At 47.9% G+C, this 71,601-nt stretch overlaps 2 protein-coding genes and 1 long non-coding RNA gene across 5 annotated transcripts in view; 2 read left to right on the top strand and 1 right to left on the bottom strand.

The window, feature by feature from the left end:
• Positions 1-4,480, bottom strand: part of srgap2 (SLIT-ROBO Rho GTPase activating protein 2) — a 225,786-nt gene extending 221,306 nt beyond the window's left edge. For all 3 annotated transcript variants that reach the window (XM_086010977.1, XM_086010979.1, XM_086010980.1), the window contains exon 1: positions 4,397-4,480. In XM_086010977.1, the coding sequence (XP_085867103.1) occupies positions 4,397-4,463 (67 nt within the window). In that variant the 5' untranslated portion in view covers positions 4,464-4,480. The remainder of the gene's footprint in view (positions 1-4,396) is intronic.
• Positions 4,481-4,914: 434 nt separating this feature from the next.
• Positions 4,915-10,724, top strand: LOC147104989 (uncharacterized). Its single transcript, XR_015081664.1, has 2 exons — positions 4,915-5,000; positions 9,299-10,724. It is a non-coding gene; the product is annotated as an uncharacterized LOC147104989 (long non-coding RNA).
• A 22,076-nt stretch (positions 10,725-32,800) lies between these two features.
• LOC147104988 (protein FAM72A) lies at positions 32,801-54,756 on the top strand. The gene is made up of 4 exons (XM_086010976.1): positions 32,801-34,432; positions 45,019-45,096; positions 48,359-48,483; positions 50,563-54,756. Exons 1-4 carry the CDS (start codon positions 34,287-34,289, stop codon positions 50,649-50,651), a joined length of 438 nt encoding a protein of 145 aa, XP_085867102.1. The 5' UTR covers positions 32,801-34,286; the 3' UTR covers positions 50,652-54,756.
• Positions 54,757-71,601: the final 16,845 nt, after the last annotated feature.

The following is a 71,601-nucleotide window of genomic DNA, read 5'->3' as shown; positions in this document are numbered from 1 at the left end:
GGGTTGAGACTCATTTCACAGAGGATGTGCCCAAGAGAAAAAACAATCACCCCCTCAGTCTGGGACCGATTCAAACCCAAGATTCACGGTTGAAAGGCTCGTGTGCTAACCCACCGACTCTGAAGCACCCTTTAATCGTCATTAAACTCTCTAATATATGATGTACATACTCTACAAAATGTGTTTGACATTCACATCTAGTAGCGGGAAGAAACAGATTACAATCTATGCCTGTTAATTCAAAGTCGGGTTTTATGCTAAAATATTTACATTATCCAGTAACTGAATTAACAGGAGACAGTACAGAAACTTTCAACTGTTACACCAAGTCCAGGATTGTACATTTTACCACAGGGAGCACAGCATTCGAAGCTCAGTGAATTTACTGCACACAGCAATTATCCCTGCAGTTTAATCCAAACACAATGTTGGGAGTATAAACATATTAACCCAACGTTTAGATGCTGCCCGTATCCCTGTTGTGTACTGTTTTGGAAAGTGAGAGGTAGAGAGCGAGAGCCACACATACACAGAGACACACAAAGACTGCAACTTTGCAATACCAAAGCACAGAAAGTATACGACCAAACTAGAATTATTTGGGTCTGTGGTCCTTCGTCAGAACTGGAAAAAGTTAGAGATGGAACAGATTTCTGATGAAGGGTCATCGACCTGAAACGTTAACTTTGTTTCTCTCTCCACAGATGCTGCCTGACCTGCTGAGTATTTCTCGCATTTTCTGTTTTTATTTCAGATTCTCGTATCTGCAGTATTTTGCTATTATAGAATTATTTGGGGCTCAATTGAAATTTTTCTTGACTATACTGAAACTGGCCTCATGCCAGTACAATCCCTAGAATCAAGTTCAGAGGCAAGGACTGCCTTGGAAGTCAAACACTGCCCAATACGTTCAGTGAGATCCCTTATGTTACATAATAATGGAGCAGCCATGTGCTTGGATGGACCATCTACACCGTACCATGCCCAGGGTCAGTGCCAACATCTGAAAGAAATGTAATTCAATGCAAAAGGAAAATAACCTTTTACTGATCGACTTGTTGCCTGTTGAAACGTGGCCTTCTCAAAAAGTTTATCATAGAATCTTACAGCACAGAAGGAGGCCATTCGTCCCATCGTGCCTGTGCCAGCTCCTTGAAAGAGCTCTCCAATTACATAGAAACATAGAAGATATGAGCAGGAGTAGGCCATTCGGCCCCTCGAGCCTGCTCCGCCATTCAATGAGATCATGGCTGATCATCCAAACCCAGTACCCTGTCCCACTCACCCTGCTCTTTCCCCAGAGCCCTGCAATTTTTCCCCTTCAAGTATTTATCCAATTCTCTTTTGAAAGTTACCATTGAATCTGCTTCTGCAACAGTGAAGGGAGGCTGAGATATCGCGACTGAAAACAATACAAGTTCCCTGACCCACTGTGCAGTCTTACTCAACTAGCAACACAAATTATGACCCCCTTCTTTCTGTCCACTCCCCTCACCGAATGCCATGGCAAACATGCCCATTTAGCAAAGTCTATTTATCGGAGTGCTAGGGATAGGTTGTGACGGAAGAAGCGAAGAGAGAAGCTAAATGTGTCGATCTTGGACTATGAAGGATTACCAAAGCACGCAAGCTGGATAATGGGATATTTGGATTTGACCATTAAATCCTAGGACAACTCCGTAGGCAAAGGGAAAATAAAGTAACATTGACAATCAGCAAATTTAGTAGCTAAACAAGCAGAAATTTGGTACCACAGGTGCATTAAATATAAAATGAAGATAATTTTTCCTCTCCACCACATCGCTAACCACATTAAAGAGCCTCTGGTGCTCTTGCTAATGATTATTGACCAAGCAGCAACCATCATCCTTTAGGGAGGGCGAGAGAGAAAGTCAAAGCAAGGTCTCTGGGGCTCAGTTGGCTCCAAGACAACATTCCTTATGACAAGAGATTGGAGCCAAGTCAATCCTCTGTGGTAGACTCACTAATCTGATATTTGAACCAGGCAGATCTACAGTACTCCAGAGCATAGTTGATGATTGACCAAACAGCAATCCTACCTCATAGGTCTACCCTTTAGGGCTAAATCAATCACTGAGGCTGCAATTTCTCCTAGTCAGCTCCAGATAAACCCGCAACCCAATGCCCTAATAGGGTAAGATGGTCCTGGGCCCCTGGCTGGATATATAGTCAGTGGCAGTGCTAGAAGGGGCAGGGGACCGGGGTCATGAGCCTGCCAATCATTGAGGTCAGTTAATGCAGCTTTGGAGGATCCCTTCCATTCTGTCGCCCGCCTTCCGCCTCCAGGTTCTGCCAGAGAGTCTGTGCAGTTCCCAGCTCGGTAAGTCAGCCTTCCCCAGCTCAGTCCCCTTCCTGCCAAGTCAGCCAAACCTTGAGTTTGACTCCCCTTTCCCTTCCACCCACCCCACCCTGCTCAGCCAACCCAGCCCCGGCACTGTATGTAATGGGAAGGTTCCCAGTGCTCTGTGCTGGTAAGCTACACAGTTTTGGCTGGTTAAATGCCAGCAGTACACCTGCAAACACTGGGGGGGGGTCTCTGTAGCTTGGCTCTATGTCCTGTGGACTTGGGCGAGTGTCTCTACAGCACTCGGTATCGGGCAAATGAAAAGTGTACTATTGTGGGTTTCTCAGAGGTTTGATTTAGAGACTGGTGACAGGTTTCCATGCATGGCACATCCGTGGCTGATCACACATTGGGATATGGAGAATTAAACTTATCTGGGCTTATCAGAACACGGAGTCATTAAAGCATTGAGGGACTTATTCTGCATGACTTCATGCCGGAGGTCCTCAAGTTACAATGAGAGAGACCGAGTACTTTTGTTACAAAACTGAACTCCAACAGTCCTCAACAATGTCAAACCCTGCGTGTGGTATCGAGGCTGTGATGTGTTTTCAGGACGTACAGTGCAGTGTTGCAGATCTATCTGGAGCAATTACTTCTTCAGGGAAACCTTTACTGCCTGTATCCAAACCACAGGCAGCGATCAAGATTGTTCAGCATTTTAAAACCACAAAATACTTTTTGTGATGCGAGTCAGAATTTTATATAGTCCCTCGCCTCAGGGAACAGAAAGCTGGGCATTAACTTATCGAGCCTTGCTCTGTACTCTCCTTGTGTTGGAAAGGGTGAGGGGATCCAGTCATGATGCATCAAACTGCATCCAGATACAATAAAACACGTGCCCTCCTCTCCCAATGTCCTGCCCTCCTCCCCTGAAGACGAGGGCGGTGAAACTGGTCATGTACAGTAGCGCAAAACGGGCAATAGCAAATCGACAGCCCCATCTTACGCCCCACCCAATTTTCCTTCCCATTGACTTCAAATCGAGGCGTGTAAGATGGGCGGCCGATTTGCTATCGCCCGTTTTGTACTACCGCCCAAAACCAATTTCACCCCCCCCCCCGCTGACCCTTGGGGTCGGAGTTCCACGCGGTCACCATCCACCATCCCCACCCCACCTGTACGCACTTATATCTTCCATGCATAAGCCCAGTTTGCGAGCTTGACAGGCTATGCAACTATCACTGGCATCACAGCGGAGTCTGATCCTGCCTCCCCCAACATCTGCCCACACACCTGCCAGCAGGAGCCACTGGTGAGCGAGCAGGAAGGGAAACCATGGCTGGTTTATTGTCCCTCCCTAGCTCATGGAGTGGGAGGCACCACCACCTACTGCAATACCCCACCTGTTGCCCCGACTGAAGTCAGCACAGACCGAGGACTGAAGCTGGGAACCTTGTGTATGGCTCGGGGCCTTGAGGGAACGGAATATTTTGGGGGGAAGCCAACACCATCGGTGTCTCGGAGGTGACCCGCGTCACACTGTCGCATGCTGGCCTTCTTGCATGCTAAAAAAGCTTTTGGTTCTAAGCGGTTACTGCAATCACTTGACCCTTTACCCCTCTGCTGCAAGACCCAGCAATCTCTCTCACCACTCCCCACCACCAACAAACCCACAGTCTACCCACACCAGCCCTTGTTGTAGCACACAAGCACCTCAAATCGATTCTATGAAGACTGAATTGCCTTTTCATTAAAAACTAAGAACTGCATTCTGAATTGCAGAACAATCCGGACACATGGCTGAGAGACAGGCATTGCAACACGTATTTTGCACCGTGTGGATGCAGTAATTTACAGATGACTAACGTATTCAAAGTGCTGTCAGATTTTTAAAAATATGATTTGAATGTTAATATCCTCGAGGTTCATTTTGCAGCAACAGCCCAGGAACAGGGTGGGTAACGGCAACGCATTCGCTGCACGCTTAACCCTGCAAGAGCCTAGACTGCTGTCATTATTTTCTTGGGATCAAAACTCTGCTGTACACACAATGCTGCAATTCTGAATAAAATAGAACGTCAAACCTACCCTTCACTTGTGTGTCGTACTCGGTGATGATCTCCTTGTCCTTCTTGAATTTAGCAGGCGATGTCATGACTGGTCGTCTAAAAATCGTGTTTTTTCCTCCTCTACTAAAAAAAATTGCCGATGCAGTAATCAGATGCTAATCCTGTTGCTGCCGAATTATTCGTCCCCCCTTTCAATCAGTCCATGAGGATGAGAAGGTTTGGGTGGAAATCGAGTCCAGGCAAGAGCTGAAATCAACACGGAAACTGACCATGGAGAAAAAATTGTATTTATATCTATCTTATATATATATTTTGAGAGCGAGAGCCCACAACACTGACTGCAGCAAATCCCCTCAGAGCAGCGAAGGTCCTTCAAAGCAGGAAGGAGGGAGGGAGGAGTGGATGGGTTAGAAAATAATTAAAAAGCCTTCAGATGGTGGAGAGCAGGGGGAGAGGGGAGTGTGTGAGAATGCAGGGCTGCGTGTCTTTGTATCCCAGCTCAGCATGCTGCAATCCCAGACCAGGCGAATTCCAACACACTCGATTTAAATTGGTTGACAAAAATATATTTTTTTTAAATGAAAGGGCTGTGCTTCGAGAGAATCGGCGCTGGTGGTAAAACGGTAATAATGGCAGGGTTTTTTGTTTTGGGGTGGGGGGCGTTGAAATGTTGAAAATAATTGACGTTTTTCTTCTTAAATTCCCTACAAAGAGGTTGAGCTGATCCAGAGAACGCTCAGAGCAGGAAAGGGGACTGGGCTGGGAGAAGGAGCTCTGAAATGTTCCTATTTCGAGCTGGTTTTCTCTGCTGCAACAATCAGTGGCGCTGAAATGTATCCAGCATGTAACGAGAATAAGGCGGTGGCAATTCACCCAATGTATCGCGTTCCTCCTTTTAACAAGATGTTAAAATCTTTCACAGCAGAATCAAATCGCCTCTGCTTTATAATTTTGTTGAGGGGGGGGGCAACACAGATCTTCCGTGATTGGAGGAATCGCAAAGTTTCAAACTACAAAAAAAGTTCTCAAAATGACAAAACTTGCAACAAAAGGAGATTTTTTTTTTTTTAACAATTTTTTTCTTAAATCGCTGCTTCAGGATTCATTGCAGGTTTACACCCGCAGAAAACTCCAGCCAACCCTTCCGCTCCCTGCAAACTTCCACAAAACTGACATTTTTTTTTGTCCAAGTTCAGGAACTTTTTCAAAACTTTTTTTTTTGCTTCTGGTCTCTTTTCCCCTCCTCTCTCGTTTCCTCGATCATACGATTTCCTTTGTGCAAATCTCCCGTCCCGTTCCTCCTCTTTAGATATTAATTTGTGCTTCTCATTCCACGTTCGTCTCCTCCACTCAGCTTCCCGCAGGTTTAAAGTTGTTGGATTTTTTTTGGTCACTGCAGCTTACTGAACGAGGAGCTCCAGCCTCAGACAAGAGGCGCCTCTGTTCTCCCAACCAAGGGGGAGGTGGGGGGGAAACTGATCCTTAATATTTGCTGCAAAAATATGCCTTCTTAGGAAGTGAGGAGCGCTTCCCTCTGTCTCGGAGTGGGACTGTAGGAATGCAACTCGCTCAAATAAATGGGCCAAAAAACCCTAACCCAAAATGAAAATGCCAAATCATTTAATGCATTAACTGGTCAAAGTATAAACTCATTAGGGTGGTGTAGTGCTTCTCATGCAGTTATTTGACTATTTCCGTTTACAAGAGAGGGAAGCAAAAATAAACGACACTCCCCCACCCCATCAACATATCCTGCAGGTTTGAAAAGGATATTGGGGTTTTTACCTCAAGAGCAAGATTGCTCTTTGTGTGACTTAGAACTTCCTGATATCAGTCCCAAACCTGCTAGTTCGAATCTGTGACCTGTGGTCATGGTGTTTTTGGATTGGGTGGCTTATTCCTGGTGATGTCCTCACTGATTTAAATGGATCTCATTTTTTGTTTATATGATGTGAATTACAACTTGCCCTGATCCAGCACCTTTGCCACACTCGGTCATCCATGCTGTTCAGCGAAGCCCAGGGCGAGTTGAGCCTCTGCACAGATTCCTTGACAGAGAAATATTGGACACTTGTTTTGCAGGTTTAAAACGGGTGCTGAAGTGTCCAATACGGTTGGGGGAGTGCACGTATGCCATGCCGTAATTGCACTGCCCACCATATTGGTGAAGGCTCCAGTATTGGTGTCCAGGACATGTGTCTGAAACAGGCGATATACGGCACAGAAACAGGCAATTCCATCCATGCCGGCATTTATGCTCCACTCGAGCCTCCTCCCGTCTTCATCTAACTCTATCAGCATAACCCTCTATTCCCTTTTCCCTCATATGCTTATCTAGCCTCCCCTTAAATGCATCGATACTATTCCCCTCAACCACTCCCTGTGGCAGCGAGTTCCACATTCTCACCACTCTCTGGGGAAAGAAGTTTCTCCTGAATTCCCTATTGGATTTCTTGGTGACTATCTTATATTGAAGGCCTCTAGTTATGCTCTTCCCCACAAGTGGAAACATTCTCTCTGTGTTTATTCTATCAAAACCTTTCATAATTTTAAAGACCTCTATTAGGTCACCCCTCAGCCGCCTTTTTTCAAAGAGAAAAGAGACCCAGCCTGTTCATCCTATCCTGATATGTATACCCTCGCTTTTCTGGTATCATCCTTGTAAATCTTCTCTGCACCCTATCCAGTGCCTCTATATCCTTTTTATAATATGGCGACCAGAACTGTCCGCAGTACTCTTAAGTGTGGTCTAACTAAGGTTCGATACAGGTTTAGCATAACTTCCCTACTTTTCAATTCTATCCCTCTAGAAATAAACCCTAGTGCTTGGTTTGCTTTTTTTATGGCCTTGCTAACCTGCGTCGCAACTTTTAGTGATTTGTGTATTTGTACTCCGAGATCCCTTTGTTCCTCTACCCCACCTAGACTCGCACCCTCCAAGTAATAAGTGACCTCCCTATTCTTCTGACCAAAATGTAATTCCTCACATTTATCTGTGTTGAACTTCATTTGCCAATTATATGCCCATTCTGCAAGTTTATTAATGTCCTCCTGTAATTTGTTGCAGTCCTCCTCAGTATTGACTATCCCCCCAATTTGGTGCCACCCGCAAATTTAGAAATTGTGTTTTTGATTCCAAACTAAATCGTTAATATAAATTGTGAACAAGTGGTCCCAGCACTGATCCTTGTGGAACACCACTACCCACCTTCTGCCACTGTGAATAGCTAACTTTTACCCCTACTCTCTGCTTTCTGTCCTGAAACCAGCCAGCAATCCATTCTACTACTTGTCCTGACTCCGCATTCTCTGACCTTGTTCATCAGTCTGTTATGGGGTACCTGATCGAAGGCAATATGCAATTAGGGGGGCTAATGCCTGTTTTAGGGCTTCTTCTCAAAATGAGGCTGCCCTGAATGATCAGGATAACCAGGTCTACATGTGGCATAACCAGCAGTCCTTGAAGGGACAGCTAGAGGCCACCACCAAAAAGGTAAGAACATAAGAATTAAGAGCAGGAGTCGGCCATACAGCCCCTCAATCCTGCTCCGCCATTCACTGAGATCAAGGCTGATCTTCAACCTCAATTCCATGTTCCTGCCCGATTCTCCGAGAGTCCAACAATAGATTTATCTCAGCTTTGAATATCCTCAAAGACTCAGCATCCACAGCCCTCTGGGGCAGAGAATTCCAAATGTTCACAACCCTGAGTGAAGAAATTCCTCCTCATCTCAGTCTTAAATGGCCGACCCCTTATCCTGAGACTATGACCCCTAGTTCTAGACACTCCAGCCAGGGGAAACAACCTCTCAGCATCTACCCTGTCAATCCCCTTCAGAATCTTATGTTTCAATGAAATCACTTTTATTCTTCTAAACTCCAGAGAGTATCGGCCCAATCTACTCAATCTCTCCTCATAGGACAGCCCTCTCATCCCAGGAATCAATCTAGTGAACCTTCGTTGCACCGCCTCTAAGACAAGTACATCCTTCCTTAGATAAGGAGACCAAAACTGTGCACAGTACTCCAGGTGTGGTCTCACCAGGGCCCTGTACAATTGCTAAAGGGATCAAGGGATATGGGGAGAAGGCAGGGACAGGGTACTGAATTTGGATGATCAGCCATGATCGCATTGAATGGCGGAGCAGGCTCGAGGGGCCGAATGGCCTACTCCTGCTCCTATCTTCTATGTTTCTATGTTGTCGCAAGGCTTCCTTACTCTTATACTCAACCCCCTTGCAATAAAGGCCAACATGCCATTTACCTTCCTAATTGCTCGCTGTACCTGCACGCTAACTCTGTGCTTCCTGTACAAGGACACCTAAATCCCTCTGAACACCAACATTTAATAGTTTCTCACCATTTAAAAAATGTTCTGTTTTCTATTCTTCCTACCAAAGTGAATAACCTCACATTTCCCCACATTATACTCCATCTGCCACCTTATTTCCCACTCACTTAACCTGTCTATATCCCTTTGCAGGCTTTGTCCTCACAGCTTACTCTCCCACCTAACTTTGTATCATCACTAAACTTGGATGCATTGCACTCGGTCCCTTCATCTAAGTCATTAATATAGATTGTGAATAGCTGAGGCCCAAGCACTGATCCTTGTGGTACCCCACTAGTTACAGCCTACCATCCGGAAAATGACCCATTTATCCCTACTCTTTGTTTTCTGTCCGTTAACCAATCCTCTATCTGTGCTAATATATCACCCCCAAACCCTTGAGCCTTTACATTGTGTAGCAACCTTTAATGTGGCACCTTATCAAATGCCTTTTGGAAATCTAAATATTAATACATCCTCAAAAGACTCTAATAAATTTGTTAAACATGATTTCCCTTTTATAAAACCATGTTGACTCTGCCTAATTATACTATGATTTTCTAAGTGTTCTGTTACCATTTCCTTAATTAGTCAAGATGGTGAGTGCTAGCGCGCTCTCCCTGCTTCGGGCGGCCCGCTCTCGCCGCTCGCTCCCGCAACCGGAACGAGGTGTTCGGCGAGTCGGGCGGAGGCAGCGCAGCGCATCGAGCAGCAGCCACGTCGACCCGCTAGAGCTCGTCGGCCAGCAGCTCCTCAGCGGGAAGGCATTCCGACTGGGAGGAGGGGAGCTGAGCATGGCGGCCAGAGGCCGGACCGGAAGCGGGAGAGGCAGGCCCCGGGCCGTCAGACCGTGGAGCCAGCAACGGAGAGGTGGAGGCCGCGGCGACCAGAGGATGTGTTCAGCGAGTCGGGCGGAGGCAGCGCAGCGCGTCGAGCAGCAGCCACAACAACTCGCAGTCCGACTGGGAGGAGGAGCCAGGAATGGTGGCCAGAGGGTGAGCGGGAGAAGCAGGCCACCACACGTGGAGCCGAGCCAGCAACAGTGAGGAGGAGGCCGCGGTGACGAGGAGGACGGAGCGGCTGAGGGACATCGTGCTCCCACTGCCACTGGATGCCAAAGAATTGACTTTCTGAACACGGCGCTGTAAGAATAGCTGACGTGTCCCGACGGGGAGTAAGCATTCCATTGTACTAGTTACATATGGCAAATAAAAATTGAATTGAATTGAATTAATAATGGATTCCAGCACTGATGTCAGGCTGACTAGCCTATAGTTCCCGGTTTTCTCTCTCCCTCCTTTCTTGAATACTTTTTCTCTACTGATATTAATTACCTCAAACTCCTCACTCTCATTAGCCCCTTTGTTCCCCATTATATTTTGTACGCTGTTTGTGTCTTCTACTGTGAAGATACAAAATATTTGTTTAAAGTCTCTGCCATCTCCTTATTCCCCATTATAATTTCATCTGTCTCAGCCTCTAAGGGACCATGCTTACTTTTGCTACTCTTCCTTTTTACATACTTGTAGAAGCTTTTACAATCTGTCTTTGTTTCTTGCTAGTTTACTCTCTTATTCGATTTTTCTCCCTTTTTATCAATTGTAAAAACACTTACCTGAATGTGGAATGAGAGAGAGAAAGAACTTGCATTTCTATAGCGCCTCTCATAACCTCAGGACATCCCAAAGTGCTTTACAGCCAATTAAACACTTTTTGAAGTGTAGTCACTGTTGTAATAAAACTTACCTCTTTGACCAAGCTTTTGGTCATCTGTCCCGACAGCTCCTTCTGTGGCTATTTCGGTGTCAATTTTTTTGTTATTGATAATGCTCTTGTTAAGCACCTTGGGACGTTTTGTTATGTTAAAGACGCTATATAAATGCAAGTTGTTGTTGTAATGTGGGAACCGCCGCAGCCAATTTGCGCACAGCAAGGTCTCACAAACAGAAATGTGATAAATGACCAGATCATCTGTTTTTAATGACATTGGTTGAGCAATAAATATTGGCCTGAAGAACTCCCCTGCTCTTCTTTGAAATAGTGCCGTGGGATCATTTACCCGAGATGGCAGATGGTGTCTTGGTTTTACAAAATATTTACAGCCCAGAAACAGGCCATTCGGCCCCACTGCTCCGTGCCGGTGTTTATGCTCCACACGAGCCTCCTCCCACCCTCTTTATCTCACCCTATCAACATATCCTTATATTCCTTTTAAATTTGAGATCGATAGATTTTTGCTAGCCAAGGCAATTCCGATGAGGTTTAATTCCTCATCTAAAAGATGGCACCTCAGACAGTGCAGCACTCCCTCAGTACTGTATTGGGAGTGTCAGCCTGGATTATGTGCTCAAGTCTCTGGAGTGGGATTTGAACCCATGACTTTTTGATGCAAAGGTGAGAGTGGGAGCTACTGAGCCACGGCCGACACCTGCTCCTGCTCCGCAACAGGCCCGAGGACCATTGCCAGGCTCTCGCTTGGCCCCATTCCGATCGCCTGAAGGCCGTGTCTGAAGCTCGACGGTCTCATTTAAATGAAGCCCAAGCACCAATTCTGAGGGGGCTTCGAGCTTCAGCCCTGCCTGTTCTGGTGCAGGGAATGCTGCTTGTGCCCAGGTCGGTGCAATCTAAGTCTCCCCGCCCCCCCCCCCCCGCCCCCTTGTGTTCTTCCCCCTCTTTATTCAGGTAACCTGTTCATGAACCCTCCTCTTCTAAGAATTCCTTTACCCATGCGTGTGTTCATGCAGACAGTGCACACTAACCAAAAAGCTGGTTATCGTGTGGAAACTGGTGATGGGAACGCCTGGCCTTGGGCAGAAGCTGCTCCTCACACTGAACAAGACCTTTGCAAAGCTGTTCCTTGAGCCGGATTGACTGCTCGAGACTGTATCCGTGGTCAGGAGATTCCCGATCAGCTGCATTTCCCCTCAGGATTACCCATTCACCTTGGTGCAGACAAATACAAAGCCAGAGCCTTGTCTTACGATGCACATGGGGAATTCTTTGAGGCACATGGAAAATGAGAATTTTTTCAAACCAACAGAGCAGGATGTACAAAAACATCAGCTCATCCAAGACGATGCTGCCCGTGTCCTAACTCGCACCAAGTCCCATTCACCCATCACCCCTGTGCTCGCTCACCTACATTGGCTCCTGGTTTGACAAAGCCTCGATTTTAAAATTCTCATTGTTGTTTTCAAATCCCTCCATGGCCTCGCCTCTCCCTATCTCTGTAACCCCCTCCAGCCCCACAACTCTCTGAGATCTCTGCACTCCTCCAATTCTGGCCTCTTGTGCATCCCCAATTTTCATCGCTCCACCATTGGAGGCTGTGCCTTCAGCTGCTTAGATGCTAAACTCTCAAATCCCCTGCCTAAACCTCTTCACCTCTCTCTCTTCTCCTTGAAGACTCTCCTTAAAACTTATCTCTGTCCCAATATCTCCTTATGTGGCTCGGTGTCAAATTTTGGCTGATAACGCTCCAGTGAAGCGCCTTGGAACGTTTCACTATGTTAAAGGCGCTGTATAAATGCAAGTTGTTGTTGTTGCGCTGGGAGTGGAGCCAATGGCCAGTTAGGGTCATATTTTTTTTATTTTTTTTTTAAACTTAATTCAAAAAGTGGAAGAGGGTTGTCTACAGTGGACATCCAACTCAGAGTGGTCATCCATTTTGGACCAAAAAAGGATAGAACCGAGTATTTTTAAATGGTGAAAAGTTAAGAACAGTGGAGGTCCAAAGAGATTTAGGGGTCCATGTACACAGATCACTAAAATGTCGTAGTCAGGTACAAAATATAATCAAAAAGGCTAATGGAATGTTAGTCTTTATAACTAGAGGGCTGGAATATAAAGAGGAGGAAGTTTTACTGCAGCTATACAAAGCCCTGGTTAGACCACACCTGGAGCACTGTGTACAGTTCTGGGCACCGCACCTTAGAAAGGATGTACTGGCCCTGGAAGGCAGGCAGTGCAGATTTATCAGAATGTCACCAGGGCTCCAAGGGTGAGATTATGAGGAGAGATTACATAAACTAGGCTTGTATTCACTGAATATAGAAGGTTAAGGGTCGATTTGATTGAGGTGTTTAGGATGAAGGAATTGATAGGGTAAATGGAGAGAAACCTTTCCCGCTGGTGGGGGAGTCCAGGACTAGGAGACATCACCTTAAAATCAGAGCCAGGCCATTCAGGAGCGAAGTTAGGAAACACTTCTTCACTCAAAGGGTGGTAGAAGTGTGGACCTCTCTCCCACAAAGAGCAATAGATGCTGGGGCTCAGTTAATAATTTAAAATCTGACATCGATAGATTTTTGCTAGCCAAGGGTATAAAAGGATATGGATCTAAGGCGGGTAAATGGAGTTAAGATACAGATCAGCCATGGTCTCACTGAATGGCAGAACAGACTCGAGGGGCTGAATGGCCTCCTCCTGTTCCTATGTGTAGCCAATAGAGGCTGAAGTATTGGGAGATGTGCAGGGAAGGTGCAGCAGCATCACCTAGTGTTGGGAGGCCTGTAGTTGCAGCATAACAGGCAAATATTCACATTGCATTTTCCATCATAAACTGTTGGCATAAAAAGCATTGCTCAAAAATTGTGACATGAGAAGCAAGGTTAATGTAGACAAGAAGTGCGCACTATATGTAAAACTTAATATATTATAGATGGATTGAAGCACTATTGTAACAGTGGTACCTTATCCCTCCCCTACTTCCTGTACCTCACTGCAGTCAGCCACACCATCCTCCTTCAATGTCTCCCTCTCGCTGTTGACCAGCTCTATGGGACTGCCCTCGCTAGGTTCCACTCTTGCCTATCCAAATATAGTCAGAGCATCTCCAGCAATGGCTTCCCTTCCCATTGTCTAAAGGGTAGCTATTCACAGTGGCAGAAGGTGGGTAGTGGTGTTCCACAAGGATCAGTGCTGGGACCACTGCTGTTCACAATTTATATTAACGATTTAGTTTGGAATCAAAAACACAATTTCTAAATTTGCGTATGACACCAAATTGGGAGGGGGCGATAGTTAATACTGAGGAGGACTGCCACAAATTACAGGAAGACATTAATAAACTTGCAGAATGGGCATATAATTGGCAAATGAAATTCAACACAGATAAATGTGAGGTATTACATTTTGGTCGAAAGAATAGGGAGGTCATTTATTACTTGGAGGGTGCGAGTCTGGGTGGGGTAGAGGAGCAAAGGGATCTCGGAGTACAAATACATGAATCGCTAAAAGTAGCGACACAGGGTAACAAGGCCATAAATATTTCTAGAGGGATAGAATTGAAAAGTAGGGAAGTTATGCTAAACTTGTATCGAACCTTGGTTAGACCACACTTGGAGTACTGCGTACAATTCTGGTCGCCATATTATAAAAAGGATATTGAGGCACTGGAGAGGGTGCAGAGGAGATTTACAAGGATGATACCAGAAATGCGAGCGTATACATATCAGGAAAGGATGAACAGGCTGGGTCTCTTTTAGCTAGAAAAAAGACGGCTGAGGGGTGACCTAATAGAGGTCTTTACAATTATGAAAGGTTTTGATAGAGTGGATACAGAAAGAATGTTTCCACTTGTGGGGAAGAGCATAACTAGAGGCCATCAATATAAGATAGTCACCAAGAAATCCAATAGTGAATTCAGGAGAAACTTCTTTACCCAGAGAGTGGTGAGAATGTGGAACTCGCTACCACAGGGAGTGGTTGAAGCGAATAGTATGGATGCATTTAAAAGGGAGGTTAAATAAGCATATGAGGGAGAAGGGAATAGAGGGATATGCTGATAGAGTTAGATGAGGAAAGACGGGAGGAGGCTCGAGTGGAGCATAAACGCCAGCACGGACTGGTTGGGCCAAATGGCCCGTTTCTGTGCCGTATATCCCATGTAGTCTCCATAGACCCCAAGAATCTAGCCATGCATCCCTTCTCTTCCTCATTTACATGCCACATCCAGCAACATCATCTGCATGTATGGGGTTAGCTTCCATATGTACACCGATGACACACATCTCCATGTTGTCAGACTGCTTGTCCAACCTGTCCTCTTGGATGAATCTTCACTTCCTCCAGCTCAATAAGTCCATTGTTTTCAGCCACTACCACAAACTCCGCTCCCTTGCCATTGATTCCATCCCCTTGAACCAGACTGTTTGAAACCTTCGTGTCCTGAGTTGAACTTCAGGCCCTATATCTCCTCCGTCACAAAGTCTGCATACTTCCATCTCCAAAACATGCCCACTCACATAGGATCCAGGCTCAGTCCCTGTTCTGCGCTGAGTTTTCCACTTGCATTTCTATAGCACCTTTCGTGACCTCAGGACATCCCAAAGCCCTCTACAGCCAATGAAGTACTTTTGAAATGTAGTCACTGTTGTAATGTAGGAAGTGCAGCAGCCAATTTGCGCATAGCAAGCTCCCACAAATAGCAATGAGATAATGATCAGATAATCTATTTTTTAGTGATTACATAGAATATACAGCACTGAAACAGGCCATTCGACCTAACCAGTCCAGGCCAGTGTTTATGCTCCAGTGTGATGTAGGTTGAGGGATCAGTATTGGCCTGGACATTGGGGAGAACTCACTTACTCTTTTTCAAAATAGCACTGTGAAATCTTTTACAGCCACCTGGGAGGGCAGATGGGACCTTGGTTTAACGTCTCATCCGAAAGATGGCACCTCCGACAGTGCAGCGCTCCCTCAGTACTGCCCCTCCGACAGTGCAGCACTCCCTCAGTACTGCCCCGCCGACAGTGCGGCTCTCCCTCAGTACTGCCCCGCCGACAGTGCAGCGGCTCCCTCAGTACTGCCCCTCCGACAGTGCAGCGCTCCCTCAGTACTGCCCCGCCGACAGTACAGCACTCCCTCAGTACTGCCCCGCCGACAGTGCGGCTCTCCCTCAGTACTGCCCCTCCGACAGTGCGGCTCTCCCTCAGTACTGCCCCTCCGACAGTGCAGCGCTCCCTCAGTACTGCCCCTCCGACAGTTCAGCACTCCCTCAGTACTGCCCCTCCGACAGTGCAGCACTCCCTCAGTACTGCCTCTCCGACAGTGCAGCACTCCCTCAGTACTGCCCCTCCGACAGTGCAGCGCTCCCTCAGTACTGCCCCTCCGACAGTGCAGCACTCCCTCAGTACTGCCCCTCCAACAGTGCGGCTCTCCCTCAGTACTGCCCCTCCGACAGTTCAGCACTTCCTCAGTACTGCCCCTCCGACAGTGCAGCACTCCCTCAGTACTGCCCCTCCGACAGCGCAGCGCTCCCTCAGTACTGCACTGGAAGGTCAGCCTGCCTCACAGCCAAGGTTCCGACTCCTGATCACCACCCAGTGACTTTGGATAGAAAGGAGTTGTGTTTGGACAGTGGGTGAGGACAGGATTGGGCTTGGCTGTATGCCTCCAATGGTTCAGTAGCCTGCTGGCAGTCGCTATCCAGGTTCACACATGAAGAACATGGAGAGGTCATGGCAGGTACCTGCTATCTGCAGAACGATACCCGAACACGAACCTGCGCCTTCAGCAAAGAAAGGGGAAAATTGAAATTAAGTATAGTACAGGTTACAAGGAAGCAATGAATCTGGGCAATTGAGCTGATGTCTTTATTTATTCTTTTAGATGATAAAGCTATTTAATTCCTCTTTTCTCTAGCTCCTGTCCCTGTCCTGAGCTACACTCCAATTCCTGAATATCGGCAGGCGAGCACTTCAGGCTGTGGCACTGCTGTCCTAAAGCCAAGTGCGGGGCGGTATGGGAGAGCAGTCTTGGCCGGCTTGCTCCCTGACCCTCACTCCTCCCTCCTACAGGGAATTGTGCAAGTTCCTCCGCTGTGCTGTGTGCCATCCCCCAATGCTGGAGCCAAGACCATGGAATCAATAGAGTGAGGAAACCGCTGGCATGCACCACATCTTTGCAAATCTGCGGCACGCTGGTCTGCTCCGCTCCACTAAACGCATCCCTGCGCCACGAGAGCTACCACTGGGAAAATACAATTCGAACAGTCAGCAACCGGAATGTGCAACATGTGGGAACTCCAGCTGCTCGGTTATAGAAACCAGATGTGCAGTCTCACAGCCTGAATGGGAGCTCCAAGCTGAATGGCTCTAATGCGCTGCCCTTAAATCGCAGTACATTCCCTAGATGTAAAGAAGTATTATATATATATATCTATATATTAGATATATAGATAGATATAGATATATAGATAGAGAGAGCGAGAGAGACAGACAGGAGAGACAGACGAGACAGAAATAGAGATAGATAGAGATAGAGGGATAGAGTTAGACAGAGTTCCTTATGAAAGCAACGATTCATATTTTTTCACGGGTACGGTAGCAGAGTGATTATGTTACTGGGCTAGTGAACCAGAGGCCTGGACTAATGATCCAGAGACGGGAGTTCAAATCCCACCACGGCAGCTGGGGAATTTAAATTCAGATAATTAAACAAATCTGGAATGAAAAGCTAGTATCAGTAATGGCGACCATGAAACTATCAGATTGTCGTAAAAACTCATCTGGTTCACTAATGTCCTTTAGGGAAGGAAATCTGCCGTCCTTACCCGGACTGGCCTCTGTGTGACTCCAGACCCACAGCAATGTGGTTGACTCTTAACTGCCCTCTGAAATGGCCTAGCAAGCCACTCAGTTGTAAAAAAACGCTACGAAAAACACTAAGAATAAAACCGGATGGACCACCCGGCATCGACCTCGGCACCAGCTACGGACACGACAACGGCACACCGAGCCCAGTCAACCCTGCAAAGTCCTCCTCACCAACATCTGGGGACTTGTGCCAAAGTTGGGGGAGCTGTCCCACAGACTAGCCAAGCAACAGCCTGACATAGTCATCCTCACAGAATCATACCTTTCAGCCAATGTCCCGAACTCCTCCATCACCATCCCTGGGTATGTCCTGTCCCACCGGCAGGACAGACCCACCAGGGGTGGTGGCACAGTGGTATACAGTCGGGCGGGAGTGGCCCTGGGAGTCCTCAACATTGACTCTGGACCCCATAAAGTCTCACGGCTTCAGGTGAAGCATGGGCAAGGAAACCTCCTGCTGATTATCACCTACCGCCCTCCCTCAGCTGATGAATCAGTACTCCTCCATGTTGAACACCACTTCGAAGAAGCACTGAGAGTAGCAAGGGCACAGAATGTACTCTGGGTGGGGAACTTCAATGTCCATCACCAAGAGTGGCTCGGTAGCACCACTACTGACTGAGCTGGCCGAGTCCTGAAGGACCTAACTGCCAGTCTAGCCTGCGACAGGTGGTGAGAGAACCAACACGAGGGAAAAACCTACTTGACCTCGTCCTCACCAATGTACCAGTCGTAGATGCATCTGTCCATGACAGCATTGGTAGCAGTGACCACCGCACAGTCATTGTGGAAACTGTAATGTATGTACCTTTAAGGGAGAGAACTACTTTTTACAGCTCCTGTATACTGTCGTACCGGCAGTGACCACACCTGTATATAAACCCTGAGTAGTGATCTGTACAATTAGTTCTAGAGTAACCCTCATTCAGTAAACACCTGTTGTACCGTTTCTCCTGCAGTCTGTGTCTTATTACACACAGACACAACATTGGCGACGAGCAGATTCGAACCTACCTGCAACTCTGCATCACCTCCCAGGGATTCGCTCCTGGAGAACAGTGGAAGGAGGTCGAGTCCAGAAGCACGGGCGTCGACCACGGGCAACCGCCCAGTCATCCAGCGGAGATTTGAGCATCGCAGGGGAGGCTGTCGAGAGCCAGGCTTGGCTTTCCAGTCACGGTGGTCCAGCGAAACGGGCTGGCAACAGGTACTGCGCAGACCATTCCCGGACAGCGGTGGCTAGAGCCGACCGAGCGGCACAGAAAAAGGCCGAGCAGCGTCGACAGGGGAGAGAGAGAGAGAGAGAGAGAGGGCAGAGCGCGCACAGGGCGCAGCCGGTGTTCAGGACCGAGCGCTGTCAACGGGGAGAGAGACGAGAGAGAGCAGAGCGCAGCCGGTGTTCAAGGGCTGAGCAGCGTCAATGGGGGGGAGAGACGAGAGAGAGCAGAGCGCAGCCGGTGTTCAAGGGCCGAGCAGCGTCAACGGGGAAGAGAGGCGCGCAGGAAAACGCAAGGCGCTGCCATTGCCATGAGGACCGCAGAGTGGCATTGGCAGCAGCGCAGGAAACCCACAGGGTGTCGCCATTTGCCACGAGGACCGCCGAGAGCGGCGTTGGCAGCAGCGCGGGAGACGCCATTTTAAGTCGCAGCGGGGAAGAAAGGAAAGCGCGGGAGACGCCATTTTAAGCCGCAGCGGGGAAGAAAGGAAAGCGCGGGAGACGCCATTTTAAGCCAGTCTAACCACACCCAAAAATGCCGAAGAGTGGCAGTATCACAGCATTCGACAATGAAGTCGAAGATTGGACGACATATGTCGAACGCATAGAAGTATACTGCAAGGTGAATGAAGTGCCAGATGACAAGAAAGCGCTGGTATTGTTGAATTCAATGGGTGCAAAAACGTATGGCTTACTACGAAACCTAGTAACCCCAGAGAAGCCAGTAGAAAAGGATTTTGAAATCATAGTGTCAATCCTAAAGGACCACTTAAACCCCACACCGCTGCGGATAGCAGAAAGATTTAAGTTTCACAAAAGGAACCAGCATAAAGATGAAAGTAATGCTGAGTATTTAACGGAACTGCGCAAGCTATCGAAACACTGCCAGTTTGGAACGGGACTAGCAGATACTTTAAGGGATAAGTTTGTGTGTGGGCTTCAAAGTGAAGGAACCCAGAAACGGCTTCTATCAGAAAAGGATCTTACGCTGGACAAGGCTTTCAGCATTGCAGTATCACATGAAGCAGCAGCACGGGGCGCTGCAGAGATACAATGGAGACTGCAAGAATATGGCACAAATGAAATGTCATACGGAACAGTGAAGTGCTATCGCTGCGGCAGAACAACACAGGACCATAATGATTGCTGGTTCAAGGACAAAGTGTGCAGACAGTGTGGAAAAGTAGGACACATAGCAAGAGTCTGCAGGTCGGGAAAGAAAACCAGCAGCAAGAAATCTCCACAGGAGAAGTACAAGAAGGTACATAAGGTGACGGAGAGTAGTTCAGACGAACAGAAAAGTGATACAGACTCTGGAAGCAAGGAGCTGGGTTGTCTGAAACTACATAATGTGATCAAAACGGAGGATCACCAAACTATCTGGGTCACGCTCAAGATAGCAGGAGTCCAAGTGAAAATGGAATTGGACACAGGATCAGCCCTAACAGTCATAAACCGAAGGGACTACAAGCGGCTATTCTCACATATACCCTTGAGAGATACAAAGATTGTCTTGAAGACGTACACGGGGCAAAAAGTCTACCCCAAAGGAAAAATAAGGGTGAACGTTATATATAACGGCAAGGAAACACCAAAAATGGACCTATATGTATTGCCAGATGGAGGACCACCACTACTAGGACGTGAATGGATCCGGAAGATACAGCTAGATTGGCATTCCATACAAGCACCGACTGTAGATGCCAAAAAGGATGATGACGTCACACCTGGACGACTGTCAAAAATGCTAACTGATGCACAAGAAGTGTTCCAGCAGGGACTCGGAACACTAAAAGGCATAACAGCGACGATCAAAATAGAGGAAAATGCAAGCCCAAAGTTTTTTTAAGGCCAGACTGGTACCTTATGCGATCCGCCCAGCCGTCGAAGCAGAGCTAGAAGGTTTGGAACGTTCAGGAGTACTGTCCAAAGTGGACTGGAGCGAGTGGGCTACACCCATCGTTCCTGTAATGAAGAGGTCGTTAAGTAATACGCCTGGGGAACCAAAGAAGGTTCGCATCTGTGGGGACTTTAAGGTGACAGTGAACCCAGTCCTTCACACGGTACAATATCCGCTTCTGCGGATTGAAGATATTTTTGCCTCGCTATCTGGAGGGAAACGCTTCACTAAGATTGATCTGGCCCAGGCGTACCTGCAAATGGAGGTAGAAGAAGCCTCGAAACAGTACCTCACGATCAACACTCATAAAGGTCTCTACCAATACAACCGGCTGGTGTTCGGGGTAGCATCAGCTCCGGCTATTTGGCAAAGGGCGATGGATCAAGTCCTGCAAGGGATTCCAGGGACCCAGTGTTATTTGGACGACATCCTGATCACGGGCGAAAATGACAGTGATCACCTCGCCAACCTGGAGCAGGTGCTCACTAGATTGAAGGAATATGGGCTCCGAGCTACTCGCCACAAATGCGAGTTTTTCCAGAAGCAGATCTCGTATTGTGGCCACGTTATTGATAAAGAGGGGTTACATAAGTCCCCTGAAAAGATTGAGGCAGTAGTCAAGGCTCCAGCACCGGAAAATGTGTCACAACTGAGGTCGTTCCTCGGGCTGGTAAACTACTACCATAAGTTCTTGCCGAATTTGTCTACAGTACTACACCCACTGAACACCCTACTGCAAACAGGGGTACCATGGAAGTGGAGTGACGAATGTAAACGAGCTTTCCAGAAGAGCAAAGCATTGATCACATCAAAAGAGGTGTTGGCTCATTTCAACCCAGCACTACCAATTCGGTTGGTGTGTGATGCATCACCCTATGGCATTGGAGCGGTGCTGTCGCACAAATTCCCGGACGGCTCGGAGAGGCCAGTAGCCTTTGCGTCTCGGTCACTAACCTCAGCCGAGCGTAACTACGCCCAGATTGACAGGGAGGCCCTCAGCCTAGTGTGGGGAGTGAAAAAGTTCAATCACTATCTGCACGGGCAGAAGTTCACCTTGCTGACTGACCACCAACCACTTGTCTCCATCTTTAATCCAAAGAAGGGCGTTCCGGTGATGACTGCGCAACGGCTACAAAGATGGTCTCTTTTTCTAGGGGCGCACCAATATGAAATCAAGTATAAGGGCACGAAACAGCATGGAAACGCTGATGGGCTATCACGCCTGCCACTGCCTACTGCGGAGGAAGCACCAGCAGTGGATCCTGTCGAAATATTTCATTTGACTATAATTGAATGCATGCCAGTAACTAACGCTGGTATAGAGAAGGAGACCCGAAATGACCCGACACTGTCTCGGGTATATGATTTGACGGTGAAGGGATGGCCAGCACATGGCGACTCACTGTTGCCAGCATTCTCATCCAGAAGAGAACAGCTGTCAGTATGCCAGGGGACCTTGATGTGTGGATCCCGAGTGGTAATTCCACCCAAGTTAAGGGAGAGAGTGCTCAATGAGCTTCACGAAGGTCATCTGGGAGGGGTGAAAATGAAAAGCCTTGCTAGGGCTTATGTGTGGTGGCGGGGATCGATCAGCAAATCGAGGACCTGACAAAGAGCTGCTCAGGATGCCAGAAGGTCCAAAATGCACCACCACATGCCCCTCTACACCCATGAGAGTGGCCCTCATCTCCATGGCAACGGGTGCATATTGATTTTGCTAGTCCATTCATGGACTCAATGTTTTTAATAGCCGTGGATGCGCACTCGAAATGGCCCGAGGTGATCAAAATGGCCTCCACCACCACGGAGAAAACTATTGCAGTCCTACGGACCATTTTTGCCAGGAACGGCTTGCCAGAGCAGATTTGCTTTGATAACGGACCACAGTTTGTGTCCGAAGAGTTTCGAAGATTTATGAAAAGGAATGGGGTAAGGCATTACACATCCGCCCCGTATCATCCAGCCACAAATGGATTGGCTGAGAGGTTCGTACAAACCTTTAAAAAAGCAGTAAAGGCCATGTGCAATGACGACATTCCACTGCAGCATAAGGTGGACAATTTCCTGTTAGCCTACAGAAATGCGACACATGCAGTCACCAACCAGGCCCCGGCCATGATGTTCTTTAACCGAAGGTTGAGATCTCGTCTGCATTTGCTCAGACCAAATATACGAAGAGATGTTGAGAGTAAGCAATTCCAGCACATCAATGAGAAGCCGACAAGGAGCTTCAATGTAGGGCAACCAGTCTTGGCCCGCGACTACCGAACAGAGAAATGGCAACCAGGAACGATATGCACACGGCAGGGGCCACTAATGTACACAGTGGATGTTGGGGAGAACATTGAGAGACGCCATGCTGACCAGAGCCTAGAGTCACAGGAACGAGTCAACCCCATGTCTCGGCCATACGTACCTGGTGAGGAACCCGACGTACAGGTTGCATCTACCTCAGAAACAATAGCATTGGAAGCTGATGAATCAACTGATGACAGGGTGCTAGAATCGCCTCCGCACCAAGAGCGAGACACTCGGGAAAGGCGTTATCCAGAAAGAATCAGGAAGCCTCCCCAAAGACTGAATTTATAAATAGACTATTTTCAGCTAATGTTGCATGTTAAAAGTGTTAATTGTAATTAGTTTGATATTTAATTGTTAAATGAGTGTTATGGTACTGTTAATCTAAAAAGGGGAGGAATTGTAATGTATGTACCTTTAAGGGAGAGAACTACTTTTTACAGCTCCTGTATACTGTAGTACCGGCAGTGACCACACCTGTATATAAACCCTGAGTAGTGATCTGTACAGTTAGTTCTAGAGTAACCCTCATTCAGTAAACACCTGTTGTACCGTTTCTCCTGCAGTCTGTCTTATTATACACAGACACAACAGAAACAAAGTCCTGTCTTCACACTGAGGAAACCCTCCATCGTGTTGTGTGGCACTACCACCATGCTAAATGGGATAGATTCAGAGCAGATCTAGCAGCTCAAAACTGGGCATCCATGAGGCACTGTGGGCCATCAGCAGCAGCAGAATTGTATTCCACCACAATCTGCAACCTCATGACCCGCATATCCCTCACATTACCATCAAGCCAGGAGACCATCCCTGGTTCAATAAGGAGTGTAGAAGAGCATGCCAGGAGCAGCACCAAGCGTACCTATAAATGCAGAGCCAACCTGGGGAAGCTGCAACACAGGACTACATGCATGCTAAAAAGCGGAAGCAGCATGCTATCGACAGGGCAAAGATATTCCACAATAAACGGATCAGATCAAAGCTCTGCAGTCCAGCCACATCCAGTCATGAAAAGTGGTGGACCATTAAACAACTAACGGGAGGAAGAGGCTCCATGAATATCCCCATCCTCAATGATGGTGGAGCCTAACACGTGAGTGCAAAAAACAAAGCTGAAGCGTTTGCAACCATCTTCAGCCAGAAGTGCTGAGTGGATGATCCATATCGGCCTACTCCCGAGGTCCCCACCATCACAGAAGCCAGTCTTCAGCCAATTCGATTCACTCCAGGTGATATCAAGAAACGGCTGAGTGCACTGGATACAGCAAAGGCTCTGGGCCCCGACAACATCCCGGCTGTCGTGCTGAAGACTTGTGCTCCAGAACTAGCCGTGCCTCTAGCCAAGCTGTTCCAGTACAGCTACAACACTGGCATCTATCCGACATTGTGGAAAACTGCCCAGATATGTTCTGTCCACAAATAACAGGACAAATCCAATTCAATCAATTACCGCCCCATCAGTCTACTCTCAATCATCAGCAAAGTCATCGACAAGCAGCACTTACTCACCAATAACCTGCTCACTGATGCCCAGTTTGGGTTCCGCCAGGACTACTTGGCTCCAGACCTCATTACAGCCTTGGACCAAACATGGACAAAAGAGCTGAATTCCAGAGGTGAGGAGTGATTGCCCTTGACATCAAGGCAGCATTTGACCGAGTGTGGCATCAAGGAGCCCTAGTAAAGCTGAAGTCAATGGGAATCAGGGGAGGGGAAACTCTCCACTGGCTGGAGGCATACCTAACACAAAGGAAGATGATTGTGTTGGCTGAAGGACAATCATCACAGCCCCAGGACATCGCTGCAGGAGTTCCTCAGGGCAGTGCCCTAGACCCAACCATCTTCAGCTGCTTCATCAATGACGTTCCCGCCATCATAAGGTCATAAGGTAAGATGTTCGCTGATGACTGCACAGTGTTCAGTGCGATTCGCAACTCCTCAGATAATGAAGCAGTCCATGCCCACATGCAACAAGACCTGGACGACATTCAGGCTTGGGCTGATAAATGGCAGGTAACATTCGCGCCACACAAGTGCCAGGCAATGACTATCTCCAACAAGCGAGCGTCTAACCATCGTCCCTTGACATTCAACAGCATTACCATCACCGACTCCCCAACCATCAATATCTTGGGGGTCACCATTGACCAGAAACATAACTGGACAGGCCACATAAATACTGTGGTAACAAGAGGTCAGAGGCTGGGTATTCTGCGGCGAGTGTCTCACCTCCTGACTCCCCAAAGCCTTTCCACCATCTACAAGGCACAAGTCAGGAGTGTGATGGAATACTCTCCACTTGCCTGGATGAGTGCAGCTCCAACAACACTCAAGAAGCTCAACATCATCCAGGACAAAGCAGCCCACTTGATTGGCACCCCATCCACCACCTGAAACAGTCACTCCCTCTACCACCAGCGCACCGTGGCTGCAGTGTGTACCATCTACAAGATGCACTGCAGCAATTCGCCAAGGCTTCTTCGGCAGTACCTCCCAAACCCGCGACCTCTACCACCTAGAAGAACAAGGGCAGCAGGCGCATGGGAACACCACCACCTCCAAGTCACACACTATCCTGACTTGGAAATATATCGGCCGTTCCTTCATCATCGCTGGGTCAAAATCCTGGAACTCCCTCCCTAACAGCACTGTGGGAGTAACTTCACCACACGGACTGCAGCGGTTCTAGAAGGTGGCTCACCACCACCTTCGCAAGGGCAATTAGGGATGGGCAATAAATGCTGGTCTTGCCAGCGACACCCACATCCCAGGAACTAATGAATAATTTATTATGGTGCTTTCCTTTGTCTTACAGCACAAACTGGAACAGTCAGCCTCGTCAGTTCACATCTGACAATTCTCATTTGAATTACTAGATATTCATTTTTGTTTATCACGTTGCTCATTTCCTTGTGCCAGTGGCATCCTTCTTGTACAGGCCACTGGTAAATAGAAACTGTGCTTTACCCATCCCACTCACCGGTTGCCAGTCTGTACAAAGCCGCATAGCATAAACTCAGATTGTAAAAGCATCAGTAATTAATGTACAGTCAGAACACGAGCCGCACATTGTAATCAAATCAGATTGGTTCATTTTATTTTACAACTGCTGAAAGTTAATATCCTGCAGACTGGCCGTGTGTTGGGTCACTATCATCAGAAAAAAATCTTTTCCCCAAATCCCACTAACTTTTACAATACATTTAACGGTATTGATCTGTTCACACAGCATGCGTTACCTCTCGGTCACCCCTCGCCATCACACAGCTTTTCCCCCCTCTTCTCCCGGAGTACCTCACCCATGTAGCAATTCTTCTTGTAAGAGTCTTGCCAGTGAGTGTTCACAGGTTATACAACTAAGGGGGGTGCCGTACAGTCAAGCTCAATTCTGTCCTCACCCTTTGAGAGCATAGTTTGCAGCAGGGGTCACTGCATAGTAATCTGCAAAGACCCCTGGCTGATTTTTCTGTCCTGGTCCCAGCCATTGCCCTGGATGTCCTCCGATCACTCAGCACAGACTGCAGGCAGCAGACGCTGCATGTTGTGTTACTCAGTGCACCAAGCAATGCATTTATTTACATATTTTATAAACAGATAGATGACACTGTCACCACCAAGCACTCTGCAGTTTACAGCACTCTTTAATAATTGTGAGTGAATGACCCTCCATGTGCACTCAGTCACATGACGAGGCAGGCTACAAGAGCACCATGCCCAACACTGGGGGAAACAGTGAGGTGTAAATGAGCACACGCAGGCTAACTAAAGGCGATCACAGGATATGCGACTGCTGAGGTGTTTTGGACAGAAGCGTGGAGTAATTACCCGGATTCGTCACCAAAGTGATCATGCATGATTTAGAGCATTTATGAATGTAAATTTAGCTCAGACAGTACAGCTGCTTTTACATTGCTTTAATGCAGAGTCTGGATATGTAAACTCCTGGCATTCACACAGCTGAATCCAGGGGTCTGATCCAGGCAGCAGATTCATAGGCCCAGTTTCCCAGGTCAATGAGTCAGTCGCTGGGATAAAGGCGCTGGATTTAGTGATGGTGTAACTTAGGGACCCATTCAAGAATCCGAATTAAAACATAGTAAAAGCAGCTAGAATTAGACCATGAACAAAAATGTAATTGGCTTAAGCAGCTTAGCTGTGTCTCAGTGGGTAGCACAGTCTCCCGAGTCAGAAGGTCATGGGTTCAAGAGACTTGAGCACATAAAGCTAGGCTGACACTCCAGTGCGGTGCTGAGGGAGTGCTGCACTGTCGGAGGGGCTGCCTTTCAGATGAGATGTTAAACCCGCCTGCCCTCTCAGGTGGACATAAAAGATCCCATGGCACTATGCGAAGAAATATAGATATAAATATAGTCTCTTAAAAACAGATTATCTGGTCATTATTTTGTGGCTGTTTGTGGGATCTTGCTGTGTAAAAATTGGCAGAGTGGCAAAAGAGAGACAAAAATCCTGGGTCAATAAGGGAAAAATTCCTCTCCGACCGCCTCAGGCGATTGAAACCAGTCCAGGAGATCACATGGACGAAGTGTTATTTAACTTCTAGAACAGTGACTACACTTCAAAAGTACTTGGGTGTAAAGCACTTTGGGACATCCTGAGGTTAGGAAAGGTGCTGCACAAGTTCTTTTTTTACAAAATGCCTTTAAGTGTCCCACGATGCCTTACGGGGGTGGGGAGGGGAATAGATAAATGGAAAAAAGAAATAGATATGAGTCAAGGAAGGAGATTTAGAAGAGGTGACTGTAACTTGGTCAAAAAGACGGGTTTGGAGAAAGTTTTAATGGTGGAGATAGAAATAAATAAGAGTGGTGTTGGAGGGAGTTTTAGAGGGTAGGTTCAAGGCAGCTGGAGGCTGTGTCGGTGGGTGAAAAGAGCAAGGGAACCAAAAAATGTGGGTCGGTTATAGAGGTAGAGTGGGTGAGGCCACGGAGGTGTTTGAAGACAATGGTGAGGATTTTAGATTCAATGTGCTGGTGGTGAGAAGTCAGTGTAGATCATTGAGGATAGTGACCGAGAGAGTCCAGCCAATTGGGTTCACTCCACAAGAAGTGGCCGATTGCACTAAACACAACAAAGGGAGTTTGAGAGAGTAGGTTAGGTTTTTTGATGAGGTAACAGAGAGGGTTGATGAGGGTAATGCGGTTGACATGGTGTACATGGATTTCCAAAAGGTGTTCGACAAAGTGCCACATAATAGGCTCACCAGCAAAGTTGAAGCCCATGGAATAAAAGGGACAGTGGCAGCATGGATACGGAATTGGCGAAGTGACAGGAAACAGAGAGTAGTGGTGAACGGTTGTTTTTCAGACTGGAGGAAGGTATACAGTGGTGTTCCCCAGGGGTCAGTACTAGGACCACTGCTTTTCTTGATATACATTAATGACTTGGATGTGGGTGTACCGGGCACAATTTCAAAATTTGCAGATGACACAAAACTTGGAAGTATAATGAATAGTGAGGAGGATAGTGATAGACTTCAAGAGGACATAGACAGGCTGGTGGAATGGGCGGGCACATGCAGGCAGATGAAATTTAACACAGAAAAGTGTGAAGTGATACATTTTGGTAGAAAGAATGAGGAGAGGAAATATAAACTAAAGGGTACAATCCTAAAGGGGGTGCATGAACAGAGAGACCTGGGGGTATGTGTGCACAAATCGTTGAAGGTGGCAGGGCAGGTTGAGAAAGCAGTTAAAAGGGTTTATGGGATCCTGGGCTTTATAAATAGAGGTATAGAGTACAAAAGTGTGGCAATTATGATGAACCTTTATAAAACACTGGTTCGGCCCCAACTGGAGTATTGTGTCCAATTCTGGGCACTGCACTTTAGGAAGGATGCGACGGCCTTAGAGAGGGTGCAGAAAAGATTTACGAGAATGGTTCCAGGGATGAGGGACTTCAGTTACGTTGATAGACTGGAGAAGCTGGGGTTGTTCTCCTTAGAGCAGATTTGATAGAGGTGTTCAAAATCATGAGGGGTCTGGACAGAGTAGATAGAGGGAAACTGTTCCCATTGGCGGAAGGATCGAGAACCAGAGGACACAGATTTAAGGTGATTGGCAAAAGAACCAAAGGCAACGCAAGAAAAAAAAAATTTATGCTGCGAGTGGTTAAGATCTGGAATGCACTGCCTGAAAGGGTGGTGGAGGCAGACTCAATCTTATCTTTCAAAAGGGAGTTGGATAAGTATCTGAAGGAAAAAAATTTGCAGGGCTACGGGGAAAGGGACCAGCTGAGAGTCGGCACGGGCTCGATGGGCCGAATGGCCTTCTGTGCTGTAACCATTCTGTGATTCATTCTATGAAAGGCTATGGTAGTGCTGAAGGCCAGTGCACCAGAGATAACCACTTCTCTACCCCAGAGAGCTGTGAGTGCTCAGTCATTGAGTATATTCAAGACAGAGATCAATAGTATTTTGGATACTTAGGGAATCAAGGGATATGGGGATAGCGTGGGAAGGTGGAGTTGAGGTAGAAGATCAGCCATGATCTTATAGAATGGGGGAAGCAGGCTCAAGAGGCCAAATGACCTACTTCAGCTCCTATTTCTTATGTTTGCTGATGATTCCACAGAATTGAGTACAATTCACAACTCCTTTGATAATTAAGCTGCTGCTGCTTCTTAGGCAGTCCCTCGGAACCGAGGATGACTTGCTTCCACACTAAAAAATGAGCTCTCGGGTGACTGATGAGTCCAATGCGGGACCTACAGTCTCTGTCACAGGTGGGGCAGATGGTGGTTGAAGGGGCGGGTGGGTGGGGTGCTTGGGTTGACGTGCCCTCCTTCTGCTGTTTGCGCTTTGCTCCCACTTGCTCCTGGCAAAGAGACTCGAGGTGTTCGGCGTCTTCCCGGATGCTTCTCCTCCACTTTGTGCGGTCTTGGGCCAGGGATTCCCAGGTGTCGGTGGGGATGTTGCACTTTTTCAAGGAGGCTTTGAGGGTGTCCTTGAAGCGTTTCCTCTGCTCACTTGGGGCTCTCTTGCTGTGTCGGAGCTCCGACTAGAGCGCTTGCTTTGGGAGTCTCGTATTGGGCATGCAGACGATGTGGCCCGTCCATCGGAGCTGATTGAGCGTGGTCAAAGCTTCGATGCTGGGGATGTTGGCCTGAGCAAGAACACCGACGTTGGTGCGCCTATCCTGCCAATGGATTTGCAGGATCTTGCAGAGGCAGCGTTGGTGGTACCTCTCCAGTGCTTTGAGGTGCCTGCTGTACATGCTCCATGTCTCTGAAGCATACAGGAGTGCGGGTATCACTACAGCTCTGTAGACCATGAGCTTGGTGCTGGGTCTAAGATCCTGGTCTTCAAACACTCTCTTCCTCAGATGACCGAAGGCTGCAATGGCACACTGAAGGCGGTGTTGGACTTAGTCATCGACGTCTGCCTTTTTGACAGTAGGCTCCAGAGGTATGGAAAGTAGTCCACGTTGTCCAAGGCCTCGTCATGGATTTTGATAATCGGGCCTCGACCTTGCTCCTGGGTCCCGTCCTCGCTACTCCTCCTGTCCCTGCTCCTGGGCCTTAAGCAGCCCATGCCAGTCTACAAAAGGATCTGGATAACATGAAGACTTGGGCTGACAAATGGCAAGTAACATTCGTGACACTTAAGTGCCAGATAATGACATTCTTGAGCAAGTGAAAGTACAGCTACCTCCCCTCGACCTTCAATGGCATCCCCATCACTGAGTCCCCCACCATCAACATCCCCGGGGGTGGGATGGGGGTCGCCATTGACCAGGAGCTGAACTGGACCAACCATATCAACACCTTGCTTTCAAGAGCAGGTCAGAAGCTGGGTACTCTGCAACGAGTGGCTCCTCTCCTAACCCCTGAAAACCTCGCCAGCTTCTACAAAACTCAAGTCAGGAGTGTGATGGAACATTCACCTGGACGGGTGTAGCTGTAAGAATACTCTAGAAGCTCGACAACATCCAAGACAGAAAAGTTTACTTAATTGGTGCCCCTGTCACTGGACTTAATATCCACACTCCAGCACTGGCACAGTGGGGCTGCAGTATGTGTGACATACAGGATATCCCTCTCCTATGATCTCTACCACCAAAAAGAGCAGAAATATTGTGGGAACACCATCACCTCCAAGTGACACGTCATCTTGACTTGTAAATATACCGCCGTTCCCTCATCGTCGCTGGGTCAAAATCCTGGAACATTCTCCCTAACAGCGCTGTGGGAGTACCTTCACCTCACAGACTGCAGCAGTTCAAGAAGGTGGCTCACCACCACTTCTTCAGGGCAATTAGGAATGAACGATCAAGGACGTCTTGCCCGCATCAAGCACATCCCAAGAAAAAAAAAACACCCATGACCCTGAGCACAAAGAAAATGATGTTCAAATATAAGAACTTAGTCGGGAAAGCGTTATGCCCCCGGCCCATGGTGTTGTGTTGGCAAGTCAATGTGTTCTGCTACCCTAAATGTAGGAGGAGACTGGGAGGTTATCCACTTCGGTGGCAAAAACAGGAAAACAGATTATTATCTGAACGGCAATAGATTGGGAGAAGGGGAAGTGCAACGAGACCTGGGTGTCCTTGTGCACCAGTCGCTGAAGGTAAGCACGGCAGGTGCAGCAGGCGGTTAAGAAGGCAAATGGTATGTTGGCCTTCATAGCGAGAGGGTTTGAGTACAGGAACAAGGATGTCTTGCTGCAGTTGTACAGGGCCTTGGTGAGACCACACCTTGAATATTGTGTGCAGTTTTGGTCGCCTTATGTGAGGAAGGATGTTCTTGCCATGGAGAAAGTGCAACGAAGATTCACCAGACTGATACCTGGGAATAGCAGGAATGACGTATGAGGAGAGATTGGGTCGATTAGGCTTATATTCACTGGAGTTTAGAAGAATGAGAGGGGATCTCATTGAAACTTATAAAATTCTAACAGGACAAGACAGACTAGATGCAGGAAGGATGTTCCTGATGGCGGGGGAGTCCAGAACCAGGGGTCACAGTCTAAGTATAAGGGGTAAGCCATTTAGGACTGAGATGAGGAGGAATTTCTTCACCCAGAGAGTGGTGAACCTGTGGAATGCTCTACCACAAAAGGCAGTAGAGGTCAATTCATTAAATATATTCAAGAAGGAGTTAGATATATTTCTTAAGGCTAAAGGGATATGGGGAGAAGGCAGGGACAGGGTACTGAATTTGGATGATCAGCCATGATCTCATTGAATGGCGGAGCAGGCTCAAGGGGCCAAATGGCCTGCTCCTATCTTCTATGTTCTGCTACCCTACTAGCTAACCTTATCTTGCTCTACCCGTGTACACTCTAAAGAAAGCTTTTAATATTGCGGTTTGTAAATTGTGGAGCAACTACAGTTAGTTGCAGTACCACAGTGGTGGGTAGGGAGGCGCTGTTGAGCCCAGCGCGGACTGACCTTCCCCTCACTCGGAGACCGCCGCTCTTGTCTTCACTCGCTTTCCTCGGCAGGAGAGGGGATGCCCAAATAAGGGCGATACCACGCCCATACATCCGACGCGCCAATCACAGTGGAGAAGAAAGGCCATGGGCGGGGGACAATGGCATGATTGACAGCAATTTTAGCCATTCACGTTGGCGATTGGTCCATGATTGGCAGCAGGGCCGGCCATTCACCTAATTCGTTAGCGCCATTGCGAGTGATTGATAAATCTGGCCGGGAAGATTAGAATGTTTTAAAATTAGCATGAAATTAAACTCAGTTCTCACACAGATATCATTAATGGAGAATCACTGAAACCTTTCCGCTCCGGAGCTCGGGCTCGGGCTCGGGCTCGCGCTCTCTCTCTCTCTCTCTCTCTCTCTCTTGCTCTCACTCACTCGCACTCACTGTGTGAGTCTGTCTCTCCCAACGGCCGCTCACATTTTAAACTAAAAACCGTTTTCCGTTGATGGTTGAATTTAAAAGCCCCGCGTGAACCAATCAGAGCGCGGCCCTGGCCCTGGCCCAGCCAATGGGAGGCGGGCTCCAGAATTTGAATGCGGAGTAAGGTTCCAGAGTCAACCGTCAGAGAGGGGGCGGGGCCGGGGGAGGGAGGCTGTCAGTGTGTGTGTGAGACAGTGTCAGTGTACTAGTGACAGAGAGAGTGTGTCAGTGTACTAGTGACAGAGTGTGTGTCAGTGTACTAGTGAGAGTGTGAGGGGTCAGTCAATGTAATAGTGAGAGAGAGCCTGTCAGTGTAATAGTGAGAGTGAGGTGTCAGTCAATGTAATAGTGAGAGTGTGAGGGGTTAGTCAGTGTAATAGTGAGAGACAGAGAGACCTGAGGGGGATATAGTCAGGACTGAATACTGAGATGCTCACAGTACATAGTGAGAGAGATTGTCTGAGAGCAGGGACAGTGAGACACAGGAATACTGAGCCTAATGCATACTGAGAGATTGGGGACAGATAGGTGGTGGATGTGACCAACACTGAGGTAAACAGGGTAGAGATAAACTGTAATACATAGTGAGAGCAAGGGATGGTTTGAGGTCTACGCACAGATAGAGAGAGCCCAAGGTGCAAAGGTATAGTTCATATTAAGACACAAGCGATAACCTGAGGAATATGTAAAGATAGTCTGGGAGAGAAGGATGGATGGTACATGTTGAGAGACTTAGCCAGACAGACAGAAGGGCAGACACCACACTGAGAGAGATATGACTACAGGTAGTCCGAGGGAGATGGATGTTACGTACTGAGAGATGCACAGAAAGAGGCAATCAAAGGCTGAAGGGCAGGTTGCAGATAAAACTTGTACACAAAGCCCAAGTGTATTCCTGCACACTAAGGCAAAGAGTGATAGAGGAATGTAAGATATACCAAGGCACCTACCCAGATAGACAGAAAAAGAGTGGGAGAGAGAGAGAGACGGCTACAGAGGGAGACGAGGGGTAGGAGCAAGTATACAGGGCAGACAGGGAGGGAAATACAGCTCCTGGTATACAGGGGAGTGCTGGGCAAACACTGTGTTTCAGGCAGCCACACTGTACACAGAGAGGGCTGGAGGTACAGTCACAGACAGCTCTTGCTGGAGTGATCCAGGCAGGGCCACGTGATTAACAAAGGGCTGGGAGACTGTCAAACATGTCCTAATGGTCAGAGCAACAAAGACAGCCAGGACAGTGAGACTGATGTGGAGTGAGAGTGCAGTGCACAATAATCCAAAGGGGCACATCCAGGTATTGAGAGCAGGCCCAGTGAGATGGTGTCTGTGTGAAACAGCTGGGAGGGCTAGTTAACTGACTGACGTTTTTTTAAAATTGAGAACGAAAGGTTAGTGTTGAAGAAGTGAGATTGTGTGAAAATAAAGTGAGCTAATTTGCAAGAAATATTGGGGTGTTTCAAGATTCAACTGGTTCTGCTGGTGACAGAAACAGCGTGAATCCATTTGGAGATTATATTTGCTATATTCAAGTCCTAAAGAATATTTTAGTGACCAGGTTTAGTAATTGGAGGCCTGTATTTTACAATTGATTATTTATTTACTGCAGTTATCGGAGAGGCAGATTTAAAAGTACATTTTTTAAAGTAAGTTTAGTAGTTATCAAGTTCAGTAACAGACGTCGGAGATGTCAACGCTGACATTTAAGAATAAGCTGGTTGCGATGCTGTGCTGCAAGTTCTGTGATAATACGCTGTGTGCCCGAGGCATGAAGGCAGTCCTACTCGCTGACACAGACGTGGAACTTTACTCTACCGACATCCCCCCAACAAGGTAAGGATCAGACTGTGATACTGCTCAAGCTGCACTATTGTATTATGCAACTTGTAGTTCTCGTGTTTTAATGACTTTCAACTTCTTTACCCAGAGAGTGGTGAGAATGTGGGACTCGCTACCACAGGGAATGGTTGAGGTGAATAGTATAGATACATTTAAGGGGAGGCTGGATAAACACACGAGCGAGAAAGGAATAGAAGGATATGCTGATAGGGTGCGATGAAGAGGGTGGGAGGAGGCTCGTGTGGAGCATAAACACCGGCAGGGAGCAGTTGGGCCGGCTTGTTTCTGTACTGTAAATACTTTGTAATGACATGTTTACTTGTGTTTTGTGCCAACTCACTTGATCAGAAGTGGTTTAGGCATTTAAAGAGGGTGTACCTCCTAGTGGGGTGCTAAATCAGACAAAACGGGAAGGTTGATGGTAAAATAGATAAGGGAGAACCAGTGGATGTGGTGTATTTGGACTTTCAGAAGGCTTTCGATAAGGTCCCACATAAGAGATTAGCGTGCAAAATTAAGGCACATGGGATTGGGGGCATGGTATTGACTTGGATAGAGAACTGGTTGGCGGACAGAAAGCAAAGAGTTGGAATAAACAGGTCGTTTTCCGAGTGGCAGGCAGTGACTAGTGGGGTACCGCAAGGATCGGTCCTAGGACCCCAGCTGTTCACAATATATATTAATGATCTGGACGAGGGAATTGGATGTAATATCTCTAAATTTGCAGACGACACAAAGCTGGGTGGGAGGGTATGCTGTGAGGAGGATGTCATGAAACTCCAGTATGATTTGGACAGGTTAGGTGATTGGGCAGAAACATGGCAAATGCACTATAATGTGGATAAATGTGAGGTTATCCACTTTGGTGGCAAAAACAGGAAGGCAGATTATTATTTGAATGGCAATAGATTGGGAGAAGGGGAAGTGCAAAGAGACCTGGGTGTTCTTGTGTACCAATCGCTGAAGGTAAGCATGGAGGTGCAGCAGGCGGTTAAGAAGGCAAATGGTATGTTGGCCTTCGTAGCAAGAGGGTTCGAGTACAGGAACAAGGATGTCTTGCTACAGTTGTAAAGGGCCTTGGTGAGACCGCACCTTGAGTATTGTGTGCAGTTTTGGTCGCCTTATCTGAGGAAGGACGTTTTTGCCATGGAAGGAGTGCAGCGAAGATTCACCAGGCTGATACCTGGGATGGCAGGAATGACGTATGAGGAGAGATTGTGTCGATTGGGCTTATACTCACTGGAGTTTAGAAGATTGAGAGGGGATCTCATCGAAACCTATAAAATTCTGTCAGGCCTGGACAGACTAGATGTTGGAAGGATGTTCCCAATGGTCGGGGAGTCCAGAACCAGGGGTCATAGTCTAAGGATAAGGGGTAGGACATTTAGGACTGAAATGAGGAGGAATTTCTTCACCCAGAGAGTGGTGAACCTGTGGAATTCTCTGCCACAGAGGGTGGTGGAGGCCAGTTCATTAAATATATTCAAGAAAGAGTTGGATATATTTCTTAAGGCTAAAGGGATCAAGGGATATGGGGAGAAGGCAGGGACAGGGTACTGAATTTGGATGATCAGCCATGATCTCATTAAATGGCGGAGCAGGCTCGAGGGGCTGAATGGCCTACTCCTGCTCCTATCTTTTATGTTTCTATGACTTACTGGATTTGTGAGTGAGATCCACAATTGTCTTCAGCATCCCTAGACCAGAGAGTGGGAGCTACCTGCCAGGATTCCACTCCTGAGTGTTATCCTGCTGGAACATGTGGACAGAAGCAACTCAATTGTGATCCCTGCCCCATAAACAGTTGAATAACGTGCCAATACTCACTGTTTAGGCTTTCAGGTGTAAAGAATTTGGGCGAGCTACTAGAACGCTGTTGGTGTCTGTGAAACGATAGCCCCAAAGAAGCCCGCACCTTCAAGTGGGAATAACATTGGTTTAAAAAATCAATGCCTACAAGGCATTTAATCATTGTGATTAAACAGGTATGACAAACCAAACTAATGCCAATAAAATGCAGAGTAAGAATAAAGAAAAAGCTTGCATTTAAATTGTGCTTTTCACTCCCTCAGGACGTCCCAAAGTGCTTCACAGCCAATGAAGTACTTTGAGCGTAGTCCCTGATGTGATGTTGAGGAATGCAGCTACAAGGTAATCTGATTTACTGATGTCAGTTGAGGAATAAATGTTGGCTGGAAGTCCCTGCCCTTCCTTTGAAAGTGTTGTGAGATCTTTTACGTCCACCTGAGAGAGCAAACGGAGCATTGGTTTAACATCCCATCTAAAAGACGGCACCTCCGACAGTGCAGCACTCCCTCAGTACTGCACTGGAGTGTCGGCCTGGAGTATGTGCTCCAGTCTCTGGAGAGGAGCTTTGTCACTAAAATCAAATCAAAATCAAATCAACTTTTATTGTCATTGTTAGTGCACAAGTGCAGTACAATGAAATGTAGGCTTGCGGCTCCCGAGAGTGTACATTTAGATTAAGACATTTAAACATTCAACATACATTTGGTTTGTAATACATTAACATAAACATAACCATAATAAAGTGCCTTGGCAGATGTGCAGGCTTTAGAGTTTATTTGTGGAGTTCAGTAGGATGACAGCCCTGGGAAAGAAGCTGTTCTTAAATCTGGTCGTACGGGTGCGAATGCATCTGTAGCGTCTCCCAGATGGCAGGAGGGCGAACAGACTGTGGCTGGGGTGGGTAGGGTCTTTGATGATGGACCGTGACCTCCGTAAACAGCGTTTCTGGTATATGTGCTCTATGGTCGGTAGCCGGGTGCCGGTAATGCGTTGGGCAGTTTTGACTACCCGCTGCAGGGCTTTCCGGTCATAGTAGCTACAGCTGCCATACCATACTGTGATACAGTTTGTCAGGATGCTCTCTATTGTGCAGCGGTAAAAGTTAGAGAGGATCAGGGGTGACAGGTTACATCCCTTCAGCCTCCTTAGGAAATATAGGCGCTGCTGGGCCTTCTTCACCAGAGAGGAGGTATTGAGGGACCAGGAGAGATCTTCTGTGATGTGGACTCCGAGGAACTTAAAACTGTCCACCCTTTCCACCACAGCCCCATTGATGTGGATGGGGGTGTGACTTCCGCCTTTAGACTTCCTGAAGTCCACAATGATTTCTTTGGTTTTCTTGATGTTAAGGGCCAGGTTGTTATCGGCGCACCACTTCACGAGATGCTGGACCTCCTCCCTGTAGGCTGACTCATCGTTGTTGGTGATCTGGCCTACTACCGTGGTATCATCCGCAAACTTGATGATGGTGTTGGAACCATGAACAGCCACACAGTCGTGGGTGAAGAGGGAGTAGAGGAGGGGGCTCAGCACACATCCTTGTGGGGCCCCCGTGTTCAGGGTCGGGGGGGGGGAGGTGTGGTTACCTAATTTGACAGACTGGGGTCTGTTTGTTAGGAAGTCCAGGGTCCAGTTGCAGAGGGAAGTGTTCAGGCCAAGAGTTTGGAGTTTGGTGGCCAGCTTGTTGGGGACGATAGTGTTGAATGCTGAGCTGTAGTCTATGAACAGCATTCTGATGTAGGTCTCTTTACCATCTAAGTGATTCAGTGCAGAGTGTAGAGGTAAGAGTGCTATGTCTGAGCCAAGGCTGCTGCCAGCAAGGACCCGTGCCAGTTGTAGCCACGGCATGTAGTGTTTTGCTCTGGGTGGGCTTAATACCCCAGCAACTTTCCAGCGTTGCCTCTAAAGACAGTCCTGGCATCAGTGCTGTCGGGCACGTCAATATCCTCCCGTGGTTGGGGTTTTCACTTGCCCCTCCTGAAAGCAAAGACAATTGATTTGGGACATTGTGATGTGAGACAAACCACGTTGCCCCTGTTAGTGACGTTTGTCCTGAATGTGCCCAATCCCCAATGACGCCTTATGTCCTGGAGCAAACTATTGACTAGTTTTTTAAAAGGTACGTTAATCACCTGCAATTTGTAGCGAAATAGTGGCTTCTGCATTGGATGTTGTTCATTCCATTTGTGAAAGGAACCCTATAACCAAATAGAATAAATCTGTTCAACAATTTCCTGTGCACTATCCTAGTCACGCAAAATGCCAGGTCCCGTTTTCTGTTACTTTGATAAAAAGATGGGTTTATTTGCAGTCTTTAAATCCAAACTTCTCTAAATATTGGCATGGTCTTAGTCAGACATGCTTTGTTATTGCATACAACAGAATGCCATCAAGTTTGGCAGTTCTGAGGCCTGAGCTGCTATGATTCTAGCCCCTTCCTTTGTGTATATGGGTTTAATAGAATCTCCCAGATATATGGAAACGATTTTACCACATGTGTCGACACACACTGTATAAATCATGCTGATGATCACCTGCCACCGGAGGGATAAGAATGAAAGGAGTTTCCACCATTAGCATTGACACTGTCCGACGGTGTGCTGGATTAACTCTATATAGGTTGCAGGTTTTAAAAACAAAGGGGGGGATTTTGCAGGGAGTCAGCAGGCACGATCGGTGGCAGGTCAGGTGTAAAAATGGTTCTTTTTGACAACGGGTCGGGTCCCCGCTCTCAACCCGCTGCCACGCGCCTTTACCAAATGCCAGGTCTGTCAGTGCTGAGCAGACCCGACACGCAGCGGCGGGGGAGGCAATTAAAATCATTAGTGGCTTGTTTACAGCCACTTAATGAGGCTTTTTTCCCAGCTTTTTGAATTTGACAGGTCGCCCACCAGTTTCCAGCTGTGCCTAGACCTCGTCTGTGAAGCTGAGGCAGGAGGTAAGTGGCCATTGTTTCAGCTGATGAGTTGATAGCTTCAAATGTCAAGTCAAAGCTCCCAGCTGATTGAGAAATAATAGAGACTTGTAAGAAAGGTATGGCTATAATCATGGGAGATTTTAATCTTCATATTGATTGGACAAAGCAAATTGGCAAAGGTAGATTTGAGGAAGAGTTCTTAGAGTATATGTGGGATGGTTTCTTGGAACAATAAGTTGTGGAACCAACCAGGGAGCAGACTATTTTAGATCTGGTAATGTGTAACGAGGCTGGATTAATTAATGATCGTGAAATGAAGGATCCTCTTGGGAAGAGTGATCATAGCATGATAGAATTTCAAAGGGTGAGAAAGCTAGGTCTCAAACTAGTGTCCTGAACTTAAATAAAGGTAATTACAAAGGTATGAAGGCAGACTTGGTTAAAGTGGACTAGGAAAATATATTACAGGGTAAGACTGTAGAAAAGCAGTGGCAAACATTTAAGGAGATATTTCATAACTCTCAGCAAAGATATATTCCAGTGAGAAAGAAAGACTAAGAGAAGGATGACCCATCCATGGCTAACTAAGGAAGTAAAGGATGGTATCAAATTGAAAACAAAGGCATACAATGTTGCGAAGAATAGTGGAAAGCCAGAGGATTGGGAAGTTTTTAAAAACCAGCAAAGGACGACTAAAGAAATGATAAAGAGAGAGAAGATAGCTTATGAGAGTAAGCTAGCAAGAAATATAAAAACAGACAGTAAGAGCTGCTACAGGTATATAAAAAGGAAGAGAGTAGCTAAAGTAAATGTTGGTCCCCTAGAGGATGAGTCTGGGAAACAGGGAAATGGTGGAGACTTTGAACAAATATTTTGTATCGGTCTTCACGGTAGAAGACACTAAAAGCATCCCAATAATGGATAATCAAGGAGCCATTGGGGTGGGGGGGACTTAAAACAATCACTATCACTAGAGAGAAAGTACAGGAAACTCTTTTAACCAGCACCCAAATATCCGGAAATCTCTCTTAACCGGCAAAATTCAAGAGTAAGTTCAGGTAAGTTTTACTATTTATTAGTGGCCGTGTAACCGGGGTTCCTGGATCTGTGGCCGTGTAACCAGGGTTCCTGGATCTGTGGCCGTGCAACAGGGACTCCTGGATCTGTGGCCGTGTAACCGGGGTTCCTGCACCTGTGGCCGTGTAACTGGGACTCCTGCACAAGTGCCATGTAACCGGGACTCCTGTACCTGTGGCCGTGTACGGAGCTCTCGTACCTTGGTAAGCATACCTCTCTGTAATCTGGACTTTTTGATCAACCGGCACCACGCCAGTCCCGTCGGTGCCAGATAAAAAAGAGTTTCCTGTAATAGGCAAACTAATGGGACTAAAGGTGGACAAGTCCCCTAGACCCGATGGATTGCATCCTAGGGTCTTAAAAGAGGTGACTGCAGAGATAGTGGATGCATTGGTTGTAATCTACCAAAATTCCCTGGATTCTGGAGAGGTCCCAGCGGATTGGAAAACCGCAAATGTAACGCCCCTATTTAAGAAAGGAAGGAGACAGAAAACAGGAAACTATAGACCAGTTAGCCTAACATCTGTCATTGAGAAAATGCTGGAGTCCATCATTAAGGAAATGGTAGCAGGACATTTAGAAAATCATAATATAGTCGAGCAGAGTCAGCATGGTTTTATGAAAGGGAAATCATGTTTGACAAATTTGCTGGAGTTCTTTGAGGATGTAACGAGCAGGGTGGATAAAGGGGAACCAGTAGATGTGGTGTATTTGAATTTCCAGAAGGCATTCGATAAGGTGTCACATAAAAGGTTACTGCACAAGATAAGAGCTCACGGGGTTGGGGGTAATATATTAGCATGGATAGAGGATTGGCTAACTAACGGGAAACAGAGAGTCGGGATAAATGGGTCATTTTCCGGTTAGCAATTGGTAACTAGTTAGGTGCCGCAGGGATCGGTGCTGGGGCCTCAACTATTTACAATCTATATTAATGACTTGGATGAAGGGACCGAGTGTAATGTAACCAAATTTGCTGATGATACAAAGATAGGTGGGAAAACAAATTGTGTGGAGGACGCAAAGGAATCTCCAAAGGGATATAGATAGGCTAAGTGAGTGGGCAAAAGTCTGGCAGATGGAGTATAATGTGGGAAAATGCGAGGTTATCCACTTTGGTAGGAAAAATAAAAAAGCAAGTTATTATTTAAGTGGGGAGAGATTACAAAATGCCGAGGTACAGAGAGATCTGGGGGTCCTTGTACATGAATCACAAAAAGTTAGCATGCAGGTACAGCAAGTAATTAGGAAGGCAAATGGAATGTTGGCCTTTATTGCAAGGGGAATGGAGTATAAAAGTAGGAAAGTCCTGCTACAACTGTACAGGGCGTTGGTGAGACCACACCTGGAGTACTGCAGACAGTTTTGGTCTCCTTATTTAAGGAGGGATATACTTGCATTGGAGGCAGTCCAGAGAAGGTTCACGAGGTTGATTCCGGAGATGAAGGGGTTGTCTTATGAAGAAAGGTTGAGCAGGTTGGGCCTATACTCATTGGAGTTTAGAAGAATGAGAGAGGGCCTTATTGAAACATATAAGATTCTGAAGGGGCCCTGACAGGGTAGATGCGGAGAGGATGTTTCCCCTCGTGGAACTAGGGGGCATAATTTCAGAATAAGGGGGCACCTATTTAAAACGGAAATGAGGAGGAAGTTCTTCTCTCAGAGGGTCGTGAATCTTTGGAATTCTCTTCCCCAGAGAGCTGTGGAGGCGGAGTCATTGAATATATTTAAGGTGGAGATAGACAGATTTTTGAATGGTAAGGGAGTCAAGGGTTATGGGGAGCGGGCAGGAAAGTGGAGTTGAGGCCAAGATCAGATCAGCCATGATCTTATTGAATGGCGGAGCAGGCTCGAGGGGCCAAATGACCTACTCCTGCTCCTACGTCTTATATTCTTATGTTTTTATATTCCCTTAGCCACTAGCTTCTCTAAACTGCATTTTCAGTACAGATTCAGAATACTGCAAGTCTTTACACAAGTCTCCATCCAGTCTGACCTCATTACCTCTCCCACCATTAACAGATCACTTCTGCCATCTCTACTTCACCTGCTATCTATTCCATCAGCATGGGTGCACTTTATACTCGCTCACCTTGGTCCTCAGAATCCCACCACGATCAGCCCCAACATCACTAGGCACACAAGCAGCACCAACAACCACACCAAACTTCTCCGCAATCAACTGATGCTGCACAGGACAGAGGGCATCAGCACCCGACCACATTGCTGCCCAGGAGGTCAGGGATGGCCTCACCATGGCCAGATTTACTTCACTTGATGCTGTACACCCTGGCTGTCGCATGATGCACCAGGTTGGCACCACCCCACACCAACACCATAAAGCATCCCTACAATGCCCAAGCCATACCTTTCACACTTATGACCATTGCGGGGGGGGGGGTACTGTTATGTCTCACCATTCACTGCAACTCACTAAGCCACTTCCAAAGGTGCACACAAATCTGTCCAAGAAAACAAGTGTTGAAAATAAAGGTTTCAATGTTTGACAGCACATTAACAGAAACTTTACATGAAACATTGGATAAAACACCCAAGTGCCTACCCTTGTGTGTTGTTAGTTGCATGCATTAGGTTGAGGGTGAGTGTGAGGGGTGGCTAGTGAGATGGGGATGTGATAATGTAGATAGAGAGGGATGGGTGGAGGTGCAAGGTGAGTTGGTGTGAGTAAGGATGTGCAGGAGTAGGGTAGGGAAGGCAGAGTGATGGGGATGTGATGGGCACAGCAGGATGATGTTGAGTGTGGCGTTGTACTAACGTTTCGTGATCTACTGAGATCATTGAAAGGTTTGCGCCACTGCACCCAGGTCCTCCTGACCACATCCCTGCATGTGCCCTCCTCTGCAATGTGCAGTCAGGCTGTGTTGATCTCCTAGGGAGGTCTCCTCTGCCCATGGGAAGGGAAGAGGACTTCCCTGTGTGCTGTGACTCCCTCCATAAGCATATGGAGGGAGTCTTGGGAGAGCCTGGGTGTAGCCCTGCTCCTCTGCAGTGCTTGTCAGTGTTTGCAGCACCTCAATGCTGTAGAACACTGACAGCACAACTGTCAAATTAAAGTTGGCCGTGGTCCCTTTAAGGAAACCGGCTGATGACGCATCATCAAATGACGTCATCAGACCCGATTCTTTCAATTGGCCGGGAAACTCGCTGGGCGGGGCTTAACAAGCCCAATCACAGTAAATTAATTCTACACAGCGGGGTGGGGTCGGGACCCGCCACAGACCCGCCAAGGTTGGTAAAATCCAGCCCAAAGTCTTTGAATTGGAGTGTGCAGCCTATATGTGCGAATTGTTTTTCTGAGGGTGGCCTATACATGTGATAGTAAGGCACATCATCCTGCTCACTACCTTACTGTGCGGACTTTCTGATCCTCCTGAGATTTAAAACAACAACTTGCATTTATATAGCGCCTTTAATATAGTAAAACATTCCAAGGCGCTTCACAGAAGCGTAATCAAACAAAATTTAATACTGCATCACATGTACCCAACCGCCCCTCAACCTCACTTCTCTCATTCCAGCTGTTGGCTTCAGTGTGGCACCTGGGAGTACATCGCTTCGATTAGTCAATGCAGGTGACAGTGGGAAATATAGGGGAGAAAATAAATTAAAGACATTTACTACGGGCTAAATGATTCGAGTTTTGGGATATTATATGAGTGAACGAGGGATTACATAGAATGTACAGCACAGAAACAGGCCATTCGGCCCAACCAGTCCATGCCGGCGTTTATGCTCCACTCGAGCTTCCTCCCGTCTTTCCTCATCTAACTCTATCAGCATAACCCTCTATTCCCTTCTCCCTCATATGCTTGTCCAGCCTCCCCTTAAATGTATCGATACTATTCGCCTCAACCACTTTCTGTGGCAGCGAGTTCCACATTCTCACCACTCTCTGGGGAAAGAAGTTTCTCCTGAATTCCCTATTGGATTTCTTGGTGACTATCTTATATTGATGGCCTCTAGTTATGCTCTTCCCCACAAGTGGAAACATTCTCTCTGTGTCTACTCTATCAAAACCTTTTGTAATTTTAAAGACCTCTATTAAGTCACCCCTCAGTTCTCTTTTCAACTTTTAAAAACCTCAATAAATATTCTTTCTGAACATTACTAAAATATCTTCTTTCTGTGTGGTGTCCTGCTGGCCAATCAGCCGAGCTCAATATAACATAGAACATCAGTTTATGGCCCTGATTCTTTGTTTGAGTCCCTGATCACGACTTGCTTGTTAGCAAGGTACTGAGTATCTTTAGACCCAGAAATCCCATGTAGAGGTTTTGTACTATTGCCAAAATGCAAATGATTTTCAATTTTCTCTCTTCTCTCCTCGCTGGGGTATGCTTCCGTTGGCTTCTGCAGCCCTCTGGCACCTCTCCAAGTTGGCTATTCTTTGTACGAGCCTGGAAGTGAGTGTCGGGTTATTTGATCTTGGGGCTATTGCAGCTGAGGCCAGTCCTGTTCAGACCCAGTGTCGACACACCAGTAAATACCACAGAAAAGGTTGCTCAATGGCAATCGGGTGCAGGAACCCTGCAGACTAAGTCAATAAGGGCACCTGTACTGTTGCCCTGGCTGAGATTACCTACAGAAAGTAATGCAGAACTGATCGTTGTACCACTGCTTTGGCTCCTGTATTGGTGTGAATTCTGGTGTGACAGACTATAGACATGCTGTTGGGCCAATTATTCTGGTTGGGCACGTCCCACTGAGTGATGGAGAGTGCAGCTGTTACTTCACGCTGACTTGTTCTAAATTACAGGGCCGTGGACTTTGTTGGAAATTGCTACTCCACAGAAAGCTGCAAATGCAAAATAAAGGACATTGCATGTTTAAAATGGTAAGTCTGTTCTCAGCTGTAATTTAAAGTCGTAAATGAATGGCCACGGAAGAATTGATGTCTGGATTCTGCTTTGTCTCGTGACAAGAATAACTAAATTGCTTGACCCCAACTGCAGCCACAGTAACTTCCAGTTTTATTTAGGAACACAGGAACAGGAGGAGGCCATTCAGCCCCTTGAGCCTGTTCCACGATTCAATGAGATCCTGGCTGATTTGTATCTTAACTCCATCTACCTGCCTTGGTCCTGTATCCCTTAATACCCTTACACAACAAAAATCTATCAATTTCCCCCCACCCCATTTTCTTTAGGTGCCAGCTTGACTCAATGGTAGCACTCTCACTTCTGTCAGAAGATCGTGGGTTCAAACCTCACTACAGACTTGAGCACATAATCTGGGCTGACACTTCAGTGCAGTACTGGGGGAGTGCTGCACTGTCAGAGGTGCTGTCTTTCAAATGAGACGTTAAACTGAGTTCCTGTCTGCTGCTTGGATGGGCATAAAATCACTCGAGGCACTATTGGAGGATGAGCAGGAACTTCAAACGGTGTCCGAGCCAACACATCTAGTCATTCATTTACCATTTGTGGGATCTTGCTGTAAGCAAATTGACTGCATAACAGTGACGATACTTTAAAAACATCCAGGATCTGAAGTTTTATAAATAGGGGCATAGAGTACAAAAGCAAAGAAGTAATGCTAAACCTTTACAATCATTGGCCAGACTGCAGTTCGAATATTGTGTCCTGTTCTGGGTGCCCCACTTCAGGAAGTATGTCAACCCTTTGGGTTACTAGGCTAGTACCAGAACCAGAACCACTAAACTAGCTTTATTCATTTGTTTACTGTTTCGCTCTGGTCCTCTCTCGCGCTCCTTCCCAGATAGTTTGCTGTTTGCAGTGTGTGGTGTATGTGCAGATATCACGTTGACTTTAGCTATTGATTCCAGGCGTATTTGTTTCCAAATGCTGTTTTCTCATTTGATACATGTGCTGCTTATAGCTTCCATAAATAATGTATATACTTAAAAAAAAAAAAAAGCCTCTCCATCATGTTAATAACCTACTTTACATGTTTACCGTTTACAATGCTTTATTCCAGAAATTATATCAACTCCCATTGAAATCGAGAGTAATGGGAAATGCACACGAAGTTCATGCTTGGATGCCTTTAGTTAATTTAATTATGATAAAGTAAAGAAAGGAAAAACTTGTATTTATATAGGCCTAGAAATTGGGTTGAGGCGCCAAAGTGGCGCCAAGTTCGCCTGGGCGCTGATTTTAGCGCAGCGTTCGGAGCATTAACGAACGTCAGAAATTCAGTTTCAGCGCCCCTAGAGGGAGACGGGGCGAGGCTCGAGGCGCTCCGCGTCCCTCTTGGGGCGCTGAAACTGAATATCGCAGCGCAACGTGCCGCAGCGCCACACGCTGCGGCACGGCACGCTGTGGTACTGCAGGCCTTCCTCCCACTGTTAAGGGGGAGGGGCCTGCAACAGCGCGATTCCCGCTCGCGAGTGCCGGCAAAAGAGCCCGGCACCAAGGAGAAGTGCCGGGCTCTCGGGAAACAGCTGGCAATACCGCGGGGGGGGGGGGGGTGGTCAGGAGGCCGGGGACGGAGGTGCTGGCAGGCGGCCGACCCGCACCTCCACCTTAACTTGCACCACTGCTGGCACAGCAAGCCCCCGTGAACCAGGCTACAGCGGCGTTCGCTACCAAATATCGCGATTGGGGCGCTAATGGGGCGCTGCGCACACCGATTACGTCATCGGTGGCGGCGCAGCGCAACAGGCTAACGCCACCATTAGCACCCCCGCTGAATATCGCAGGAGGCGCGGCCAGTGGCGCTACAGCCACTGACTGCCCTCTTTAGGCGCTAATAGGTGGCGCTACTCACCCAATTTCTAGGCCATAGTCTTTAACGTCTTATACAGTGAATTACTTTGAATTGACTTGTGTAGGCAAACGTGGTGAGCATTTTGAGCACAGCAAGATCCCACAAGACCAATGAGTGATTTGTTTTTTTTTGACCCCACATCCTATCCATCACCAAGACCGCTTACTTCTACCCCTACCTCAGCTCCACAACCACTGAAACTCTTGGGATTTTATCCCCTCTAGACTAGATTTCTCCAATGTCCTCTATGCTTCATAAACCCAACTTGCCCAAAACTCAGCTGCACACAGTCCTTTCCCCGTACCTGTTGCCCCAGCTCTCACTGACTTACATTAACTTTCTGTCCCCCCCCCCCCCCCCACAATGGGTTGAATTTAAAATCCTCGTCATCTTCAAATTCCCCAATGGCCTTGCCATATCCTTTCTCTACAACTTCCTCCAGCCCTAGATCCTTCTGTTCACTGATTAATGTCTTTTGTGCTTTCTGACCTTCCTCCTCCTGCTCGTTCACCCTTGCCCCCCCTCCCCCCATCCCATCCCACACCTTGGTGGCAGAGTCTTCAGCTACCTGGCTCGATTTGAATATCCTTCCTGAATCCCTGCACTTCGCCACTTCTTTCTCCACCTAGAAAATCCTTCTTTTAAACCAGCGTTTCAGTCTCCTTCAGGCACCTGTTCCTTTATTGATTTCTTCCTCCCCCAGTGTAATCTTGGGATGTTTTCTATGTTGCAGATTCTATACAGATGCAAGTTGTTGGAAGTGGCTATGAGATCTTGTTCTAATTTTTGGAGAGCAAAAGCTGCTGTCCACTTTCATCCCCTCTTCTCCTAAGGCTGCTGATTCCTTATTGGTGGTTTGTTTCCACAGGTGCTAGCTACTCTCTAGCACTCCACCTATTTTTCATGCGTGAGCATTGGCAGACTATTCAGCTATGTAAAGCAGCGCAACTCAGCCTGATCCTGTTCTCAGCACGAGCTAGCAGAAGTAACTTGATCGGAGTTAAACCTAGGCTGACTCGGCACAGACCTGGGACTGAAACCTGAAACTTTCTGGTCTGTGTGGCTTAGTACTGTATCAGACTGTGCTGTTGCCAACTGGGGCACTAGTCCCTGAGCACTTTTGAAGCTCAGTTCCCAGTTTTCCTTAGTACTGATGTGTGTACTTCAGTATTCTTGTCAAATGTTCTACTTCAAACCAAAAGAACTGTGTGCTGTGCATTGATTTTGAATTTGCTGTTGCAGAAGTTGTTTGTGACTGAGTTTTCTGTAAAGGAAATGGGCAGAGTTGTGGTTTGGAGAGGGTTCTGTTGCAACAGCTGTGAAAGCAGATCATGCACAATCATCACTTTCTCCCTTCTCGTTTTCAGTGGTAATGCTGTTGGTTACCATGTGGTCGTCCCGTGCAAACCGTGTTTGCTTTCCTGTAACAATGGCCATTTCTGGATGTTTCACAGCCAGGTGATCTATGCTGTCAACAGGCTGGATGCCTCTGGTAAGCACATCATCAAACTGAGTGTGGGAAACTGCAGTATAGTGCCTCCATTGTCCAGACTGCCAGTGCTGTACACACGCAGGGAGCTGATAGCCCAGTTATTATTGGAGCGTGAAAGATTATTTTGTAGATGCTGTCCTTGAACACAAATGTTATTACAGGCTTTTAAATGTTTGCACGCTGCATTTTACTACATGAAGCAACACCTGCTCTCCTGGTGATCTTCAGCCATCTGTTTTAAGGATGATTGCTCCTAATGGTATAACATCAGATTACTGAGACCTACATGAACCCTTGCTTACAAAATCTTGTCGTTATTTACAGTAATACAAAAATGTGATTATATCACAACACCGCAGACGTTTGTAATTCTTGTGCCAGTGTGTTCCATGGAGTATTGGATTCCTGGCTGTCCATGAAGAGAGGTCCTAATCCCAGGCTTCCAAAGGAAGGAGAAACTAGAAATGGGTGGGGAGACTACTCTGGGCTTCTGCTGCTACCCACCTGGCCTGCTGGTTACAGACTCTCACTGGTAGAGACCAGAGAACAGGTCACATCGCCACTCGGGGCTGGTGTATTGCGAGGGGGACCTAAAAATAAAACTGCTGGATATCAGATGTTTATAATAGCCAGTCATAATTGCTCTTTGGAATTAAATGTTATCATTTATCTCCTGGATTCACCCCACCGTACATAACAGATCAAGACTAGGGTGAACGGTTTGATATTTTCACTAGTTTTAAAATATTTTATAAGGCAAATTCACATAATTTCCTGATGACTTAGTGGGTTAGTGTGCCATATGGTATGGCACTGAGCCATAGAGATCAGGAAGACCCCCTGTTCAATCGGCAGACTGCTATTGGCTGCCTTGATATGGGAGAGCTCTAAGGGCACTATAATTGGCCGCAGCACCCCTGAGCTAATAAGAAAAGAAAGCATCATTGGTTCCCATTCCTGATTACTATCCGGAGACTGCTGCTGGAAAGTGGACATGAGGATCTGCACCGTGGACAGGATCAAGCTTGGTTTTAATACCCTCCACAGTCAAGAACTCTGTCAATACCCACTGCTCCTGGCTGAAGAGTTGTGCCTGATGGCTAACGTTACTTGGGAAACCGTATCGCAGCATGAATTGACAGTTGGGGGAGGAGGGGAGCGCTCACTATTTACACGCAGTTAGGGCTTGAATTATGAGATCAGAGGCAAAGTTGTGGGGAGACAGTGGGAGAGAGAGAGGGTTTTTAATCTGATACAATAAAAGCCATGAACCTACCGTATATAAAAACAGAAATTGTGTGTGCACAATTTGGGGGTGATCTAAAAGGAAAACCAGGCTTGTTTGGAGCAGAAGGAAATGGTCTGAATCTTGCAAAAAGTTTTAATAACTTTTCTCTTGCAATCTGGATGAGTTCCAGGTGGATTTAATGACCTGTTACATTTGGGTCTTGTCTCTGAGGTAAGCTCCAATTTACTTCAACAGTGCAGATTCAGAATTTTTTAAAAGAAAAACACACACTACAGGTATTACAAGATTTCAGCTCCATAGTGCAATCTACTCCAGATGATCCAAAATCCTTTTTACTTAAAAAGGAATTATCCAGTAATTCAAAAAACAATTTTTTTTAAAAAGCCTTTGTTTTTGCTTGAGGAAGATTTTGAATTAATGGATGTAACAAAGTGGAGGGAGAGAACTCCATGGAGCGGCGGCGCAATGGCTGAAGGCTTTGCCAATGCTGATTGAGGACAGGGGAATGCACAGTAGACCTGAAGTGGAAGAGCAGAGAGTGTGAGCAACGACAGAGGTCTGAGGGCTGGATGAGGTATTGGTAGGGTGGAGCCAGACTGAGGAAGAATTTCTAGACAAGGATTTTGAAGCCGTTGCACTGCGAGATGGTGACTCCGTGGAGGACGGTAAGGACAGTGGTGATAGATGGGCAGGTCTCTGTGGGATAAGATGTAGGCAGGAGAGTTATGGACCCTCTCATCCTTTGGGATATTTTTTCTACCTTTGTATATGGATTAAGTATTAAGGGGAAATGAGTGCGAATACTGACAGTGCAAGGTGTTTGATTTCAGGTGCTGATATGCTTCTGTGGGGGAATTTACCAGATACAGAAGACGAAGAGGATGTATATAATCTATCTGAAGAGGAGTGTATCAGATGATGGAGCAAAGGAGTCAAGAACTTCTAATTTTGTGCTTTGCTTTTATTTATATAAATGTACTTTGTCATCATTTCAAAGTTTCTAAACACTTTTGAATCTGCTGCACGAGTTAACTGCAGCTTGTGGACTGGAGCCAGCTTGCTTGAAGTTCTTTTCACCAGGAAGGATGTAAGCGTACATACCCTGGAGATTGACATGTGGGCACCAGGTAGGATTGGTGAGCAGTTGCCGGTGTTGGTGCTTTGCAGCTTTCTAGACACTTGTGATGGATGCCAGCGAAGTCTTTTGCCTCTGGTTGAATTGGTTTGCCCTCACGCTGGGCAGGCTTTGCACAGATAATACCAGATTTCACAAGGGACGGGACTTACAAGTGAAGACGATGCTTTGGCTGCATGTGGTGCAACCTTGGGGCTGGGAAGCTCACTGCCTCTTCTCCAAATTCTTCTCCCAATGATCCCCTCTAATGTGAACGCTGTTTTTTGGCAGGCTGCCTATTTGCACTCAAAGAAGCCAAAGATAGAAAACCTGTTTTAATAGGGAAGCCAAGCAGGAATTTACATTTATTTTAAGAGCAATTTTTTAGGGATAATCTTACTAGATTCATCGTGGTACTGACTGTATTTGTTGTTGCTAATGCCTAAACTGGAGTTACTACTGAAAGGGAGCTTGTGATGAGCAAACCTCGGTACGGAATGATGGCTCTGCTCCACTCAGACCCTGCTGCTCCGACATTTCATCCTTCAATGGAAGATACAAATGTGGACCTGGGCTAATGAGCATAATTGTGGCTAAATATTTGTACATTAGGACATTCTGTCCAAAGAAATGAAGTGCGTTCCCTGTCTGTCCTCATTCCCAGATCGCTGCCGAAGTCGATAGCCTGTTCCAGTGGAGTTCTGATATCAGCTGCTTGGGTCTGTTTCCTGGCTTTAAATCCAATTTCAAGCATTAACTGTCCGCTGTTGTACAATAGAACAGAAATCACTAACCAGCCATAGGCAGGGCTACAGCCACACCGGTTCAGCCACAAGCACTAATTTTAATAGAAAACGCCTTACAAACAATACACTCTTTCTGTTCACCAAAGCTTGGAATTCTAGCTTGAATTGATCGGACACGCCACATCATCATGCAGCTTCTAGGTTTTTGTTCCGCAGTTGCAAGCGGCACTTTGACTTCATCAGAGTGATTACTGAGAATGTTGACCCGCACAACGAGACACGCCGGACCCAGCCCTGCTCTCCATCCGGACCCAGCCCTGCTCTCCATCCGGACCCGGCCCTGCTCTCCATCCGGACCCGGCCCTGCTCTCCATCCGGAACGTGGCTGGATGTTCTTTGACCTTTGCCATGATGTGCCCTGTTGCAGCTGCTTGTTATTGGTTGGGTTGCTGTCTTCTGGCCTGAATTGGTTATTCCGATTGGTAGAGCTGAACATGAAGGCAGCTCCCCTCTCTACAATGTTGCTGGTGTTTCCACAGTGCTGAAGTCCGGTGTTTTCACCCGTGTTACACACTATTTTAGCAGATAACTAATGAGCAGTAACCAAGGAAGTAAAGCCCTCACAGCGATTAAAAAAACACTCGCACACTCTGATTTTCATCTTACTATTTTACCAACAAATGTACACGCTGTGTGAATATAAGTATTGAGATCACAAGCCCAATGACAGTGTCTTACTAATTTTTATTTACTAATCAGAAATGCAATTAGTCACACGTGGCTCATGGTGAATGTATTGGACAACACTGCAGTCAGAGTCTCTCTGAACTATTAACGGAATTAACTGGAAAATCTTTTCAAAGGAATGTTTCTTCTTTAGCTTTATTTGCACAGATAGAAACGTTTGTCTGCTGGAAAGCAAGGGTGCATTCTAGACATTATGGTCAGATTGCCTGTCAGCACTCCCTGCCCAGGCCCACGGGTGAAAAATGGCCACTTGTGCAAGGTACCAGAGTGTGGCTGGTCCAGGTCCTCCACCAGGGACCAGAGTCCTTCAGGAGAGCAGAAACCTTCATTGCCACATGAATGAATGCTGTTTGTATGTATGTAAAATCCGGTGTGTGTATAGGAAAGTGACTTCTAGTTTGCTTGAAATCACAAAGGTCACACATCATTTGTACAGATGCCTTCATACAGATTTTCCAGTCTTTTACAGAGCTCTGTATCTGAGAGTTTTGCTGTCGAATCAAGCTGCTTTAGTTGGACCTTGCTTTACGCAAAGCGTTTGTGCATGTGTACAAGCTCCCCAACTATGAGGACAGCCACCAAATACAGCAGGAAACTAGATGCACACCCTCAGGTTTTGCATTGCAATGTGGATTTTACTGACCTCAGCACTTTGTGGGTTTCTGCGCATGTCAAGCAGACTCCTGTCCTCACAACCAGAGTGGGTTGGAGGAGCGAAGCAATTACAGCTTGTCGAATGTTCACATGGAACAAAGTGCCTTTCAATTTAATTTTGGCAAATTTGGTTGAAATTTAAAAGCTGTACAAAATCTGAATGCTTTTTAATCAGGATCTATTCAACTGCATTAACCAATTTGCCAAGAAATGTTGCGTAAGGATAAGAATCTGAGCTATAGGGAGCAGAAGGCACCAGGTTTGATTCACTGGTCTGTGCTAAGCCAGCCCGTTTGTAGGGATGCTATTAGTGGCCACAGCAGAATAATGGGGTGGGGGGGAATCAGCCAAGGTTCCTGCTCCTGATTGCTACCCAACAAGTGCATACATGTGAATGGGGTCGGAGTACAGCATCGGGTTGCTGTGTCCCCCTTTTCCCCTCATAGTACAATAACTCATTGCCACTCGCTGCCTGGGCTCACTCAAGAATGGCGACAGGAGGATCACCCTGGCTTCAGAACTGAACCCAGGAGAGAAGAGGAGAAAATTTGTGCCAAAAACCCCCTCTAGATTCAAAAATTGGCACTTATCCAATGTCTCACGGTTCACTTCAACCAAACAAAGTGCAATGTTACACAGAGTTGTAATTTGCACAAAAGTGATCCAGCATCTGAAACGAGCTGTAATGTGCAAATGAATTCTGTCTGGCAGCAGGCTGTCTGATTTTTTTATAGATCTTTATGAAAAAGAAGGAAATTCAAACACATTTTATCTTTGGGTCAGGATTTTTAGATTGAATTGGAGTGAGGGGGAAAGCCCTTGTCTGGAGACTGTGCAGAATGGAACTTGTACGGTGGGAGTGAATGGAGCTGTGATAATCTATTTATTTGGTGTGAATATGCGTGTGCTTTTATTTTCCTAGTTGGCTGGTGTATTCGGACCCAGTGTTCCACACGAGTAGCGCTGACCTGTTGTGATATCGCTACCAAAAATAAAATTACGAGGCAATTTCAGATTTTTTCTCCGGTTACTTTTTGTGGTAGCACTAAATATCTAATCATGGGTACCGGAGACCATTACAAGGCTGCCATAGATTGAAGAATGCACTTATTGTGAGTTGTGTTTTTAATAATATATCCCATCTTGTGAATCCCTTGATTAGACAAATGCCTTGAATCTCGGAGAGGTCCAGTATTGTAGAGTTTGAATTTTGACACGGGCATTAAACCCCTTCATAACATTCTTGCAGTATATCGCAAGGAAGTTACAATGTGAGTGCTGGAGATGGAATGGCCAATTCCTACACATTAACAATTGGTTTGTATTGACAACGGTTTCCCACTGCACGGATCATTTCTTTCTTTCTGTTCAGCAGGTTTGTGCACTGATCACTGTGAGTAAAGTCAGCAAGTGTTCAGCAGCTCCAACTATCTGAAAAAAGAGAGGGCAAGTCAACTGTTGGGTGGAGACCTTCCACTAGAACTCAATTCTGATGAAAAGTCTCCACCAGAAACATTAACCTGCCTTTTTTTCCTGATATTGACATGTTTCCAGCCTTTTCTGCCTTTTTATTGCTGATTTTTATTGTTTTGTTAATTAATGTTCTCTGTGACTGTCTGTACTCTGAGCTGTGAGTCTTTTTCTAGTTTGCCTGTATTTGAGCTTGTTTTATAGGAACAGTAGCATTTGGTACATGAACCTTTTTTGTATAAAATACTGCACTTTTTGCTGTAAATTTTAGTAAAGTCTCTTTGTATGCCAAACCTCAAGTATTGTTTATTTATTCAATTTCCTCCCTCCTTTTTCTCCCCCTCCCTCCCTCTTTCTCTCCCCTCCCTCCCTCTTTCTCTCCCCTCCCTCTTTCTCTCCCCTCCCTCCCTCTTTCTCTCCTCTCCCTCCCTCCCTCCCCTCCCTCCCTCTTTCTCTCCCCTCCCTCCCTCCCTCTTTCTCTCCCCTCCCTCCCTCCCTCTTTCTCTCCTCTCCCTCCCTCCCTCCCTCCCTCTTTCTCTCCCCTCCCTCCCTCCCTCCCTCTTTCTCTCCCCTCCCTCCCTCCCTCTTTCTCTCCTCTCCCCTCCCTCCCTCCCTCTTTCTCTCCCCTCCCTCCCTCCCTCTTTCTCTCCCCTCCCTCCCTCCCTCTTTCTCTCCCCTCCCTCCCTCTTTCTCTCCCCTCCCTCCCTCTTTCTCTCCCCTCCCTCCCTCCCTCCCTCTTTCCCCTCCCTCCCTCCCTCTTTCTCTCCCCTCCCTCCCTCCCTCCCTCTTTCTCCCCCCCTCCTCTTCCTCCCTCCCTCTTTCTCTCCCCTCCCCCCCTCCTCTTTCTCCCCCCTTCCTCTTTCTCCCCCCCTCCCTCTTTCTCCGTCCCCCCCCCTCCCTCCTCTTTCTCCGTAACCCCCTCAGTGATCCAGTGGCTTTTTATGACAAAACAGCAGCTCCCATGGTCCTGTTTTTGCCACCAGTGCAAATGAGCAGATTTATTGATTTCAGTTTCACAACTTGCCATACTGGGACTTGAACTCATAACCATAGTCACTAGGCACCCATACCTTTCTTCATTTGGGACCCTTGTTTTTGCTAACAGTGGGTGTTATGGCAGAATGACCATTAAATACATTCTCTGCTACTGATTCCTTCATACTGAAGAACGAACAACCGGTGCAATCATTGCAACCTTTCTTCAAAGACTTGGTATCAAACACATTGATTTGTAATAATAATCATAATCAACTTTATTGTCATTGTTAGTGCACAAGTGCAGTACAACGAAATGTAGGCTTGCGGCTCCCGAGAGTGTACATTTAGATTAAGACATTTAAACATTCAACATACATTTGGCTTGTAATACATTAACATAACCATAATAAAGTGCATTGGCAGATGTGCAGGCTTTAGAGTTTATTTGTGGAGTTCAGTAGGATGACAGCCCTGGGAAAGAAGCTGTTCCTAAATCTGGTCGTACGGGTGCGAATGTATCTGTAGCGTCTCCCAGATGGCAGGAGGGCGAACAGGCTGGGGTGGGTAGGGTCTTTGATGATGGTCAGTGACCTCCGTAAACAGCATTCCTGGTAGATGTTCTCTATGGTCGGTAGCCGGGTGCCGGTAATGCGTTGGGCAGTTTTGACTACCCGCTTGATGCGCTATCAATTACTCATAAAAGACTGAGAGTTAGAAGAGTAACTAAAGGCTTTTATTAACAACAGAATGGAGGTCTGCCTCGCGTGGTCGACCGGTCCATGATACTAAGGGCTGGGGAGCAGTCACCTTTATACTAGGACCTGTGGGAGGAGTCAGCCGAGGCATGTCCAGGCATGTACACAGTGGAATACAAACAGGACAAACAGGAATACAAACAGTGGTTTACCACATTCACCCCTTGTTTAAAATTGAGTCCGGCGGGGTGAAGTGTATTAAAAGTTAGTGTATTGGAGTCTCTCCGGAGGTCTTGTCTGCCGCTGTGATCTGCGTGGCGACGGCAGGGGTAGTGAAGTTTCCGGCGTCGAGTCCAGCGTAGGCTGTGGCACAGGCGTGTCGTCCTCGTAGATGTCGAGCGGGTCGCGGGGCCCAGGCCTGCCGTCTGCTGGGGCTGGATATCGGATCGTGGGGGGGGGGTGGTAGTGGGTAGTGGGTTACTGCGGCCCCCGAGGGTGCAAGGTCTCTTATGGAGACTGTGTCCTCCCGCCCGTCCGGGTATGCGATGTAAGCATACTGGGGGTTGGCGTGGAGGAGGTCGACCCTCTCGACGAGGGGGTCCGTTTTATGGGTCCTCACGTGTCTTCTCAGTAGGACCGGCCCTGGGGACGTCAGCCATGGCGGTAGCGATGTCCCCGATGTGGACTTCCTTGGGAAGACAAACATTTTCTCATGAGGGGTGGCGTTAGTGGCAGTGCAGAGCAGTGACCGAATAGAGTGGAGCGCATCGGGGAGCACATCCTGCCAGCGGGAGGTTGGAAGGCCCCTAGACTTTAATGCTAGCAGGACGGCCTTCCAAACTGTCGCATTTTCTCTTTCCACCTGTCCGTTCCCCCGGGGGTTGTAACTGGTGGTCCTGCTTGTGGCAATACCCCTAGTTAGCAGGTACTGACGGAGTTCGTCGCTCATAAACGATGAGCCCCGGTCGCTATGGATATAGCTGGGGAAGCCGAACAGGGTGAAGAGGTTGTTCAGACATTTAATGACCGTGGCACTGGTCATGTCCGGGCAGGGGAAGGCGAACGGGAAACGGGAGTACTCATCAATAATATTGAGGAAGTACACATTGCGGTCGGAGGAGGGGAGAGGCCCTTTAAAATCGACGCTCAGGCGCTCGAAGGGGCGAGTGGCTTTTATCAGGTGGGCCCTGTCTGGTCTATAAAAGTGCGGTTTGCACTCAGCGCAGACTTGGCAGTTCCTGGTCATGGTCCTGACCTCCTCAATAGAGTAAGGCAGGTTGCGGGCCTTGATGAAGTGGAAGAACCTGGTGACCCCCGGGTGGCAGAGGTCATTGTGGAGGGCCCGCAGTCTATCGATCTGCGCGCTGGCGCAGGTGCCACGCGATAGCGCATCCGGGGGTTCATTTAGCTTCCCGGGCCGGTACAAGATCTCGTAGTTGTAGGTGGAAAGTTCGATTCTCCACCTCAAGATCTTGTCATTTTTGATTTTGCCCCTCTGCTTGTTGTTAAACATAAAAGCAACTGAACGCTGGTCAGTGAGCAGGGTAAATCGTTTTCCGGCCAGGTAGTGCCTCCAATGACGCACAGCCTCCACAATCGCCTGGGCCCCCTTCTCAACAGCGGAGTGTCTGGTCTCCGGGCCTTGGAGGGTTCGTGAAAAGAAGGCCACGGGTCTCCCCGCCTGATTGAGGGTAGCGGCCAGGGCAAAGTCAGACGCGTCGCTTTCCACCTGGAAGGGGATGGATTCGTCCACTGCGTGCATGGTGGCTTTGGCAATGTCCTCCTTGATACGGTGGAAGGCTAAGCGGGCCTCTGCCGTCAAGGGAAAAGAGGTGGACTTGATCAGCGGACGGGCCTTGTCCGCATAGTAGGGGACCCACTGGGCGTAATAGGAGAAAAACCCTAGGCACCTCTTCAGGGCCTTGAGGCAGTGGGGCAGTGGAAGTTCCATAAGGGGACGCATCCGGTCGGGGTCGGGGCCGATGACTCCGTGTTCCACAACACAGCCAAGGATGGCGAGGCGGTTTGTGCGGAATATGCACTTCTCCTTGTTATATGTCAGGTTTAGGAGTTGGGCGGTGCGGAGGAATTTTTCGAGGTTTGCGTCATGGTCCTGCAAGTCACGGCCGCAGATGGTCACATTGTCCAGATATGGGAAAGTGGCCTGCAACGCATTTTGATCTACCATCCGGTCCATCTCCCTTTGGAAGACGGAGACCCCATTGGTGACGCCAAAGGGAACCCTAAGGAAGTGATAGAGGCGGCCGTTTGCCTCAAAGGCAGTGTACTGGCGGTCCTCAGGGCGGATGGGGAGCTGGTGGTACGCTGATTTCAGGTCAATGGTCGAGAAGACGCGGTACTGCGCGATCTGGTTGACCATATCAGCTATACGGGGGAGTGGGTAGGCGTCCAGCAGGGTGTAGCGATTTATTGTCTGGCTGTAGTCGATGACCAGGCGCTGCTTCTCGCCGGTCTTAACGACCACAACCTGGGCTCGCCAGGGGCTGGTGCTGCCCTCAATAATCCCTTCTTTCAGGAGCCGCTCCACTTCGGTTTTAATGAAAACCCTGTCCCCGGCACTGTATCGCCTGCTCTTTGTGGCGATGGGCTTACAGTCGGGGGTGAGGTTAGCAAACAGTTGGGGGGGGGTGACTCTGAGTGTGGAGAGGTTGCACCTGGTGCGCGGCGGGCAGTTTGGAAGCTGCTGGCTGCGGACTGTGAGTGGGGGTAGGGGTCCACCGTACGCCATCGTAACACTTTTAAGGTGGCACTGAAAATCTAACCCCAGCAGGACGGCAGCGCAGAGGTCAGGCAGGACCAGAAGTTTAAAATGATCGTACACGGTCCCGTCTACTACGAGTGTCACCACGCAGTAGCCGCCGATGTCCGCCGACTGGGACTCGGAGGCCATAGAAATCCGCTGTTGCGCAGGCAGGACTGGGAGAGAGCAACGCCACACCGTGTCGGGGTGGATGAAGCTCTCCGTGCTCCCAGAGTCAAAAAGGCAGATTGTATCGTGACCATTTACCTTAATGTCCATTGTGGAACTGGCCAGTTGGTGCGGTCTCGCTTGGTCCAGTGTAACGGATGCCAGCGTAGGGGTCGGTGTGTCGCTGCGGGTATCAGATGAGGCGGTGTCGGGGGCCTGCTGCGTCCCGGCTGTCGTCCAAGATGGCGGCGTCCATGATCCCCATGTGGCTGGAGGCGTCCAAAATGGCTGCTGTACCGGTGATTCGCACATGGCCGGGGAGGTCCAAGATGGCGGCCCGCATGGCCCACACGCGGCGCTGCTGGGGTTCGGGGTGGCTTTGGCCCTGCAGACGCTAGCGTAGTGTCCCTTCTTCCCGCAGCCCGAGCAGATCGCGTTTTTCGCCGGGCAGCGCGCTCTGGGGTGTTTTGCCTGGCCACAGAAGTAGCATTTCTGGCCTTGGGGCACTGCTGCGGTAGTTGGGCCGTTGTTGGGGTGTGGCTGGGGTGGCACGGCGCTATGAGGCGGTCCTACCGTGTCCCAGGCTGTCATTCCCCGCGGCATCCACGGTGCAGAGGAGTAGGCATCCATGCCCTGGTAGGCTGCATCCAACGATAGTGCGAGTTCAGAGGCCTTGTTGAGGTCGAGGTTACTCTGCTCCAACAGTCGCTGTCGGGTGTAATTGGATCTGTGGCCCGCTACAAAAGCGTCCCGGATAAGTTCCTCTGTGTACACGGCGGCCTTTACATCCTTACAACCACAGGCCCGGCCAAGCACAGAGACAGTGCCTGAAGGTATTCCACGGTCGATTCCCCAGGTTGTTGTTTACGACTCCCCAGGAGGTGCCTGGCGTACACTTCGTTCACTGGGCGCGTGTACTGGTCCTTGAGGAGCTTGATAGCGTCCGCGTACGAGGTCGCGTCTTGGATGACCGAGTACACTCGGTGGTTCACTTTGGAGGTCAGGACATCCAGTTTGTCCTCGTCCGATTTGATTGCTTCGGAGGCGGTCAGGAATTTTTCGAAACACTTAAGCCAGTGAGTAAACTTGGTGGATGAGTCCGCCTCCTGATGATCTAAGTCCAGGCATGCTGGTGTGAGGATCTTCTCCATTATAAAAATGTTGTTAATAAAATTGATGCGCTATCAATTACTCATAAAAGACTGAGAGTTAGAAGAGTAACTAAAGGCTTTTATTAACAACAGAATGGAGGTCTGCCTCGCGTGGTCGACTGGTCCATGATACTAAGGGCTGGGGAGCAGTCACCTTTATACTAGGACCTGTGGGAGGAGTCAGCCGAGGCATGTCCAGGCATGTACACAGTGGAATACAAACAGGACAAACAGGAATACAAACAGTGGTTTACCACACCGCTGCAGGGCTTTCCGGTCATAGGAGCTACAGCTGCCATACCACACTGTGATACAGTTCGTCAGGATGCTCTCTATTGTGTAGGCTAAGAAATACCCCTGAAAACAATAACTCTTCAATCGAATACGTCTCTAAACAAATTGCACGCTTATTGCGTGGTTTAGTCCAGCCAATGATGTATTGAGTTAAGCCGTTTTTTAATTCCTCGTATACTGTGACAGAACTTTTAAAAACCCAACACCGTTAGACAAAAATGATCATTTTTCACATTGTTGTTCTTTGGGTGAAAGATTAAACAACAACAACTTGTATTTATATAGTGCCTTTAACGTAGTAAAATGTCCCATGGTGCTTCACAGGAAAGTAATCAAACAAAATCTGACACCGAGCCACGTAAGGAGATATTAGGACAGGTGATCAAAAGCTTGGTCAAAGAGGTCGGTTTTAAGGAGCGTCTTTTTCAATTTCAATTTTTATTTGTCACATAACTAAATACAACAAGTGAAAGAGGCGGGGAGATTTAGGGAGGGAAGTGAGGTCCCGTCTGCCTGACAAATGGTGGCCGTTAACAATCCCATGGCTTTATCTGAAGAGCAGGGAGGTTCTTTTTCTTTTTTACAAAAGCAAAATGCTGCAGATGCTGGAAATCTGAAATAAAAACAGAAAATGCTGGAAATACTCAGCAGGTCAGGCAGCATCTGTGGAGAGAGAAACAGAGTTAACGTTTCAGGTCTGGGACCCTTCATCAGAACAGTTCTGACGAAGGGTTTCGACCTGAAACGTTGATTCTATTTCTCTCTCCACGGATGTTGCCTGGCCTGCTGAGTTTTTCCAGCATTTTCTGTTTTTATTTCGGATTTCCAGCATCCGCAGTATTTTGCTATTGTAATATATCCAAATTTGCTGATGACACAAAGCTGGGTGGGAATGTAAGTTGTGAGGAGGATGCAAGGAGGCTTCAAGGGGATATAGACAGGCTAAGTGAGTGGGCAAGAACATGGCAAATGGAATATAATGTGGAGAAATGTGAAGTTATCCACTTTGGTAGGAAAAACAAAATCAGAGTGTATTTTAAATGGTGAGAGATCGGGAAATGTTGGTGTTCAGAGGGACCTGGGTGTCCTTGTACACGAATCACTGAAAGTTAACATGCAGGTACAGCAAGCAATTAGGAAAGCAAATGGTATGTTGGCCTTTATTACAAGAGGATTTGAGTATAAGAGTAAAGACGTCTTACTGCAATTATATAGGGCCCTGGTGAGAGCACACCTGGAGTACTGTGTACAGTTTTGGTCTTCTTACTCAAGGAAGGATATACTTGCCATAGAGGGAGTGCAACGAAGGTTCACCAGACTGGTTCCTGGGATGGGTGGATTGTCCTATGAGGAGAGATTGAGTAGACTAGGCCTATATTCTCTCGAGTTTAGAAGAATGAGAGGTGATCTCATTGAAACATACAAAATTCTTACAGGGCTTGACAGGGTAGATGCAGGGAGGATGTTTCCCCCTGGCTGGGGAGTCTAGAACCAGGGGTCACAGTCTCAGAATAAGGGGTCGGCCATTTAGGACTGAGATGAGGAGGAATTTCTGATGTGCCTTCAATAACTCAAGGACAAGGAATTTAAAGGATTCAACTAAGGCTTTTAATCACTAAGAACATAGCAGCATTACAGGTCTTCCCACATCGGGCGTCTGGTAGGAATGACTCATCCAGCTCCTGAGACCTTTATATGGCAAAAGACAGGGGCGTAGCCAATACACACAATAGGAACAAAAGGGGGCGGTTCACACAATACAAGCAGGTAAAACACATAGGCTGATGAAGGCATATATTTCATCACATTCACCCCTTCTACAGATTTAGTCTGTCCGGGGGTGTGATAGTCCTTCCTGAACGTCGCAACAGTACCTCGGGTTCTGACCGGGAGTCCGTGGTGCCCTCCTGGGCATACCCATGTGCTGGGGTTGTTGCAGGTACTGCTGGGGGTGGTGAGGATACCTCTGGGGATGGTGGAGGTTCTTCTGGGGGTGGTGGTGATGGGTCGTCGTCGTCGCTTCCTGCTGAGGCGAGGTCCTTTATGGACACGGTGTCTTCACGCCCGTCGGCGTGCTTGACGTACGCGTACTGTGGGTTTGCGTGGAGTAGGTGTACTGCCTCCACGAGGGGATCCGTTTTGTGGCCCCTCACATGTTTCCGTAACAGGACTGTCCCTGGGGCGGAGAGCCACGAGGGTAGGGATACTCCTGAGGTTGATTTGCGGGGAAAAACAAACATCTTCTCGTGAGGAGTGGCGTTAGTAGCAGTACACAGTAGCGACCTTATCGAGTGGAGTACGTCTGGGAGGACCTCCTGCCAGCGGGAGGTGGGGAGGCCTTTAGACCTTAGTGCTAAGGTGACCGCCTTCCACACTGTCGCGTTCTCCCTCTCCACTTGCCCATTACCCCAGGGGTTATAACTAGTGGTCTGACTCGTGGCTATCCCCTTTGACAGCAGGTATTGGCGCAGTTCATCGCTCATGAACGACGCCACCCTGTCAGTGTGGATGTAGTTGGGCATGCCGAACGTGCAAAACAGGTTGCCGAGGCACTTGATGACCGTGGCACTGGTCATATCTGGGCAGGGGTAGGCGAATGGGAAGCGGGAGTACTCGTCCACAATGTTGAGGAAGTACACATTGCGGTCGGTGGAGGGGAGTGGTCCCTTGAAATCTAAGCTCAGGCGCTCGAATGGCCGTGTAGCTTTGATCAGGTGGGCTCGGTCGGGCCTGAAAAAACGGGGCTTGCATTCCGCACAAGTGCGGCAGTCCCTGGTCATCGACCGGACCTCTTCGATGGAATAGGGCAGGTTACGGGATTTTATAAAGTGGAATAGCCGGGTGACCCCCGGGTGGCAGAGGCCATTGTGGAGGCCCTGTCGCCTGCCCCCCTGGATGCTGGCACACATCCCTCGTGATAGGGCGTCGGGGGATTCGTTGAGGGCCCCCGGCCTATATATTATGTCGTACTCAAACGTGGAGAGTTCGATCCGCCACTTGAGAATTTTGTCATTTTTGATCTTCCCCCTCTGTTTGTTGTTAAACATGAAGGCTACCGACCGCTGGTCGGTAAGCAGGGTGAAGCGTTTGCCGGCTAGGTAGTGCCTCCAGTGCCGCACTGCCTCCACTATGGCCTGGGCCTCCTTCTCTACCGAGGAGTGCCTGATCTCAGGCCCTTGGAGGGTTCTTGAGAAAAAGGCTACGGGCCGCCCATCTTGGTTGAGGGTGGCTGCTAAAGCGAAGTCGGACGCATCGCTTTCGACCTGGAAAGGGATGTTTTCGTCCACTGCCTGCAGCGCGGCCTTCTCAATGTCGTGTTTAATGCTGTTGAAGGCGGCATGGGCCTCGGCCGTGAGCGGGAAGGACGTTGATTTCAGGAGGGGACGGGCCTTGTCGGAATAATTGGGGACCCATTGGGCGTAATAGGAGAAGAACCCCAGGCACCTTTTCAGGGCCTTGGGGGTGTCTGGTAGGGGTAGCTTCCGTAGGAGGCGCAATCGGTCGGGGTCCGGACCGATTTCCCCGTTTTCCACCACGCAGCCCAGGATACAGAGGCACGTGGTGCTAAAGACACACTTATCCTCGTTGTAGGTGAGATTGAGTCTGAGGGTGGTTTTCAGAAATCTCGCGAGGTTCGAGTCGTGGTCTTGCTGGTCGTGGCCGCAGATGGTGACGTTGTCTAGGTATGGGTAGGTGGCTGTTAACTGGTTCTCATCGACCATGCGGTCCATCTCCCGCTGGAAGACCGAGACCCCGTTCGTTACCCCAAAGGGGACTCTGAGGAAGTGGTAGAGACGTCCGTTCGCCTCGAAGGCGGTGTATGGACGGTCCTCCGGCCTAATGGGGAGCTGGTGGTATGCCGATTTTAGGTCGATGGTGGAAAACACCCGGTATTGCGTGATTTGGTTAACCATATCCGCTATGCGGGGCAGAGGGTAGGCGTCTAGCTGGGTGTATAGATTAACCGTCTGGCTATAATCTATCACCATCCGCTTCTTTTCGCTACCCTTAACTACTAATAATAATAATAATTCAACTTTATTGTCATTGCACAAGTACATGAACAACGAAATGTGATCTTGCCAGCTCCCATGACTGGGAGAAGCAAAGCCGCTGCGTCGGTGCGCGCTGCCATTCCATTTCCACCATTCCTCCTGTCCGACAATCTTCAGCCCAACGCCCGGGCCTGCTCACCAGCCGCTCCTCCTTCCGTGACCTTCTCACCAACCGCCCCTCCCCGGGGCTCCTTCCATGACCTTCTGCACCTGGTCTTCCCTGATGGTCACCCCTCCAGGTACTAACCAGGCCTGGCTCTGCTTAGCTTCCAAGCCTTGCCAGTGACCCTGTCCCTAGTCCCAGGAACAGGGCGTGCCATGGGCTGGTACTGCATTCGATGATACCTCCCCGCTTGAGTCTTTCTACTTCCGACGCAATGAACCGTCTGTCCTCCCAGCTGTACCGCCTACTCTTGGTCGTTATGGGTCGACAGTTGGGTGCGAGGTTGGCGAACAGAGAGGGCGGCTTGACCTTCAGGGTAGCCAGACCGCACACTGTGAGGGGCGGCTGGGACCCACCGTAGGTAAGCGTGATAATTTGGTGGTGGCACTGGAAGTCCAGACCCAAGATCACGCTCACACAGAGATCTGGCATTATCAATAGTTTAAAATCTCTGTAATCATTGCCTTTTACCGACAACATAACCGCGCAGAAACCTGTAATTTTTGAGGTATGAGTCTTATCGGCCATGGCGATTTTGCCCTGTGTGGGGACTATCGTTAGTGAAAGTCGTTTTACCAGGCTAGGATGAATAAAGCTTTCAGTGCTCCCGCAGTCAATCAAGCATTTAACCTTGTTCCCGTTTACCTCTATGTCCATCATCGATTTAGACAACGGATGCGGCCTGGACTGATCCACTGTGATCGAGGCCACCAGTGGGTCCTGGAGGTCCGTGTAGTCGGGGCAAGATGGTGGACTCCATGAGGGTGGACAAGATGGCGTCCAAGATGGCCGCCCCCACGGCACGCACGCGGCGGTGGTGGAGTTGGAGGCGGGGTTCCCTCTGCAGACTTTGCTGAAGTGTCCTTTCTTCCCGCATTTAAAACAGGTGGTGCCTTTCGCTGGGCACAGATGCCTGGAGTGTTTGTCCTGGCCGCAGAAGTAGCATTTCGGGCCCCGATGCATTGCGGCAGTAGTGGGGCTCCTGAGTGGAGGCTGGGGCTCCGATGGTGCTGGGCTGGCCTGAGACCTGGGAGGTGAAGATGGCTTCCAAGATGGCGGCCCCCACAGCGCGCACGAGGCGGAGTGGGCCGCGTGGCCAGGGGAACAGGATTCAGAGTTCCTCTGGGCCATATCCAGCGATCGCGCTATATCTATAGCCTGTTTTAAGTCCAGTCCCTCCTTTTCAAACAGTTTCTGCCGAATATAATTTGAACTGAGGCCCGCAATAAGGGAGTCTCGAATCAGCTCCTCCGTGTACACGATGGCAGACATGGCCTTACAGTTACAGTCTCTGCCCAGTACTTTTAGGTTTAGTATAAAGTCCTCTAGTGACACACCATGCCGCTGCGTGCGAGTAGTCAGAAGATGCCTGGCGTACACCACGTTTATTGGCCGCGCGTAGTGGGCCTTCAGGATGGTGCAGGCCTCCTCGTAGCTGGTGGCATCTTGGATGAGAGGGGAGACCCGATGGCTCACCCAGTTTCGCAGGATTCCCAGTTTCATGTCTCCGGTGGCGGTTTCGGCTGCGGCTATGGCAGTGGATGAGTTTGCAATGAAAAATTCGAAGCATTGGAACCAGTGTCTGAACTGTGTGGCTGCGTCTGAGGCATGGGGGTCCAGATCCAAGCGCTCTGGTTTCAGGAGTCGATCCATCCTGGTGTTTTAGTGATTAAAATTGATGTGCCTTCAATAACTCAAAGACAAGGAATTTAAAGGATTCAACTAAGGCTTTTAATCACTAAGAACATAGCAGCATTACAGGTCTTCCCACATCGGGCGTCTGGTAGGAATGACTCATCCAGCTCCTGAGACCTTTATATGGCAAAAGACAGGGGCGTAGCCAATACACACAATAGGAACAAAAGGGGGCGGTTCACACAATACAAGCAGGTGAAACACATAGGCTGATGAAGGCATATATTTCATCACAATTTCTTCACTCAGAGGGTGGTGAATCTTTGGAATTCTCAACCCCAGAGGGCTGTGGAGGCTCAGTCGTTGAGTATATTCAAGACAGAGATCGATAGATTTTTGAATATTAAGGGAATCTAGGGATATGGGGATAGTGCAGCAAAGTGGAGATGAGGTTGAAGATCAGCCATGATCTTATTGAATGGCCTTCTCCTGCTCCTATTTCTTATGTTCTTGAGGGCTAAATATTGGCCAGGCTACCGGGGAGAACTCCCCTGCTCTTCTTCAAAATAGTGCCATGGGAAATTTCATGAGAGTGCAGACGGGGCCTCAGTTTAACATATCATCTGACAGTGCAGCACTCCCTTAGTATTGCACTGCAAGTGTCAGCCTGGAATTTGTGCTCGAGTCTCTGGACTGAGACTATGAACCCACAACCTTCTGACTCGGATGCGAAAGTGCTACCCACTGAGCCCCAGCTGACACTGAAGCTGTACAGAAAGGTACTCTGTAAATGTTGAACCTGTACTTCACAAACGCTGAAGATGAATTTGGGCACATGCATTGTAAAAAAGAAAAGTTGTTTACATTTTTGATGTGTTCCCTATGTTGAAAACTATTGTGCAGGCCTCTCCTGGTCCCTCAATACCTCCTCTCTGGTGAAGAAGGCCCAGCAGCGCCTATATTTCCTAAGGAGGCTGAAGGGATGTAACCTGTCACCCCTGATCCTCTCTAACTTTTACCGCTGCACAATAGAGAGCATCCTGACAAACTGTATCACAGTGTGGTATGGCAGCTGTAGCTACTATGACCGGAAAGCCCTGCAGCGGGTAGTCAAAACTGCCCAACGCATTACCGGCACCTGGCTACCGACCATAGAGCGCATATACCAGAAACGCTGTTTACGGAGGTCATTGACCATCATCAAAGACCCTACCCACCCCAGCCACAGTCTGTTCGCCCTCCTGCCACCTGGGAGACGCTACAGAGGCATTCGCACCCGAACGACCAGATTTAGGAACAGCTTCTTTCCCAGGGCTGTCATCCTACTGAACTCCACAAATAAACTCTAAAGCCTGCACATCTGCCAATGCACTTTATTATGTTTATGTTAATGTATTACAAGTCAAATGAATGTTGAATGTTTAAATGTCTTAATCTAAATGTACACTCTCGGGAGCCGCAAGCCTACATTTCGTTGTACTGCACTTGTGCACTAACAATGACAATAAAGTTGATTATTATTATTATTATCAGAGCTTGGTCTGAGGCTGGGCTATTGGCCTCACTTTTTAAAATTCATTTTCGGGCTGTGGGCATTGCTGGCAAGGCTGGCATTTATTGCCCACCCCTAATTGCCCTTGAGAAGGTGGTGGTGAGCCGCCTTCTTGAACCACTGCAGTCCGTGTGGTGAAGGTACTCCCACAGTGCTGTTAGGGAGGGAGTTCCAGGATTTTGACCCAGCGACGATGAAGGAACGGCGATATATTTCCAAGTCAGGATGGTGTGTATCTTGGAGGGGAACACGCAGGTGATGGTGCTCCCCTGTGCCTGCTGCCCTTGTCCTTCTAGGTGGTAGAGGTCGCGGGTTTGGGAGGTGCAATTGAAGACGCCTCGGCGAGTTGCTGCAGTGTATCCTGTAGATGGTACACACTACAGCCACGGTGTGCTGGTGGTGAAGGGAGTGAATGTTTAAGGTGGTGGGTGAGGTGCCAAACAAGCGGGCTGCTTTGACTTGGATGGTGTCGAGCTTCTTAGAACATAAGAACATAAGAAATAGGAGCAGGAGTAGGCCAATCGGCCCCTCGAGCCTGCTCCACCATTCAATAAGATCATAGCTGATCTGATCCTAACCTCAAATCTTCTATCACTCTCCATCCACCCGAACCCATGTGATCTCCCGGGAGAGGCGAAAAACCAGATAAAAGACCCAATGGCCAATTTGGGAGAAAAAAATCTGGGAAATTCCTCTCCGACCCATCTAGGCGATCGAAATTCTTCCAGGAGATCACTCTGTCCCTATATTTTCTACAGTACTTACCTTCTGTAAAGGCGATCTCCACCCCAGCCAGGAACAGGAATAAAACCATCTCCTGAAATCTAACACAGAATTAGAACACAGTAGGAGTGTTGTTGGAGCTGCACTCATCCAGGCAAGTGGAGAGTATTCTATCACACTCTTGACTTGTGCCTTGTAGATGGTGGAAAGGCTTTGGGGAGTCAGGGGATGAGACACTCACTGCAGAATACCCAGCCTCTGACCTGCTCTTGTGATCACAGTATTTATGTGGCTGGTCCAGTTAAGTTTCTGGTCAATGGTGACCCCCAGGATGTTGATGGTGGGGGATTCGGTGATGGTAATGCCATTGAATGTCAAGGGGCGGTGGTTAGACTCTCTCTCTTATTGGAGATAGTCATTGCCTGGCACTTGTGTGGTGTGAATGTTACTTGCTGTTTATCAGCCCAAGCCTGAATGTCATCCAGGTCTTGCTGCATGTGGGCATGGACTGCTGAGGAGTTGCAAATGGAACCAAACACTGCAATCATCGGCGAATATCCCCACCTCTGACCTATGATTGAGGGAAGGTCATTGATGAAGTAGCTGAAGATGGTTGGGCCTAGGACACTGCCCTGAGGAACTCCTGCAGTGATGTCCTGGGGCTGTGATGATTAACCTTCAACCACCACAACCATCTTCCTTTGTGCTAGGTATGACTCCAGCTAATGGAGAGTTTTCCCCCCCGATTCCCATTGACTTAAATTTTACTAGGGCTCCTTGATGCCACACTCGGTCAAATGCTGCCTTGATGTCAAGGGCAGTCACTCTCACCTCACCTCTGGAATTCAGCTCTTTTGTCCATGTTTGGACCAAGGCTGTAATGAGGTCTGGAGCCAAGTGGTCCTGGCGGAACCCAAACTGAGCATCACTGAGCAGGTTATTGGTGAGTAAGTGGCACTTGATAGCACTGTTGACGACACCTTCCATCACTTTGCTGATGATTGAGAGTAGACTGATGGGGTGGTAATTGGATGGATTGGATTTGTTCTACTATTTGTGGACAGGACATACCTGGGCAGTTTTCCACATTGTCGGGTAAATGCCAGTGTTGCAGCTGTACTGGATCACCTTGGCTAGAGGTGCGGCTAGTTCTGGACATTCTCAGCTACAGCATTTAAACACAAACCTATTTATTCCTTCTACGTTGTGAAATTAAGGATTTGGACCTGCTGCTGGTGTTGAGTCCAATGAGCCATGCGGCAAATGTCTGTACCTGGAGCCCTGCCTTTCCCCCAACTCACTATGATTTGGGCAGGTAAAATCATGGCTTCTGATTGCATTGATGTGAAAATAGAGGCAAACTGCTTCAGTGCAGTATAAATACAGAGGTGATATATGTTGCTGTCTTCCTCTCGTCTTTTCCCTCTCCTTTATGTGCCGCTTGGCTCAGCACGCTCACCGAGCAAGGCGATTGTCGGTTCAAACCCTACGTCAGAACTCAAGCACCTGATGATCAGTGCAGTACTGAGGGAGTGCTGCATTGTCAGAGGTGGCGCTGTCCTTTAGATTAGACATTAAAGCGAGGCCCTGTCTACCTGTTCTGGTGTTTCAGTTGGACTTAGAAGTCCCATGGGCCACGGTGTCCTGGCCATCATTCCTCCTGGGACCAAGACCACCAATAAACAGGTCAAATGCCTCCATAGCCTCGCCCCCCCCTATCTCTGTAACCTCCTCTAGCTCCACAACCCTCCGAGAACTCTGTGCTCCTCCAATTCTGGCCTCTTGCGCATCCCTGATTTCCTTCGCCCCACCATTGGCGGCCGTGCCTTCAGTTGTCTAGGCCCTGAGCTCTGGAATTCCCTCCCTAAACCTCTCTGCCTCTCTCTCGACCTCTCCTCCTTTAAGACGCTCCTTAAAACCTGCCTCTTTGGCAAAGCTTTTGGTCACCTGTCCTAATGTCTCGTGGCTCGGTGTGAAATTTTGTCTTGATTACCCTCCTGTGAAGCACCTTGGAATGTTTTACTATGTTAAAGGTGCTATATAAATGCAAGTTGTGGTTAACTTGTCATTCATCTTGTTCCTATATGTAGGATATTGCTGCTGTGTATATCTACACGGCAAGTCACTGCACATGAAAGCAACTCGTATGTGAAGCACTTTAAGAGGTTTTTAAGAGACATGATGAGGCATTCTATAAATGCCAGACTTTCCTTTTAGTTCTTAAGGATTTAATAGAGCGCTTTTGCCAGAGCTATGAATGCTGGGATAGCCCTCTCTCCATATTTCTCTCTCGCCTCCTCTCACTCTCCAGTAGGAGAAACTGAAGCTGGGATTCCCTGGCACAGTAGGGGTGTGCAATTGCAATTGTCAGGCAGGAGGCTAGGAGGTTGCAATTACACGCGTGGAATGGCAGGAGGAACAGATAGTGGAGAGAAATACAGACCCGCATTAATTAAGCAAGCACCCAATCTAAACACCACTCTGCACCAGCAAAAAGACTGAACTGGAATTTCTGCCTGGTGAGGACGTCAGCTTTCAAAGAGTTAAAACAATGAGAAAATAAGTCAAGCGGAAAATAAAACACATTTCCAATCTCACTGCATTCACTAATTTTAATGGGAGTGAAACATATGCTCTTGAATCTATTTGCACTGAGAAAACTTGCTGCCCCTGGGGCAGCTCCGGTGCAATTTAAATACAATTTCAATAACTGATTAACTACGTCCGGAAGATGATATACTTGCTGGTTACAGACTGAGTGCAAGATGCAGAGGCATAAATCTAGTGTGAAAGAAGGCGAGAGGTGACTTGTATGCAGTGAATCAGGCTTGAAGAACCTCTTACCTCGCCTGCCCCTTCCTATCTCTGTAACCTCCTTAGCCCTACAACCATCCCTGGGTATGTCCTGTTCCACCGGCAGGACAGACCCACCAGGGGTGGCGGCACAGTGGTATACAGTCGGG

The sequence above is a fragment of the Somniosus microcephalus genome, chromosome 18 (assembly GCF_052327205.1).
Source record: "Somniosus microcephalus isolate GS21.2 chromosome 18, FLI_Smic_1.0, whole genome shotgun sequence".
Classification (NCBI taxonomy): Eukaryota; Metazoa; Chordata; class Chondrichthyes; order Squaliformes; family Somniosidae; genus Somniosus; species Somniosus microcephalus.
Note: the sequence above shows the minus strand (reverse complement) of the source record. Positions and strands in the feature narration are given on the sequence as shown.

What these genes read in the sequence shown, in the direction of transcription:
- LOC147104988 (XM_086010976.1), top strand. Translation starts at nt 34,287, where the DNA reads ATGTCAACGCTGACATTTAAGAATAAGCTGGTTGCGATGCTGTGCTGC. An exon ending in ACCGACATCCCCCCAACAAG is followed by an intron (nt 34,433 to 45,018) that starts GTAAGGATCAGA and finishes TCTAAATTACAG; the next exon opens with GGCCGTGGACTTTGTTGGAA. An exon ending in GACATTGCATGTTTAAAATG is followed by an intron (nt 45,097 to 48,358) that starts GTAAGTCTGTTC and finishes TCTCGTTTTCAG; the next exon opens with TGGTAATGCTGTTGGTTACC.